Source organism: Tamandua tetradactyla, chromosome 16 (genome assembly GCF_023851605.1).
Source record: "Tamandua tetradactyla isolate mTamTet1 chromosome 16, mTamTet1.pri, whole genome shotgun sequence".
NCBI lineage: Eukaryota > Metazoa > Chordata > Mammalia > Pilosa > Myrmecophagidae > Tamandua > Tamandua tetradactyla.
In genome coordinates, this window is record NC_135342.1 from 15756862 (window position 1) to 15816937 (window position 60076).

Below are 60076 nucleotides of genomic sequence, written 5' to 3' on the forward strand. Positions count from 1 at the left end.
GTTTTATTTGTATGATTTCATGCTAAACCTCAAATAAATGCTTTCTTACGTGAAAAAAACCAAAGAACAAATGGTGGATTCAAGAAATGCCTTTACAGTAATAACTTTGAATGTTAACAGACTAAACTCACCAATTAAAGATACAGATTGGCAAAATGGGATAAAAAATATGACACAGATTAGTTTCTGTGTGCTGTATAAGAGACTCATCTTAGACACAAGGATACAAATAGATTGAAAGTGAAAGGATGGAAAAAGATGTTCCACGCCAGTTATAACCAAAAGAAAGCAAGAACGGCTATACTAATATCAAAGTAGACTTTAAATATAAACATGTCATAAGAGATAAGGAAGGACACTACATATTAATGAATGGGACAAGTCACCAAGAAGAAATAACAATCATAAATGTTTATGCTCCCAATCAAGGAGCTCCAAAGAACATGAGCAAACTTTGGCAAAGGTGATGGGAGAAATAAATGTTGCATCAATAATCATAGGAGGCTTCAATACACCACTCTCCTATATAGATAGAACAACCAGACAGAGGATCAACAAGGAAATACAGAACTTAATCTAAGTGAATTATACTTAACAGACACCCCAATACACCAGGGTATACGTGGTTCTCTAATGCTTGTGTAACATTCTCCAGGATAGATCATATGCTGGGGCACAAAACAGGTCTTAATAAATTAAAAGAGATTGAAATTATTCAAAGCGCTTTCTCTGATTACAACAGAATGAAGCTGGAAATCAATAACCACCAAAAAATGAGAACTTTCACAAATATATGGAGGTTAAATAACACACTCTTAATCAGTCGGTCAAAGAAGAAATTTCTAGAGAAATTGGTAAGGCAGTGCTGAAAGGGAAGTTTATAGCCCTAAATGCCTATATTAAAAAAGAAGAAAGAACAAAAATCAAGGCCTTAACTGCTCACCTGAAGAAACTAGGAAAAGGAACAGCCAACTAGCCTGAAAGCAAATAGAAGAGAAATAACAAGAATTAAAGCAGAATAATGAATTGGACTACAAAAAGCACTAGAAAGATTCAATAAAACCAAAAGTTGGTTCTTTGAGAAAATCAGTAAAATCAATGGACCTCCCAGTTAGGTTGACAAAGGAAGAAAGAAAGGCTACAAATAAACAAAATCAGAAAGGAGAGGGGGGTTATTACTAAACATCCTGAAGAAATAATAATAAAAAGAACTTAAGTGGATACCATGAACTTCTATATATCAACAGACTAGACAAGTTAGATGAAATGGACAAATTCCGAGACGTGAACGAACAATTACACTGACTTGAGAAGAAATGGAAGATCTCAACAAACCAATCACAAGTAAAAAGATTCAATCAGTCATCAAAACTCTTCCTACAAAGAAAAGCCCTGGGCCAGATGGCTTCACAGGGGAATTTTATCAAACATTCCAAAAAGAACTAACATCAATCCTGCTGAAACTCTTCCAAAAATTGAGAAAAAAAGAACACTACTTAACTCATTTTATGAAGCTAACATGACTCTAATACCAAAACCAGATAAAGATACTACAAGAAAGGAAAACTACAGGCACATATCCCTAATGAATACATGATGCAAAAATTTTCAACAAAATACTAGCAAATCAAAACCAACGACACATTAAAAGAATTATGCACCACAACCAAGCGGGGTTGATACCAACAGTGCAAAGGTGGTTCAACACAAGAATGTCAACGTGCTGGTTTGAAAGTATTTTGTACCCCAGAAAAGCCATGTTTTAATCCCAACCAGGTGTGGGAGCGGCTATTTCTTTTAATTCTGAGTCAACAATTTTTGTTGGAAACTTTTGATTAGGTTATCTCCATGGAGATGTGACACACCCAATTGTGGGTGTGACTGTTTGATTACATGGAGAGGCGTCCCCACCCATTCCAGGTCAGCCTTGATTAAATTATTGGAATCCTTTAAAAGAGGAAGCATTTTGGAGAGAGTCAGAAAAGACAGAAATGACAGAAGCCTCAGAACCGATGGAAACTTCACAGCAGAGCTAACAGTTGCAGACACGTGGAGAGCAGAGATATGGATGTATGGAGATGCTTGGAGCCCAGCAGACATTGCCATGAGATGTTAAGCAAGCCAGAACCTGGAGAGAGCCATGAGATGAGAGCCAGCCCTGGAGAAGCAAAGTGAGGAACTCCCACAGGAACAGAGGCTGAAAGTAATGGAGCCCAGGAGCAAAGGACCAGCAGATGCCAGCCATGTGACTCCCCAGCTGACAGAGGTGTTCCTGACCCATCGGCCTTTCTTAAGTGATGATAACCTTTTGTTGGTACTTTAATTTGAACACTTTCACTTCCTTAGAACTGTAAACTTGTAACTTATTAAATTTCCCTTTATAAAAACCGTTCCATTTTTGGTCTAGTGCATTCCAGCAGCTTTCAAACGAACACACGGCAGATTAACAAATCAAAAGGGAAAAACTACACGATCATCTCCATTGACAGAGAAAAAAGCATTCGACAAAATTCAGCACTCTTTTCTAATAAAAATGCTTCAAAAGGTAGGAATCGAAGGAAGGTTCCTCAATATGATAAAGGGCATGTGCTGGTTTGAAATGATGTATGTACCCTAGAAAAGCCATGTTTTAATCCTAATTCCATTTTGTAAAGGCAGTCATTTCTTATAATCCCTATTCAATACTGTTTGTTTGAGTTAGATCATCTCCCTGGAGATGTGATTTAATCTAGAGTGGTTGTTAAGCTGGATTAGGTAGAGGCGTGTCTCCAACCCATTTGGGTGGGTCTTGATTAGTTTCTGAAGTCCTGTAAAAAAGAGGAAACATTTTGGAGAATGAGCGATTCAGAGAGAGCACAGCAGAACGACATAGCCATGAGAAGCAGAGTCCATCAGCCTGTGACCTTCGGAGATGAAGAAGGAAAATGCCTCCCTGGGAGCTTCATGAAACAGGAAGCCGGGAGAAGAAGCTAGCAGATGATGCTGCGTTCACCATATGCCCTTCCAGATGAGGAGGAACACTGACCATGTTCACCATGTGCCCTTTTACTTGAGAAGGAAACCCTGAACTTCATCGGCCTTCTAGAACCAAGGTGTCGTTCCCTGGATGCCTGTGATTGGACATTTCTATAGACTTGCTTTAATTGGGACATTTTCTCGGCCTTAGAACTGTAACTAGCAATTTATTAAATCCCCCCCTTTAAAAGCCTTTCTGTTTCTGTTATATTGCATTCCGGCAACTGGCAAACTAGAACAGGGCATATATGAAAAACCCAGAGCAAGCATCATTTCCAATGGTGAGAGGCTGAAAGCCTTCCCCCTAAGATCAGGAATGAGACCAGGATGCTCTCTGTCACCACTGCTATTCAACATTGTACTAGAAGTCCTAGTTAGAGCAGTCAGGCAGGAAAAAGAAATAAAAGGCATCTAAATTGGAAAGGAAAAAGTAAAGGTTTCATTATTTGAAGATAACGTGATCCTGTCCTTGGAAAATCCTGAGAAATCTACGACAAAGCTTCTTGAACTAATAAAACAAATTCAGCAAAGTGGTGGGATGCAAGATTAGTGTGCAAACATCAGTAATGTTTTTATACACAAGCAATAATTTGAGGAGACAATTAAGGAAAATATTCCATTCAAAAAGAATCAAATATCTAGGAAAAAACTTAACCAAAGATGTAAAAGACCTGTGGACAGAAAACTATAAAACATTGCTAAAAGAAATCAAAGAAGATCTAAATAGGTTGACATTCCCTGCTCATGGATAGGAAGGTTAAATGTAGTTAAGATGTCAGTTCTACACAAATTAGTCTACAAATTCAATGTAATACCAATCAAAATTCCATCAACCTACTTTGAAGACTTGGAAAAGCTAGTTACCAAATTCATCTGGAAGGGAAATCGGCCCTGAATAGCTAAAAGCACACTAAGAAAAGAAGACTAAAGTGGGAGGACTAATACTTCCTCATTTTAAAGCTTATTACAAAGCCACAGTGGTCAAAACAGCATGGTACTGGCAAAAATAGAAATACTGACCAGTCGCGTCAAATTGAGAGTGTGGAGATAGACCACCAAAGCTACCGTCAATAGATCGCCAACAAGTTTCCCAAATTCATTGAACTGGGACAGAATAATATTTTCAATAAATGGGCATGAGAGAACTGGATATCAATAGCCAAATGAATGAAAAGGACTCTTCCCTTATACCCTATATAGAAATTAACTCAACGTGGATCAAAGACCTAAATATCAGAGCTAGTATCATAAAACTCCTAGAAGAAAATATAGGGAAGCATCTTCAAGACCTGGTAATAGGTGGTAGCTTGTTAAACATTACACCCAAAGCACAAGACACGAAAGAAAAAGAATTAGATAAATTGGAACTCTTCAAAATCACATGCAGCCTCCACTCCCTCACTGAGAAACCCCCAATCTTTTTTTAAAAAAAATGTTGTTGATACAACAACGTACAAGCACATACATTCTTAACATACAATCATCCCATACATGGTGTACAATCAGTGGCTCATGATATCATCCCATAGTTGTATATTCATCACCATGATAATTTTTTTAGAAGACTTGCATCACTCCAGAAAAAGAAATAAAAAGAAAAAAGAAAAAAACTTATACATACCATACCCCTTATCCCTCCCTCTCATTGACCACAAGTATTTCTATCTATGCAATATGTAAGTTTTTAATTTTAACATTTGTTCCCCCTATTATTTATTTATTTTTAATCCATATGTGTATTAGTCAGTGTTCTCTAGAGAAACAGAATCAGCAGGAAATATCTGTAGATATAAAATTAATAAAAGTCTCACATAACCGTGGGAACACAGAGTCCAAAATCTGAAGGGCAGGCTGTGAAGCTGACGATTCTGATGGAGGGTCTGCACGAACTCCACAGGAGAGGCTCACTGGCCAAAGCGGGAAGAGAACCTATCTCTTCTGAATCGTCCTTAAAAGGCTTCCAGTGATCAGATTAATCATCACTTACTGCAGAAGACACTCCCCTTGGCTGATTACAATGCAATCAGCTGTGGATGCAGCTGATGTGATCATGATTTAATTCTACGAAATGTCCTCATAGCAAAAGACAAAACAGCACTTGCCCAACCAGACAAAGGGGTATCACCACCTGGCCAAGTTGATACATGAACCTGATCATGACAATATGTTTTACTCATCTCTCCATACCATAGATAAAAGGAGCATCAGACACAAGGTTTTCATAATCACACAGTCACATTGTGAAAACTGTATCATTATACAATCATCTTTAAGAAATATGGCTACTGGAACACAGCTGCACAGTTTCAGGTACTTCCCTCTCGCCTAATACACTTTAATCTAAAAAAAGGGATATCTATATAATGTGTAAGAATAACCTCTAGGATAACCTCTTGACTCTGTTTGAAATCTCTCATCCACTGACACTTCATTTTGTCTCATTTCTCTCTTCCTCCTTTTAGCCAAGAAGGTTTTCTCAATCCCTTGAAGCTGAGTCCCAGCTCATTCTAGGATTTCTGTTCCATATTGCCAGGGAGGTTTACTGTTCTAGTTTGCTAGCTGCTGGAATGCAATATAGCAGAAATGGAATGGCTTTTAAAAAGGGGAATTTAATAAGTTGCTAGTTTACAGTTCTAAGGCCGAGAAAATGTCCCAATTAAAACAAGTCTATAGAAATGTGCAATCTAAGGCATCCATCCATCCATCCAGGGAAAGACACCTTGGTTCAAGAAGGCCGATGAAGTTCAGGGTTTCGCTCTCAAGTGAGAAGGCATGTGGCAAACACAGTCAGGGCTTCTCCCTCGGCTGGAAGGGCACATGGTGAACGTAGCATCATCTGCTAGCTTTCTCTCCTGGCTTCTGGTTTCATGAAGCTCCCTGGGAGGCATTTTCCTTCTTCATCTCCAAAAGTCGCTGGCTGGTGGATTCTCTGCTTCATGGTGCTGCAGCATTCTCTGCTCTCTCTGAATCTCTCATTGTCCAAAAATGTTTTCTCTTTTATAGGACTCCAGAAATTCATCAAGACCCACCCAAATGGGTGGAGACATGTTGTCACCTAATGAAGTTTAACAACCACTCTTGACTAAATCACATCATCCAGGGAGATGATCTGATTACAGTTTCAAACATGCAGTATTGAATAGGGATTATTCTACTTTTATGAAATGGGATTTTGATTAAAACATGGCTTTTCTAGGGGGCATACATCCTTTTAAACCAGCATATTTACACTCCTGGGAGTCATGTCCCATGTAGAGAGGGGAGGGCGATGAGTTTGCTTGCTGTGTTGGCTGAGAGAGTGATAGGCCACATCTGAGCAATAAAAGAGATTTTCTGGGGGTGACTCTTAGGCTTAATTTTAAGTAGGCTTAGTCTATCCTTTGCGGGGATAAGTTTCTTATGAACAGACCCCAACATTCAGGACCCAGCCTACTGATTTTGTTGTCCCCACTCCTTGAGAGAATATCAGGAGTTCTCCAAATGGGGAAGTTGAATTTTCCCCCTTTCTCACCATTCCCTCAAGGGGACTTTGCAAATACTTTTTTATTCACTGTTCAAATCATTCTGGGATTTATCGGGCATCACTCTGGACAAACTTACAAAATGTCACGCACTATTCAAGGTTCTATGTACTTATGGTGTTCAATTAAACTGTCCATATAATTTATAATAGGAAATGCAGTAGTCAAAATATAAATTTTGTGCCAAATAAACATTTTTTGGAGAAGCCCCCTATTCTTGGTGGCTCTTTTCATCGTATCTCAGGGACTACACCGGCTGGCTTCCACCTCCACACTAGCCCAGTGACTCTCCTTTTGGGGAAGAAGGCAAATGGGGAAGCCTAACAGGAATGGAGATGGTTTTTCTTTGCCCAAGTCTGTTCCTTCATAACTTACTGAGCAGAACAGATGATAGGAGCAGGGAGAGTTCCTCCCTCTACTCACCTGGACCTTCCTTTGGTTCCATCAGTTGCTGAAGCAGTGCTGTCTGATGTATATTCAGCCTCCCAAGAAGAAGAATAAACACAAGCACAAACAGAGCTGAACCCAGGATCCTGTCTCCCAAGAAACCACCTGATTTTGATCACAAAAATACAAAAAAAAGAAAGAAAGAAAAGAAGAGAATCTTTTTAAAAAAATTTATTAATTAAAAAATTAAGAAACAAAAGAAAACATCAACATTCATAATCAGTAATTCGCAATATCATCACTTAGTTGCATATTCATCATTTCTTAGAACATTTGCATTAATTCAGAAAAAGAAATAAAAAGACAATAAGAAAAGAAATAAAATGAACACAGGAAAGAAAAAAAAGATTATACTTATCATACCCCTTACCCCTCGCTTTCATTGATCATTAGCATTTCAAACTAAATTTATTTTAGCATTTGTTCCCCCTATTATTTATTTTTATTCCATATGTTCTACTCTTTTGTTGACGAGGTAGATAAAAGGAGCATCAGACACAAGGTTTTCACAATCACACAGTCACACTGTGACAGCTATATCATTATTCAATCATCCAAGAAGAGGATCTTGAATGGAAAAGAAAGAAGAAAGAGAAGAAGAAAAAGAAGAACCGACACAGTCCAGACCACCCGGGCATGGGCAGCAGCCAGCCAGCAGCAGCCTCCACTAACAGGACCATTGGACTCTGCCAGGATCACTTTCCCTGCTGCATTGCATCAGACAAAAGCTGCCTCCCAAACTCCTGGGGGGACAAAAACTGCCTTTGGAGCATCATCTGTGGCTGGGGCAGAAGCCAGCTCCTGCTGTCCCTCCTTGAGGTTAATACATTAGACAAGAAAAGGATAAAACGTCATTCTATAAATGATTCTTAGACTATTAAATCTCATGGAACTTGCTCTTCAGTCTTTCGGAACTGTTTGGGTCCAGTGACTCCTAATTTCCATTCAATTTCTCCCTATGGATATGGAAACGTTTATCCTATGACTGTCCTTCCTTTGTATACGGGCAGCAGATACCGTGTTCTAAGGCTCACAGGTCCAGAGTCAGAGAATTCTGCCTTAGGACAGACCATGCCTGTAGCTGACTTTGATGAGATTTTGCACTTTCTGACTTTGCATTGCATTTGTATTGTGACTGAAATAGGTTAAGGCTTTTGTGATACTGTTATGGAATGAACGTATTTTGTGTACGGAAAAAATATGTCTTTCTGAGGTCCTTCTAGAAGGTGTGGTGTGCTGGTTTGAAACTATTCTGTACCCCAGAAAAGCCATGTTCTTCTAATCCAATCTTGTAGGGTGGACTTATTGTTGGGTGGGGCCCTTTGATTAGGTTGTTCCCATGGAGACGTGACCCCACCTTTCAAGGTGGGTCTTAATCTCCTTACTGGAGTCCTGTAAGAGGGAGTTATTCTGGAGGAGACACAGATGCCTGGGAACAGAAAATGCCCGGGAGATGCTAAGCTGAGAGATGGAATCCAGAGTTTTCCCCAAAGAAGCTCAGAGAGGATTCACCATTGCTTAAAGGAGGAGAACTCAGGAGAAGCCAGAAGGAGTCACAGGAGCTGAGAAACATTTTGGAAACCAGCCCAGGAGAGAAGGGCCAGCAGATGTCACCACATGCATTCCCATGTGTCAGAGAAAAAATAAAACATCTCTCCAGTTTACTGAGACTTGTATTACAGTGTTTGAGGATGACCATTTAAAATTAGGGCATAGCCTTTCATTTTCTACAAGTAGGATACAATGTAGATATCGCATTGTACTATCACGCATGCCAAATCAACCTGCTTTCTTATACCTTGACCACCCATTCTTTCACCTTTGGCTGCATCCAAAATGAGCTTTAATTTCCAGAGACAAAATTCTGTACTAAGGATCAATGAGTACAAGCCAAGAATTCTCTAAGCTTTAAATGACAAGAAGCTTTGTTGTTTGCAAAAGATTCTTCAGGAGTTCCTGAATTAAATCATCCAAGTAAAAGAAAAAAAAAAAACCAAACCAAAATCAAATGTGTCTGTGTTTCAAAAGACTTTGTCAAAAAGGTGTAGAGTAAGCCAACTCAATAGGGAAAAATATTTGGAAATCATGATCGGATAAAGGTTTAATATCCTGTATACATAAAGAAATCATACAACTCAACAATCAATAAAAGAACAAACAGCACAATTATAAAATGGGCAGAGAATATGAATAGACATTTTTCCAAAGAAAAAATACAGATGGCTAAAAAGGACATGAGGAGATGTTTATTTTCATTAGCTGTAAGGGAAGTGCAGATCAAGAGTACAGAGAGATATCACTTCACACTTATAAGAATGGCTTTTATTAAACAAATAGGAAACTACACATGTTGGAGAGGATGTGGAGAAATTGGACCTCTTATCACAGCTGGTGAGAATGAAGAATGGTATAGCCACTGTGGAAGACAGTTTGATGTATCCTCAGAAAACTAAACATCAAGTTGCCCCATGACCTGTCAAGACCACTATTCGGTATGTGCCCAGAAGAGGTGAAAGCAGTGACACAAACAGACATTGTACAGTGGTGTTCATAGCAGCATTACTCACAACTGCCCAAAAAGGGAACCAATATAAGTGCCCATCAACAAACAAGTTGGTGTGGTATATGCATACGATGGAATATTATGCAACAGGAAGATGAAATGAGATCCTGCAGCACATGACAAGGTGGGTGAAACTTGAGGACACAATGCTGAGTGAAATAAGTCAGACATAAAAGGATAAATACTGTATGATTTTGCTAGTATGACTTTGGTATAGGAACACTCAAAGGTTTATAATGTAGAATATAGGGAACCTAGAGAAACATAGAAGCTAGAGATGGGTGAACGGTTCGCTAATGAGGTTGAACTTAAATGTAAGGGAATGGGTAGAAGTGAAGGCGGTTCATTAATGGGTTTATATAAGCCAAATTGTATATTGAAGGTGAACATGATTGAAAAGGGTTGTATAGAGCCATGTATCCCTCTGATTAACACTATAAATATAAATAAATTCTTACATGAACTACTTCAAAGGCATGCATTTTTTAGAGAGTCAATAATAGAAGGGTATGGGGAAAAAACCACAATTGCATGCTAGGGTCTGTATTTAACTGGAAGACAACAACAGTACCACAGAAATACCAGGAATAAATAACTGAGGGCGTGGGGCAGATGACAAGTGTTAAGGGGAGGTTTAGATTTCCTATTTGATGAGGCTGTGTTTATTGGTTATTTTTCTCTTTGGAGCAATGAAAATTGTCTAAAATTGAGTGCTGGTGATTGTACAACTAAGTGAGAATAATGTGAGACATGGATTGTTGACTTTGGACATAATCCATGGTGCCAAATGGTTGGAGGTGGCTGAAGCCAGAAACAGAAGAACAAATTTACTGTACACTCTCTTTTAGAAAATTCTTATAAGACAATTGGGGCCTAGACTGTAAGCTCTTAGAGCAGTCACATTTAGTCCGGCGCTAAAATTGTTATTCTTAGATTTTGAAATGCTGTGCTATATATGTATAACCTGGTATGCCCCTGGTACTTTGGCTACCGTGTGACACCTAAGAGTCAGAATTGGATTTCTGCTGCTCTGAGAGTCAGTATTTCTACATACAACAAGTGTCAAAGAAACTGAAAAAGAGATAATACTTAATTAGAGATAAGAAAAAATACAGAACTATTAAGCTTCGCCACTGGACAGAACCCTAGTACTGTCTCAAACATTAGGGACTCCCAAGTCAATAGGCCAAGCCCTTGTCACGAGACTTGCTCTTATGAAGCTTATTTCTGTAGTGGAGAAGTCAAGCCTACCTATAGATGTGCCTAAGAGTCACTTCCATAAAACCTCTTTTGTTCCTCAGATGTGGCCTCTCCCTCAGCCTAACTCTGCAAGGAAAATCATTACCCTTCCACCTACAAAAAAGAAAGGTGCATGAAGCTTGGAAAGTGGAAGTGATACATGAGCATCGTTCTCAGATGACTGTCCTGTTTATATGTGGTGAGAGAGATGCAGATGTGCCAGTGGGTCCCAGCTTGCCCTACACTTCCCTGCAGTGTGAGAGAGATGCAAGGTGACCGGCCTTGTTTCCCCCTCCTTTCCTGTTCATCTCTTCTCAACTCTGTGCCCTGCTGACCAGCAGCAACCCCAGGTCCACCACCAGATGCAGAGACAGCAGCCTTCCAGTGACTTCCTCACCAGCTGTCCTCTGTGATCCCACGCCAGCAGCTGGATATGCCTGGCTGCCCCGATTTTCCGGAAAACTCTGACTTGATCACCTGCTTCAGTGCTTCTCTGATCACCCAACTGCCTTATCCGGTCTTTGTTTCCACAGCATTGTCTGTACTTGTGTAAGGTCTTGTGCCTGTAATAAATCCTCTAGTCCATAAAATTCATGGTGTCGCTGCTTTGAAAATGTCACAGAGCAAAAAGAAAAAGTGAGGAGCTACAGCATATTAAAGAAGACTAAAGAAACATGATAACTAAACGCAATATATGATCCTGGATTGGATCCTAGGTAGGGAAAACCATTGCTTCAAAGGACATTTTGGGACAATTATAAAATTTTGAATATGGGCTATTTATTAAAAATAGTATTATGGCAATGACATATTTCCTGGATTTGATTATTACATTGTTGTTATGTAGGAGAATATCCTTGTTCTGAGGAACTGTTTGATAAAGGATTTAGGAGTAAAGGACCATGATATCTTCAACCTATTCTCAAATGGTCCATTCATCATCAATACATACAGAGAGGAGGAGAGACAGAGGGAGAGAGAAGGAGGGAAAATTAAACAAAGCGAATGTGAACGCACAGTGAACCAAGGAGAAGAGTATATGGGGACTAGTCTTGTAATCAACATGACACGTGAGCAATGCTACTTCAGAGTGGTTTTAATTTGCATTGCTCTTATTATGAATGAAGTTGCATATCTTTTCATACACTGAAGGATCGTTTGTATAACGTTCTCTGTGAATTACCTGTTCCTGTCTTTTGCACATAAATTGGGTGTTGACCTTTTCCTTCATGATTTCTAAAAGTTCTTTAGATATTAAGGAGATGAGGATTTTTCATGTGATGGAAGCTGTAAATATTTTCTCTTAAATGGTTACTTTTTTTTTTTTGCTCATTGCCATCATCTTTTGTTAAGAAATTTCTAAATGTGCTCCAGTAGTTTTATTTAGAAACTTATTCTTTGGCTCATGTATTTTACCCCAATATTTTATCATGTTTTTTCAAACATTCAGAAAAGGTGAGAGGATTGTACAGTGAATTCTCATGTACTCACCATCTAGGTTCTACCATTAACATGCTTTCTCAGATTTCTCTTCCCACTCTCCATTTCTGTCTCCATCCATTAGTTCCTCTTACTTTCCACTGCATCTCAAAGTAAGCTGCAGACACCAGTTGATTTCCCTAACCAATGCTGGCAGGCTGCATAGCTTTAGCAGGAGGCCAGTATTTGCTGGAGGTTCTCTTGCTATTGCTTTTATTTTAAAATCATAGTTAGACTCATGGCCAAAATAGAAAGAAATTCACCTATGAATTCTTCCAGTCCTTGTGTTGCCTTATTTACATGGAGAGTTCTGTTTTATTTGGAGTTTATGTTGGTGCATGATGTGAGGACCAGATACAGTTTTTCCCCCCAGATTTTATTGATATATTCATTCATATCATATATGCCATCCAAATTATACAATCGATATCTCATAATATCACCACTTAGTTGTGCAAGCATCCTCATCAGAGTCACTGTTAGACCATTTCCGTTACTCCAAAACTTATCAGATAGACACCAAAAGAAAACCCAGTACATCCCATGTCACTTATCTCCCCCATTACTGACCCCTAGAATTGGCATGGCACAGCAGTTACTGTTGATGAAAGAATTTTAAGGTATTACTGTCAACATAGTCCATAGCTTGTAATAGGTACCCCACCCCCCACCCCATACCACTCTATTATTGACTCTTTGTAACAGGGTCACAGATTTGAACCAGTTCATGCAAGAGCTTATTCAAATGTGTAGCGTTAATCAGTCATATACACGACTCTAAACAAACCCTTCAAACCAAAATCACCTAGAATATACACTATTCCTTATATTCCCACTAACCAACTGCCTCACTCATATATATTTCCAGACATTTTAAGTTCAACCTCATGATACTTGTGAACATATTAGATTGCCACTTGTACTTTTCTAACGACCAGAAACAATTGTATATTTTATGTTTTTTTTTATTGGGGGAGCTCTGTTTTTGTTTTTTTTTTAAATAACCGTGATTGAGATATAATTGGCATACTTTAAAATTCACCTGTTTGAGGTGTATGAGTCAGTGGTTTTTCCCATATTCACAAACTCGTGCAATCATCACTGCACAATTTTATATATTTTTAAATGGTTGCTTTTCCTCAAATGGCTATAGAGTTGTCTCAGCACTACATATCAAAACCCCATCTCCAAAAAAAGAAATAAAAAACCAAAACCCAAAACAAGACCCCATCTTTTCGCCTGAGGTTTGAGGTAACATCCTTGTCACCTAATGTCCAGGTGTTCAGGGTCCATTGGCTTGTCTGTCCATCTATTCCGACATCCGGGATGCAGTTGTCAGCTGTCCCAGCCCCGCATTGGATGGGAGAGGAGGGGAAGGACAAGGGGCTAGGCCTGCCTTTTGTCTGCCTCTCCCTCAGTGGACCATAAAATCAGATCTGTCAACCTGATTGGCAGCTGACTTTGGATAAGATGATTGCCCAAAAAGACACGTAGCAGAAAATTCTGGAAAACAGCAACACCAGGAATCAGGTGCAGCTGTCCTTGGTCTCCCCACCCATCCCAGCACTGGGTAGGGGCCTCCCCTCCTGCGGGCGCTTCTACCCCCCCTGCACCGGGGAAGGCCACCCAGCCTTCCGCCCCGGCTGCACCCAGGGCACCTGCACAGCGTGACTGAGGCACCCGGAGGTGTGGGAGGAGAGGCCCAGGGTGTCCAAGGCCTGCCGAGCGTAGTCTTCGGGGCGGGGCACCAGCAGCCCGGGGCGCATGTTGTAGGTCAAGTTTGTGGAGACGAACAGGGGGCTCACCGTCTGGTGGAGAAGGGGGTAAAGGAAAGAATTCCTCCCCACTGCGCCCCCAGGCCTTCTCCGAACCCCCCTGCTCAGTGCCACTTGCGCTTTCCTTGGGTTTGGGGTCTTCCCAGCCAGGTCTCCCAGCGCCCGCCTGCCTCCCCACCCCCCCCAGGCTCCACCCCTCAAGGAGACCTGTTTCTCCCCAGCACTGCGCAGCTGAAACCCTCCGGTGTCCCTGGTCGTCCCTGGGACCCCACCTACTGACGACCCTGACACCACCCCCAGGAGCCTCCACTGTCCCTAAGCTCCCTACATCCCATGATAGTGGCTCCCCACCCCCCCCCCCCCCGCTTCTGGGTCCACCCCCCCCCCCCAGCCAGTTCCCTTAGGGTCCCGCCCCTGCTGTCAGCGGCTGTCAGCACCTGCACGGTGATCCCCCGAGAGAGGTACTCAGCTCGCACTGCCCCTGAGAAGCTGCGCACAAAGGCCTGTGGAGGAAGGAGAGGGAGAGTCCGGGGACCTTCTCTGTGCAGCGTCCCGCCCCCGCTCCACCGCTCCCTCCCCAGCCTCCATCCAGCCCTCCCTTGCTCCCCACCCCCGTGCCTAGAACACTCCGGGGCTCCAACCGGCTTTGCACCCGAATGCCTGGGTTTGCTGGACCCGCGCCCCTGCTCCCGGGCACCGGGTGTCAGCAAGTTTCAGGCGGTTCTTTTGCCTCCCAGCCAACGTTTCTTTTTTTTTTTAAAAAAATAAATTCTGGTTTCCCCATTGTGCAGGGTGGGAGTGACTTAGGAATGGCCCCAGACCCAGGTGGCACATGGCTCCTTCTTGGGCGTTTCCCGCCATGAGCTGCGATGCCAGAGGAAAGTGCGGATGGCGGGACCTCGGGCACCGCGGCCCAGCCCGGGCCTTGGGTCTGTGGGGTCTGGGTGGGTACCTTGCTGGCTCCGTAGGCGGCAAAGAAGGGTCTGGGGCCGTTTTCAGCCTCGGAGGAGATGTTGATGACGACGCCCCTGCCCCTGCAGGAGGAAGCGCGTGGGTGGGAGGAGAGGGTCCTGGTGTCGCCCCCACCAAATCTGAGATGCTCAGAGGGACAGGGATGAGCTGGAAACCTGGGTGGGGCAGCTGGGGAATGGAAAGGCCTGGAGGTGGACGGGGGTGGGTGCAGGGCCCAGCCAGGAGAGAGGGAGGCTGTGCTCACCTGGTGACCATCTGGGGCAGGATGATGCGGGTCATCTGGAGAGAAGCGTAGTGAGCGGGGGTCGTTCCTTTCCCATCCTCTTACCTGCTCCCAGGGACCCCCACCCCCGGCTTTCCCTCAGGGCACATCCCCGGACACCCCCTCCGTGCCAGGCCCAGTGCAGGGGCTGGGGGTGGGGCCGGGACCACCCACGTACTCGGAGCTCCGCGGGCCCCAGGCGCTGCCCCCCTCCCCCCAGCCCTGCCTCACCTGGACCACCGACAGCACGTTGCAGTTCACAATATCCGACAGGCCCTGGGAAGGGAAAAGCAGCCTGTCACCCCCACCTCCCCATCCTGCTACAACTCCCATGCTCTTTTATTACCTAGATTCCGTTTTTGTAATGGTCAGACAGCTGTAACATAAAAATGGCCATTTCAGTAATTTTTGAGGTTGCTATTGGATGGCATTAAAGAGTGACAATGTGCTGATAGCACCTCTATCCAAGTGGGAACATTTTCATCATCCTGCACAGAAACTCTGTATCCATAAAGCATTAATACCCTATTCTCTCTTCCCCCCAGCTCCTGGTAACCTCTAGCCTACTTTCTGACTCTATGAATTTGCTCATGCCAAGTATTTCATATATGGGAAAGTCATACAATATTCGTCTTTTTGAGTCTGGCTTATTTCCCTCAGCATGTTTCAAGGTTCATCCACCTTGAGGCATGTCTCAGATCTTCCTTTTTAGGGCTGAATAATATTCCATTGCACAGGTAGAGCACATTTTGTTTGTACATTTATCTGTTGATTGGACATTTGGGCTGTCTCCCCGTTCTATTGGGAGTGCTGCTGCCCTGAGCACGGGTGTACAAGTAGCCCCTGCTTTCCATACCTAGGAGGGGACTGGCTGGGTGATATGGTAATTTCTGAGGAACCTTCAAGGTTTTCCACAGCAGCTATACCATTTTACATTCCAGTAGTGATTCACCATTTCTCCATATCCTCACCAATACTTATTAACCTTTGTTTTTCAGTAGCCCTCTAGTGGGTGTGAAGTGGTTCTATATGCATTCCCCCAATAACTGATGATGTTGAGCATCTTTTCATTTGCTTATTGGCCATGTGTTTATCTTCATCAGAAAAATGTCAGTTTGAGTCCTTTGTCCATTTTCAAATTGGATATTTGACTTTTGGTCCCAGTACTTTTTCACATGGAACATATTTTAAGAAGTAGCGCCACACCAGAATTTCAATGCACACACAATTCTACCCAGAAACCTGCTTCTAGGAGCGTGTTCCTCTGTGATAAACACGCATGTGGAAAATGAATATGTCTAGAGGTGTTTATTGCAACACCTAGTCATAGTCACAAGTAAGTGGCAGCACCCTGACTACCAGTCAGTAGGGGGTAGTTGAATGAAGTGTGGCGGGTGCGTGGGTTGCAGTGCAACAAGTAAAAGGAAGGGATCAGCTATTTTTATCTGTGGGGAATGATCCCCAAGATATAGTGCCACTTCTTCCCTTGACATTCAGGGCACTGTCTCTCGAAGGGGGTGCTTAGACAGCTTGTTGAGCCCTGCCAATGGCAAGTGAAGATTGAGGGTGCCCAAGGCCACGTACAGTTCTGCTGACTTCACATCTGACCAACTTAACAGAGCCCCAGGTAAGATGCAGTGGGACAGGTGTGTTCATTCCTTAACACTAGAGCCACTCTGTCCTAAACTGCCACTCTGAGCCTGGCTCCACTGGGACTAATTGCCTAATTATAGGACTTGACCATAAAGCCAAAACTAAAATCTTCACCCCTGTGTAGGCTCAAGGATATTCTAGTGTCCCATCAATTTCTCATTGTCCCTGAATGCCCCACCTCCTTCTAGGGAGATCTTTTTCACTCCCTGGGGGCCACCTTAAGACTAGTCAACCCAACTAGTGGTTTACCCCCTCGCTTGTCCCAAGACTCTTATTTCCTTAAGCAAATAAACCTATCTGTATAAAATAAAGACATCCCAAGGCTAGCCAAAGAATAACCCCTAACAGCATTCAGATTTTCAGTTCTAAATCTTAAAAACACATTTTTGTATCCCTCTTCACCCTAACTCTCAATACCTATTTGCTGCTGAATGGCAAGAGCTTAAGAATAGGGTTCCCACACAGGTTTCAAAATAATCCCTTTATCTTTAAGAATGCCTTAGCAGCAAGACTTGCCGACCTCCAGCTACCTCAAAGAATTCACTTTGTAAACATATTCCTAATATAAAAGTTAAGTTTGTTATAATCATTACTAACTGAATGTATATGGATGTGAAAAGTTGCAGAAAGGTTTAAGAAACTGAATTTTGTAGTCATTACTGACTACAAATTCCAAATGTACTTGGAAAGTTGCTTCAATGCTACTCTCAGTTAAACTCTTTTAATGAAAGGTTATAAAAAGTTTTTCTTAACCATCTGAGTACTTTATCTAAAAAACAGATTAATAGTATCCTTTCTTAATGTTTGGTGTTAACTTTATCATCCTTTATTTCAAAAAACCAGTTTTCTCACTCTTAAAAGAAAACTTAGAAAAGATCTGTTCTCTCACTTTGTAAAAGTAAAGTGCTAAAATAGTTCAACATATTACATTAAAAATGTTTAAGAATAATACAATAATTAAAAGATTTTCTGTCCTTCTGTTAACTAAATTTGTGTGGGTACAATGCTATTCATATATTTTTAAATTATTTTAAAATCGTAAAAAAAAAAGATATATTGCTACTTGAAAGAGGCAAAGTGGGGAATAGTGAGCTGCCATCTGGATGAAAAAAATACATTTATGCCCTTCCATATATATACATATATATATATACTGAGTGCTGATTTGAAAGGATTTATGTACCCTAGAAAAGTCATGTTTTAATCCTAATCAATCTCGTGAGAGCAATGGTTTCTTCTAACCCATATTTAGTACTATAGGTTGGAAAGTAGATTAGGTTATCTCCACAGAGATGTTACGTATCCACTTGTGGATATTAACCTCTCATTGGAGGGAGATGTGACTCCACCCATTCTGAGTGGGTCTTGAATACTTTACTGGAATCCTTTAAAAGAGGAAGCATTTTGGAAAAGGCTGGCGATTCTGAGAGAGCAGAGAACAACATAGCCATGAGAAGTAGAGAGTCCACTAGCCAGTGACCTTTAGAGATGAAGAAGGAAACTGCTTCTCGGGGAGCTTCATGAAGTGAGAGGCCTGGAGAGAAAGCTAGCAGATATCGCTACGTTCGCCACGTGCCTTCCCATTTGAGAGAGAAACGCTGAACTCATCTGCTTTTCTTGACTGAAGGCAGCCTCTTGACGGATGGTGTCTTGGTTTGGACATTTTTATAGAGTTGCTTTAATTGGGATATTTTCTTGGTCTTAGAACTGTAAACCTGCAACTTATTAAATTCGTCTTTTTAAATGCCGTTCAGTTTCTGGTATATTGCATTGGTAGCTAGCAAACTAGTACACTGAGAGATAGAAGACACACCCATCTGAAATTGCAGATCACTCTTGGGGAGCAGGATTAGAGAAAGAGGGGACATTTTCACCTATTTCATAAACTTCTCCTTCTGGATTTTTCTGCTGTATCTGTAAACATTCTCTGAAAGTTTAACCTATACAAACTATCGCAATTTCCTTTAGATGAAAACAACCCTAGTGTCCATCAACAGATGAACGGATAAATAAAATGTGGCACATACATAGGATGGAATATTATTCATCAGTAAGAAGGAATGAAGTCCTGAAGCACATGACAACATGGATGAATCTTGAGGATATTATGTTAAGGGAAATAAGTTAGACATAAAAGGACAAATGTATGATCTCACTGAAATAAAACAATCATAATATGTAAACTCATAGACATAAAATATAGAATATCAGTTACCAGGCTACAGAATGAGGCTAAAGAATGAGGAGCAGTTGCTTAATATATACAGAATGTTTAACTAGGGTGAAGTTAAACTTTTGGAAATGGACAGAAGTTATGGTGGCACATTATTGTGAATAGTTAACAGTGCTGAATGGAGTGTGAGTGTGGTGGAAAAGGGACGTTTAGAGTCATGTATATCACCAAAAGGAAAGTTCGAGGTTAAAACATGGGAATATATAACAGTGAATCTTGTAGTGGACAATGTCTGTGATTAGCTGTACAAATATAAAAATGTTCTTTCATGAATTAGAGCAAACGTACGATGCTGTTACAAAGAGTTAATAATAAAGGGCTATATGGGGAAAATGTACTTATTGCAAACTATGGACTATAGTTAACAGTAATATCTTAATATTCTTTCATCAACATTAACAAACGTACCACAGCAATACTATGGGTAAATAATAAATGGGGATAAGGGGTATGGAAGGATTTGGGTTTTCTTTTTATTTCTTTTCTGGAGTAATGAAAATGTTCTAAATTTGATTATTGGGATGTATGTGCAACTATGTGATGATACTGTGAGCCAGTGAGTTTATATGTCAGATGATTGTATATCTTCATAAAATTGCATTTAAAGAAAATTATATGATAATACTTTTAAGATGTTGCCCCTATTGCAAGCTGTGGAGAATCACTGATCTGTGAGTGGTTCTCAAGGAATTTTAGGAGAGTAATATTATCAAAATGGCAGGCTTGGAGCTCATGCCTTACAACTGCTCTCAAATGCCTGACATTTAAAAATAAATTGACAAAACACAGAGGATGAAAAAAGGTATAACATACACAAATTCCAAAGAGCGTAAATTTTTAGGGTACAGAGTGAACACAAATGTTGAACCTCCACTCGTATGAGAACTAAAATAGTGACAGTCTCCCAGATCAAATAAATACACTCATCACCCTTTGCCTCCTCCCCAGAGTTCACCACTGTCCTGACTTCTGCCTCCTCTAGAATAGTTTTATCTGGTTTTGAAACTCATACATGTGGAATTATACAACGTGTGCTCTCTCATCTCTGCCTTCTGTTGCCTAATGTGTTTGTGAGATCCACCCATGTTTTGTAGAGCAGAAGTCCATTCATGTTCAATGTTAGAATATCCCATTGTAATATAACTACAGCAGGTGCTTTTATGTTAAAAAAATATATATTTTGGGCTTACATTTTGGAGTTGAAGTAGCACTAAGTACAGAGAAACCCAAGCAGATGAAAAATCAAGACAATTACTAACTACAAGGAGAATAAAACATTGTTCAATAAAGGGAAAGTATCAAATCTCAGCCCACGATATGGCTCAGCTGTGGACAGTGTTTTCATATTCCCGGTAATGTGACTTTGTATCTGCATCTATGAAATACGCTGGGGGATGTGAGCCTGGAGGGTGTGGGCTTGTGGGGGGAGCAGAGGTGTATGTCAAAGAGAAATGGTCGCTAGACAATGGCTAAAACTGAAAAAAATCAAGATGTACCCTACGAACATATTATTTAAAGGCATGAGGTTATATTTGTTTAAAAGTTGACAGTGGTAGTCTCTAGGGCAGTGGTTCTCAAACAGGGGTGACTTTGGCCCCCCAGGGACAATTGTCAATGTCTGGAGACATTTATGGTTGCCACAGCTGTAGAGGGGGGTGCTGTTGGAATCGAGTGGGCAGAGGGCAGGGGCGCTGCCCACCATTCTGCAATGCACAGGATGGCCCCCCCATAAGAAGTTATCCAGCCCAGTTGTCAGTAGTACTGACATTTGAGGATATGCTCAAGGGAATGGAAAATGGGATGGGGACATATGATTTTCTTTAAAAAGCTCTGTAGAACTATTTGACTCTGTATATCCAACTCAGATAAAAATGAAAACTAAAGGAAATAGTGTTGAATTTAACAAAAGAGATTGGCAGCTGAAACTGAAGTATGAGTGGCCACATCCCATCAGAAATGTGAGCATGTGTGTGGAGGTGATTAAGAAAAGAGAAACTGTGGGTTCATGTGGGGGTCCAAAAAGAAACTTACAAATCCAGAGCCTGGGAAGGCAGGCCCTGGTTTTCCCAAGTTAACCCCTGGGAGTGATCAGCAGGGAATACAAAGGGCAGAACCAGACCCAGCCTGGACACTATATGGGCTGGGCACTGCAGAAGAGCGAGAGCCCCACCAAAGGTGCCTCCTTTACCTGAAGGCAGCGCAGACTTATAGCTTTCAAAACAACATCCCACATGATGTCCAGGGCTGTGGGTCTCCCTAGTGACATGGGACATGACTCCCAGGGATAGCCTGGCCCTGGCACCATGTGATCGACAATGCCTTCCTGACCAAAAGTAGCAAAGTAAGGTATCAGTGGCTAAGAGAGTTCAGAAAAGAGTCGAGAAGTTATCCTGCAGGCTACTCTTATGCAAGCTTCAGCTAGATGATGCTAACTGCCATAGTTTGCCCAATCCCAAACCACATCATTCCTATCAACTCTAAGGAACATCCAGGGCTCTACCTGAAATCCTATGAAGGTTCACACGATAAATTTACTTTTCAGAAACCTAAAACCTTCAGATGGTTCTTAGATAGCTAAGTCCTGAAACCCAGAGGGGTTAGTATCACCAAGAACATCAACCATTTCCATCCCCTATTGCTGGCACACCTTTTCACCATGAAGAAAGTTAGAATGGGCAAAAACCCAATATTCCTAAAGACTGGGACAAAGATCCAAAGAGAAGTAGGGGTTATAACAGGGAAGTTGGGATTTAACAAATGAGTATGACTGCTGAATCACTGTACTGGTATTTCCTTTTAGTCGCCTGTGTCCTGGAGCAACTAGAAGGAAAAACCTAAAATTGTGGAACTGCAACCCATCCTAAACTTTGAAATCTGTTCAATAACTACTTGTTAAAATGTACTTTGAAATTCATTCCTTTTTTGAATATATGTTATATTTCACAATAAAAAAAGTAAAAAAATAAACAAACAAACCAATTTTCCAGCAGAAGGTGGAGGAGTACTTCGTTCAAAGGTGGGTGCTATGCTGGATCCCACAGAGCACAGTAGGGTCTGGGGATGCTGCACTGAGCCAGCTCCTACCCGGGCCCCCCACTCACCTTGGCGAGGTTCTCGGTGTCCAGCAGTTTCCTCAGCCCTTTGTTATGGTACTGCATGCCCACGTTGTTCACTGAGCGAGAGGGGACGGATGGTTTTGTCAGTCCAGCAGTCCCAGGGACCCCAGGAGGGACAGGGGGAGGGCAACCAAGGGGGCTTGGGGCAGGGTGAGCAGGGGCCATTGAGCTTACCCAGGACTCCAACCTCCAGGTCTCTCAGGCCTGCCTCGATGGCCTCGTAGATCTCCAAGCCCCCCGTGAAGTCGGCCTGGATGACTCGTGTGGTCCTTCCATGAAGACGCTCTGGGAGGTGGGGTGGGGGGTAAGGAAACCCAGGCTCCCACTGGGGGCCAGTCCCAGCCCTGCCCCAGCCCCTGCCCCGGTTCCTTTCCAGCCCTGGCCAACCCCCAGTCCAGCCTCTGCAGCCACCCCTGATCCCCTGGCCCTCAGACCAACCCTAGTCCCAGCCACTGCCCTTGCCTAGAGACCAGCCCTAACTCATGCTGCATCCCCTGTCCCAGCCCCAGCCTCTGTCCCCACCCTGTGCAGCCCCAGCTCCTGCCCCCACCACTGTGCCCTGGACTCACCTATCTCTTTTGCTTCTTGCTCCAGCTTGCTCAGGTTTCGACTGATGAGGACGACGTTAAGACCTCTCCGGGCGAGCTATAGGGATTCATTCATGCATTCATGGGTTCACTCATTCAACAGATATTTGCCGCACACAGACTGTGTGTTGCACAGTGCCATGGATATGGAAGTGAGCAAAAGAGGTAATGGAATCTGCCCAGGTAGAGCACGTGTTCTGGAGAAAGAGTACACCAGGGAGAGGGAAGGGCCAGTGCAAAGGACCTGCTGGCACCTCAGAGGGCAGTGTGGAGGTCAAGGGCACTGGTGAAATGCAGGAGGTCTCTGAGCTCAGAGGACCTGACCAGAGCACAGGCTGCGGATGCCCCAGGAAAGGCTTCAGCTGTTATTCTCTGTGATGTAAGGACCCATTTGTTCAACACTCATTCCTTCATTCATATATTCATTCAAAATGTGTTTGCCGAGCACCTCCTGCTCTTTGCTGGGTGATGCTGGGGACAGAGGGTGACCATGAAGACCCACTCCAGCCCCTTCCCTCCCCCAGGTCCCTACCCCAGCTTCCTGCCTGCACCCTGGTCCCAGTCTTACCCCTTCTCATCTGTTCTCCACTCAGCAGCCAGAAGGGTCTTTCCAAAGCACAAACCTGCCCCTGCCTCTCTGCTGCTTAGGACCTGCCTTGGCTTCGCAGGACCCTCGGGACAAAGCCACACTCTTCACCCCAGCCCTCAAGGCCCTGCATGGCTAGACCCCCGCCTGGGTCTCCTTCCAATGCTCCTCTAAGCAATTCCAGGCATGGCAGTTTATTGAGCCCCTAGAATCACCCCTGGGATTCCTCTGCCTCTGGGCCTTTGCACATGTCCCCTCTTCTACTTCGAATGCCCTTCCATTGACACAGAGGAGCAATCAAATATTTGTGGAATGAATGACATTAACTGGGGAATGCTCAGCATAGGGGTGGGTGTGTGTCTGTCTTCTCAAACCGCATGTCCGAGGGTGATGTGTTCTGTGAGAATTAGCATCCTTTGACTTTGTGGGGTTGCACCCAAACTTCTCAATGACCCCATGCACCTGAGGAGCTGATGCTCTGTGTGTGTGTGTGATCACTCATGCACTCCCAGGTCATTCCTCCCTTCGATAAACTGTTCCCCGCATCTGCACACGCCTGGCACCGCCACAGCCCCGCCTTCCTGAGGCTCACAGTCCAGTGGATGTGACACACAGTGACAACCCAGAATATCAGCAGCTGGAAGGATATTTCCACACTTGCTCACCAAAGCCATTTGATCCACTTAGTACTTTATTTTTGTTTCCTGCTTACACGGGCCTCCCCTCTAGAACATAAGCTCCCTCTGGGCACGGCCCTTTAAGTTTTTAAAAATCTGTTTTGTCTACTTCTGCATCCCCAGCACCTAAACTTGTGCCTGACACATAGCAGGTGGTCAGGAAATAGGATTTGAATGAATGAATCAGGACTATGATGGGAGAAGGAGAGGAGCTGGTGAGGGGCTCTATAAATACCTGTTCAGGGGTAGGGTAACAGAGGGAAGGCTTCCTGGAGGAGGGGACCAGACAGATGGCATGATTTCCAGTTCAGTGTGGGCAACAGATAGGCGAGCAGATCTGAGAAGCTGCTACCCTCCCCCCACCACCTTCCCCACCCTCTTGGCTCCATGGCCCAGCTCACCTCGTGCGCGTAACCCCTGCCAATGCCGGAAGTGGCTCCTGTCACCACTGGAGAGGAGCAAAGGAGGCACGGGGAGTCAGGGGCACGTCTCCAGCCTGGGGAGCACTAGGCCCCAGCGCACCCTCAGCTGGTTCCAGATCCTTCCCCCCCGCCGATCTCCTCCTCCCCTCCCCCCGGCCCTTCTCTCACCCTCTCTGGGATGAGCTCGCCGGGACCCCCCGTTCGCCATTGTCCTCACCCCTCATCCGCCCGCGCCTCTGACGCCCGCTCGCCTGTGCCGGCACAGGGACTTCCCGGCTCCTTCGCCCCCGCCCCTGTCACCCCGTCCTTGACCTTCTTGCTTCCTGGGGTCCCCCGACCCGCTCGTGCGCGGCCCTCTCACCTGCCCAGGCTCCTTGCGACCGGAGCCACTGGGCGCCCGGGCGCACCTGGGGCAGCAGGAAGACATAGACGGCGCGGCCCAGCCCCCAGAGCCCCCAGAGCAGCAGCCACGCGGCGGTGACGGCCCCCAGCGCGCTCAGCGCGGACCACCCGGATTCCATCGCAGCCGGAGCCAGCCGCACCCAGCGCCCCGACCAGGAGGCACCTCGGGAGCCTGTATTTGCGCGCTCCGCCGGCCCGCAGCCCTGAGCCGGGTGAGATCCGCGGGTTGAGCTGCGGCCCCGCCCCCAGGCGCCCGGCCTTATTCTAACTCGCCAGCCCCGCCCACCTGGGCCACGGGGCAAGGTTCACCTCCGCGCGCTCCCCAGGGCTAGGGCTGGGCAAAGGTCCGCGCAGGTGCCCTTGATTTGGGTCGTTGAACTCGGGCATCTGTTGGTCGCCGCCCGGGTTTGCTTCTTTCCGGCGGGAGGGCGATGTGTCCCCACTGGATAGCCCAGGAACCCCGACCTCTGTGCTCTCAGCGACTAACGTTTAGGGCCCTTTCTGTCTTGATGTTTCATCTGCTTGTTCCCAGTTATTGAGAGAAATGTATTAAAATCTTTCTCTTTATCATCTGTTTCTGCCAACTTTGTGCTTTGTGTATTTTCATAGAGTCCATCCAAAATATACAACCAATGGCTCACAATATCATCACATAGTTGTGTATTCATCACCATGATCATTTTTTAGAACATTTGCATCACTCCAGAAAAAGAAATAAAAATAAAAAGAAAAATTCATACATACCTTTCCCCTTACCCCTCCATCTCATTGACCACTAGTATTTCCAACTACTCAATTTATTTTAATCTTTGACTCTCCTATTATTTGTTTATTTTTATCCATATTTTTTACTTACTTGTCCATACCTTAGAGAGAAAGAGCATCAGACACAAGGTTTTCACAATCACAGAGACGCACTTAAAGCTATATCATTATACAATCATCTTCAAGAAACATGGCTACTGGAACACAGCTCTACAGTTTCAGGTACTTCCCTCTAGATACTCCAATACACCATAAACTAAAAAGAGATATGAATAACCTCCAGGATAACCTCTCGACTCTGTTTGAAATCTCTCAGCCACCAAAACTTTATTTTGTCTCATTTCTCTTTTCCCCCTTTTGGTAAAGAAGATTTTCTCAATCCTGTAATGCTGGGTCTTGGCTCACCCCAAGATTACTGTCCCATGTTGCCAGGGAGATTTATACCCCTGGGAGTCACGTCCCACGCAGTGGGGGGAGGGGCAGTGAGTTTACTTGCCAAATTGGTTTAGAGAGGCCACATCTGAGCAACAAAAGAGGTTCTCTGGGGGTATTCTTAGGCCTAATTTTAAGTAGGCTTACCCTATCCTTTAAGTTTCATAGGGGCAAACCCCGAAACTGAGGGCTCAACCAATTGATTTGGTTGTCCCCACTGCTTGTGAGAATACCAGAATTTCTCCAAATGGGGAATTTGAATATTTCCCCCTTTCTCGCCATTCTCCCAAAGGGGGCTATGCAAATACTTCTTTATTCACTGCTTAAATCACTCTGGGATTTGTCTGGCATCATACTAACCTGGACAAACCAACAAAATTTCATGCTCTATTCAAAATTCCACGTACTTAAGGTGTTGGACTAAACTGACCACACTAACTAAAATATAAATTTTGCACCAAATAAACATTTCCCCTTTTTGTCTCACGCAGAAGTTGAAGTTTTAAAACATGGACAATATCATTGTTTACCCATTATTATGATCTACCTGAGTCCTGTCCAGATCAGCTTCATTCATATCTCTACTCGATGTCTGATCATTTTTAAACTTTTTAAATAGCTCCTGTATGGAGTAATGCTAATTTTCATAGTTTCAGAGCACTAACTGAGTCTCAGGTGTCACATAAATACCCAAAGTGTCTGGAAAAGCCCATGTTATATAAAAACAACTCAGTATCTCAGAATTTAGAATTAACAGTTACACCTTCTGAATACATGTGACTGCTGAAAGAACTTACAATCTAGGACCTTTTACAATAAGTGCCAACCTGATAACCCTTTTCAACTTTAGTTCACCAAATTTTTATATTAGAGATAGCCCATATGATTGAAACATGATAATATTTGTCTTTTTGTTCCTGACATTTCATTACTTATACAGTTCTTAAGGGTCATTCACCTAGTTATATGTTTCACAAGTTCATTTCTTTTTGCAGTTGCTCAGTAGTCCATTGTATGTATACACCATAGCTCCCCCTTCCATTCCTCAGTCATTGTACCCTTAGGCCACCTCCATTCATCGTGGATCTGGAACACTGCCGCCATAAACACCAGTGGGCGAATGTCCATTCATGTCTCCACACTAAGTTCCTCCAGGTATATACTGAGCAACGGGGGTTTCAGGATCATATGGCAAACCCACCTCTAGCCTCCTGTGGAACCACCACACTGCCCTCCAAGAGGCTGCACCTCTAACTTCCCTACTGACAGTGAATAGGTACATCTCTTCCTCCGCATTTTCTCTAGCACTTGTTTCTCTCTGTTCATTTAAAAATAGTTTTATTCACACATCATACAATCCAATCTAAGTGTATAGACATGCCTTTGCCACCATACTCTGTCTGAAGACATTTCCTTTTCTTCTACAAAGAATCCACACTCCTTTTCTAATCCCTGGCCTGCTGACATTTAGTTTTGGCATAACGCCTTTGTTACATTCAGTGAAAGCATATTACAATGTTACTATTGCATATAGAACCTAACTTACATTGATAGTACTTTATTTAAAAATGTCTATGGTTAAGCTAAGTAAGATATCTATTTTTGGTGGTTCTGAGTGTATTGTTTGTTCTCTTAAATTAAAAAAAATTAACAACAGCAGCAACAACTAAAAAGAAGCAAGAGAACACCTGCTGGGAACGAATCAAGATGCAGAACACAGAGGAATAATCATCTGCTTTAAAAAAATAATTAAAAATGCTGTTGAAGAAGATCATTTCTCTCAATTTTTTTCTAGGTGTAAAATTTTAAAATTCAATGCAGAATTCTGTAATCATGGAATCATTCATGGTAAATGTTTGAAAAAAGCTCTTGCATCGTCTGTGATGTATTAATCGCTGTATTAGCTAGCGTTCTCTAGAAAAACAAAATCAGCAAGAGATAGCTGTAGATATAAAATTCATAAAAGTGTTTCATTAACTGTGGGGATGTAGAGTCCAAGGTCTGTAGGGCAGGCCATAAACTGGTATCTCCGATGAAGTTCCTTGATGAACTCTCAGGAGAGGCTGGCTGGACAACCAGGGAATGGAACAGTCCAAAGTCCACAGGGCAGGCTGTGAAGCTAGCACTCTGATGAATGGTCTGGATGAACTCAACTAGGAGAGGCCCACTGGCTGAAGCAGTGCTTCTATGATTTCTTTATGAACAGGATATCAAACGTTTACCTGATTGTGATTTCCAAATATTTTTTCCCCATTGAGTTGGCTGCCTCTTCATCTTTTTGACAAAGTATTTTGAGGTGCAAAAGCATTTGATTTTGAGGGGGTTCCCATTTATCTATATTTTCTTTTGTTGCTTGTGTTTAGGTATAAAGTTTAGGAAGCTACCTCCCATAACTAGGTCTTAAAGATGTTTCCCTACATTTTTTTTTTTTGGAGCTTTATGGTACTGGTTCTTAAATTTACATGTTTGGTCCACTTTGAGTTAATTTTTGTATAAGGTGTAAGGTAAGTGTCCCCATTCATTATTTTGGCTATTGATATCCAGTTCTCTCATGTCCATTTATTGTAAAAACTATTTTGCTCCCATTCAGTGGATTTGGGGGCCTTGTTGAAGATCAGTTGACCTTAGGGTTGGGGTCTATTTTTATGCTCTTGATTAAATTCCATTGGTCCGTACTTATATCTTTGTACCAGTACCATGCTGTTTTAACCACTATCTTTATAATAAATTTTAAAATCAGAAAGTTGTTACTCCCACTTCATTCTTCTAAGTTTCTTCCTAGATAATTGATTCTTTTAGTTGCCATTTTTAATGACATTTTTTTCCTTAATTGTCTCCTCAGTTATATCATTGCTTGTATGTAGAAACATTATTGATTTTTATACATTGATTTTATATTCCACCACCTTACTGAATTTGTTTATTAGCTCAAGTAACTTTGCTGTAGACTTCTCAGGATTTTACAAAAGTATCAGGTCATCTGCAAACAATGAAAGTCCTTTTATTAGCTAGGGTTCTCTAGAGGAACAGAATCAGCAGGAAATATCCATAGATATAAAATTTATAAAAGTATCTTACATGACATGGGAATGTAGAGTCCAAGGTCTGTAGGCAGGCTGCAAGCTGGTAACTCTGATGAAGGTCTGCAATGAACTCCACAGGGGAGGCTCATTGGCTGAAGCAGGAAGAAGAACTGTCTGTTCTGAATCCTCCTTAAAAGCCTTCCAGGGATTAGATTAAGCATCACTCATCACAGAAGATACTACCCTTAGCTGATTATAAATGCAATCAGCTGTGGATGCAGCTGATGTAATAATGATTTAAGTCCTCATAGCAAAAGATAGGCCAACGCTTGCCTGACCAGACAAATGGGCACCACCACCTGGCCAAGTTGACACATGAACCTGACCAGGAGAGTCCACCCCTTGTCAACTCGGCAGCTATACACATCACCTTGAACTATACTTAATCTCCAAATAGAAAACAATGCAAGGCACATTTTTTTCCTCACCAAACAATGCTCAACTGTCCCATGTATAGCCAGAAATGCATTAAATCTCCCCAGAATAAGGTGCAAGTCCTTGGGTAATATTCATTCTTAAACTTGATAACTTACAACTTAAATCCTATACCAAGGACAAAACAGCATTCCAGTAATTGTTTTTGTAACTGATCACATGGTCATAGTTCATACTTATCACTACCTTCTTCCACCACCCATTCCATGTTCCCTTTACCCTCAGCAAGCACTTCAGTTAGCCATGATTCTTTGCCAGGTGGGATGATCCAGACCTCCATTCTTGAAGTTTCAGAGCCATTGGCATTCCTGCCTGGATTGGGTTGTTGCAGTTTTCCATTGATTTTAATCACAGGCATGGTAATACTAAAAGATGCCCTAGAGGATCTCCTATATTCCAGGAAACCCCCCTTTTTTTCCCTCTCACCTCCATTGTGTAGTTGTAGTTCTATTTCTCTCTGATATTCAGGGTCAATCACCCAAGCCAGTAAAGTAATTCCCTCCTTGGCTTGTTAATCCAGGGGCATGAGTAGTCCAAAATGACTAAGTGGCAGTCTTAGATTCCAGTTCCATGGAATCATTGTTGTTTCTCCTGGTGGAAGCACCCCCTCTTCTGGAATTAAATCATGTAGACACAGCAGAGCTCAAGTCACTGGAAGAGGAAGCAACCATTTTCCTAGTGGATCACCAGGAATAATAGTGAGTGGTGCCACTCCCATTTCCACCCCTTGGTTCCTGGACCCATGGATCCTGGCTATGAGAGAAACAGCACCATACAGTGGACACTGATTCAGAGCATACACAACCTCCTGGAGAACATCACCCCAGCCTTGCAAAGTATTGCAGCTAGTTGGCACTGTATTTGAGTTTTCAAAAGGCCATTCCAAAGTTCTGTCAATCCAGCTGCATCTGGATGATGGGGAAAATGATAAGACAAGAGAATTCCATGAGCATGTCCCCATTCCCACACTTTATTTGCTGTGAAGTGTGTTTCTTGATCAGAAGCAATGCTGTGTGGAGTACCATGATGGTGAATAAGGCATTTTGTTAGTCCATGGATGGTAGTTTTGTCAGAAGGGAAAAGCAAACTCATATCCAGAGTATGTGTCTATTCCAGTTAGAACAACTTCCTTGAAGCCAGTGGTCCAATGCAATCAACCTGCCACCATGTAACTGGCTGGTCACCGCAGGGAATGGTGCCATATCAGGGGCTGAATGTGGGTCTCTGCTGCTGGCGGATCGGGCACTAGCAGTGGTTATAGTCTGGTCAGCCTTGGTGAGAGGCTGATGGAATCCACAGACTGGGTCATCTTATCCACTTGATTATTAAAATCTTCCTCAGCTGAAATCATCTTCTTGTGCACATTCACATGGCTCACAAATGTCTTCATGTTTTTAGCCCACTCAGAAAGGTCCATCCACATACTTCTTCCCCAGACCTCTTTTTCACCAATTTTCCAATTATGGTCTTTCTAAGTCCCTGACCATCCAGCCAAACCATTAGCAACAACCCATGAGTCAGTATACAAAATGCACCTCTGGCCAGATCTCCTCCCAAGCAAGATGAATAAGTGGATGCGCTGCACAAAGTTCTGCCCACTGGGAGGATTTCCCCTTACCACTGTCCTTCAGGAACACCCCAGAAACAGATCATAGTGCTGTAGCTGTCCACTTTCGGGTGGTACCTGCATATCATTCAGAACCATCTGTAAACCAGGACCAAATTCTCTCTTCCTCAGTTAATTCACTGTAAGGTACTCCCCAGGGAGCCATAGCTCTGGTCTGGGAAAGAGAAGGGACCTTGGGCATTTGGGCCACTTCACATATAGCTTACTTGAGCCTTCAGGACCTGCTCTGGCCCTCTCTCATATATAACATTTCCATATTATGATGGAGTGCTGGGGCGCATGCCCAACTTTATGGCTTGATGGGTCAGACAACACCCAGCTCATGATAGGCAACTCAGGTCTCATGGTAGCTTGGTGGCCCATGGTTAAGTGTACAGTCTCTGCTAGGCCCAGTAGCAGGCCAAAAGCTGTTTCTCAAAAGGAGAGTAGTTATCTGCAGCAGACGGTAAGGGTTTGCTCCAAAATCTTAAGGGTCCGCATTGTGATTCTCCTATAGGGGCCTGCCAAAGGCTCTGGACAACATCTCTATTTGCCACTGACACATCCAGCACCACTGTATCTGCATTGGATGTACAGCATCCTGGACCTGTTGCAGAGCCTCCTCTTGCTCAAGTCCCCACTCAAAATTTAGCTGCTCTTCTCGTCATTCAATAAATAGGCTGGAGTAACACACCCAAATGAGGAATATCTTGTCACCCAAATTCAAAGAGACCAACTAGGCATTGTGCCTCCTTTTGGGTCATGGTAGGGGCCAGATGCAGGAACTTATCCTTCCCCTTACTAGGGATATTTTGACATGCTCCACACCACTGGACACTTAGAAATTTCACTGAGGTGGAAGGTCCTGGTATTTTTGTTGGATTTATCACCCATCCTCTGACACGCAAATGCCTTACCAATAAGTGTAGAGTAGTTGCTACTACCTTCTCACTAGGTCCAATCAACATGATATCATCAATATAATGGACCAATGTTATTTCTTGTGGGAGGGAGAAATGATCAAGGTCCCTGCATACAAGATTATGACATAGAGCTGGAGAGTTGCTACACCCCTGAGGTAAGACAGTGAAAGAACATTGCTGACATTGCCAGCTGAAAACAAACTGTTTCTGGTGGTTCTTACTAGGAGCTGTTGAGAAAAGAGCATTTGCCAGATCAATAGCTGCATACCAGGTACCAGGGGATGCATTCATTTACTCCAGCAATGATACCACATCCAGAATAGCAGCTGCAATTGGAGTGACCACCTGGTTGAGTTTAGGATAATCCGCTGTCATCCTCTAATCCACTGTCATCTGTTTTCTTCACAGGCCATAGAGGAGAGCTGAATGGGAATGTGGTGGGAATCACCACCCTTGCATCCTTCAAGTCCTTAAGAATGGCAGTAATCTGCACAATCCCTCCAGGAATTAGTATTGCCAGTGATTTAATATTTTGCTAGGTAGGGGCAATTCTAGTGACTTCTACTTAGCCTTTCCTACGATAATAGCCCTCACTCCAAGAGTTAAAGCGCCAATGTGGGGATTCTGTTAGTTGTTCAGTATGTGTATTCAAATTATGTATTCTGGAACTGGGGAAATAACTGAACCCACTGTGAGGTACACCTGAGTGAAAACTCCATAGATTACCTGACCTCCATAAGTCCCGACTCTGAGTGGTGGACCAGAGTGGTCTTTTGGGTCCCCTGGACTTAATGTCACTTCTGAACCAGTGTTTAATAATACTGAAATATCTGATCATTTCCTTTTACCTAATGCCCAGTTACCCTGGTAAACAGCCTTCGGTCTCCTTGGGGAATGCTTGGAGGAATATTAACATATAAATTTGTGGCAGCGTAATTGGGTCCTCCCCCAAAGGGACCTGGCCTTCTCCTCATTAAAGGGACTCTGGATCTGTAAATTGTCTCAAGTCCCGGAAATTGATTAAGAGACCACGACTCTCTGTTTTTGTAATTCAAGTTAGACTTCTGTTCACTTGACCAAAGTAGAAAACCAATTTTTTGTTTATACAGCTGAAAGAAGAATTTAGTAAGCTGCCCACCTATTGTACTTCTAGGTACCCCATGATCTACTAGCCAATGCCACAAGTCTCTGAGAGTCAGACTATTTTGACTACTGCTTTGAGTCTACTGTCTGTTATCATAGCCATGTCCATCTTGTCTTTGGTGATTAATTGCTGTCACCTGGCTTCTGCCAACTCAGGATCTGATCATTCCCATTGTGTTTAAGGATTCCAGCTCAGTGATAGCAGTTCCCACAGTAATATCTGACCTACAGAGAAAGGCAACTACAGGGCTCTTCAAGGATGATGGCATAGTCTCACAAATATATTTCTCAGAGTTCTGGTAAAAGGTGCATCTTGCAGACATTCCTGGGATGTATCATGAGCAAGCTTTCCATGATAAATCCACTCTAACGTTCCAATCTCTCTAAGCCTTCATCTGCATTATACTAGGGCAGTTCTGGCATTTTAACCTCAGGTAACATCAGCCACTTTTTGATCCATGTTTCAGCCAACCATCCAAACTGTTAATGCCTTTTCTAACCTTCAAGCTATAACATTGAATGCAGAATTTCTGCTTAGTGGATCCATATCAACAATGCAGCCTGATCCAGCTTTATAATCCTTCCACCATTATTCCACACCCTTAAAATCCATTGCCACACATATTCCTCTGATTTCTGTCTATTTAATTAGAAAATTCATGCAGTTCTTTTGGAGTATAAAGTACCTCCTCATGGGTGATACTTTGTACATCACCATTTGGGGCTTGTTGGGACTTTAATCTAGGTATAGGTTTGGAAGAAGTGAGGGGTGGTGAGGGTGGGTCTTGAAAAGAATTAGAAGAATTTTAAAAATTTCCAAGCCATTTCCTTCAGGGCATTCATTTGCAGTTTCATCTGATGAAACATGATTAATCACTCTAGGGCTAATTCCTTCAGGTGGAGGTTGGGTGGCTGGAAGTGGGGTGGTTATGTCCTCAGAGCAGACTCTTATAGGGTTATCTAGAGAGCACTCAGCATGACCTAGGGTTTCAACCTCTCCAGTGACATCATCATCAATCCATATGTTGCCATCCCATTTTCAGGGTCCCAGTCCTTTCCAATCAGTGCATTCACTTAAACGGCTGACATCATGCAACATTGAGATTTCAGTTTACTTTGTAAAGTTGATACTCTAACAATAAGATTCTGAGTCTGATTTTCAGAGATCTCAAGTCTACAGAAAATAAGATTTTCCTTCAGGACACTCACAGAAACTTCTACATCTATCAGATGACCCTTAAGCTTCTCGTTTGAAGTCGTAAGCCCATTCCTTTCATTCATTAATGTATCCGGTGTATGTAACAAAAACCAGCCAACATCTCTATACTTCTTATTTCCACAAAACTCCATAAAGGTGTCAAAAACATTATCCCCTGGAGCCTGACTTTGTACAAGCGAATCATTAGAAGAATCGAATAGTAATATTTTGACTATCTCTTTTGCCAACTCACTCTATGGACTGGCAGTGTCATTCTGATTATGGGAATCAGAATCCTTAGTGCCTTTGACTCCAGTCAGAGTAGAAAAATAATGAGAAAAATCCATTTTAAAAAAGATTCTATTTCCTAAGAACCACTCCCGATACCAAGCTGCATTAGCTGTTTCTCTAGAGAAACAGAATCAGCAAGAAATATCTGTGGATACAAAATTTATAAAAGTGTCTCATGTAACCACGGGAATGTAGAGTCCAAGTCCTGTAGGCAGGCCACATGCTGGTTACTCCAATGAAGTTCCACAATGAATTACTCAGGAGAGGCTCACTGGTTGAGGCAGAAGAGTGACTGACTTTTGAGGAATCCTCCTCAGAAGCCTTCCAGTGATTGCATTAAACATCACTCATTGCAGAAGACACTCCCATTAGCTGATTACAAATGCAATCAGCGATGAATGTAACAGATGTAATCGTGAGTTAAGTCCATGAAATGTCCTTATAGCAATAGACAGGCCAGCACTTGCCCAACCAGACAATTGGGCACCGCCACCTGGCCAAGTTGACACATGAACTTGACCATTACAGTTCTACTTCTTTAATTTTGATGCACTTTATTTCTTGTTCCTGCCTGATTGCTCTAACTTCTAGAACAATGGTCTATAATAGTGGCGACAGAGGGCATCCTTGTCTCATTCCCAGCCTTCAGGGGGCAAGGTTTCAGTCTCTCACCATTGAGTATTATGCTGGTTTTGGGTTTCTCATATATGCCCTTTATGTGAGAAGTTACCTTTGAATCTTACTTTTTGACTTTTTTTTTTTTTTACCGGAAAAGATGTTGAATTTTGTTGAATGCTTTTTCAGCATCAGTTGAGTTGATCATGTGCTTTTCCCCTTTCGATTTGTTAATGTGCTGTACTACATTAATTGAATTTCTTGTGTCGAACCAGCCATGGCATTCCTGGTATAAACCCACATGGTCATGATGTATGATTCTTTTAATGTGTTGCTGGTTATGATTTGCTTATATTTTATTGAGAATTTTTGCACTGATGTTCATTAGGGAAATTGACCTGTAATTTTCCTTTCTAATAGCATCTTTACCCAGTTTTGTTCCTAAAATGATAGCTTCATAAAATGAGTTAGGTCGAGTTCCTTTTTCCTCAAATTTTTGGAAAAGTTTGAGCAGAATTGGTGTTAGTTCTTTATGGAATATTTGATAAAATTGCCCTATAAGGCCATCTGGCCCTGGGCTTTCTTTGAGGAAGATTATTGATGACTGATTGAATATTTTTAATTGTGATTGGTTTGTTGAGATCTTTCATTTCTTCCTGAGTCAGTGTATTTTGTTTGTGTGTATCCAGAAATATGTCCATTTCATTTAAATTGTCTAGTTTGTTGGCATATAGTTGTTCATAGTATACTCTTATGATTTCTTTTATTTTGTCTGGGTCTGTGGTAATGCACATCTTCTCATTTCCGATTTTGTTTATTTGCATCCTCTCTCTTTTTTAATTTGTCACTCTTGCTAGTGGCCCATCAATTTTATTGATTTTCTCAAAGAACCATCTTTTGGTTTGATTGATTCTTTCTATTGTTCTCTTGTTCTCCCATTCATTTATCTCTGCTTTAATCTTTGTTATTTCTCTTCTTCTATTTGCTTTGGGGTTAGTTTGCTGTTCTTTCTCAAGTTCCTCCAGGTGTTCTGTTAAGTCCTCGATTTTTGCACCTTCTTGTTTTTTAATATAGGTATTTAGGGCAATAAATTTCCCTCTTAGCACAGCCTTTGCCATATCCCATAACTTCTGATAAGTTGTATTCTCATTTTCATTCATCTCCACATGGCTACTGATTTCTCAACCTATTTCTTTTTTGCCTCACTGGTTTTTTAAGAGTGTGTTACTTAATCTCCATATATTTGTGAATGTTCTTGTTCTTTGGTGGTTACTGTGATCCAGCTTCATCCCAGTGTGATCAGAGAAAATGCTTTGAATAATTTCAATGTTTTTGAATTTATAAAGACATATTTTGTGCCCCAGCATATGATCTATCCTGGAGAATATTTCATGTGCAGTATAGAAGAATGTATATCCTTGTGCTTTGGGGTGCCATGATCTATATATGTCTGTTAGGTCTAATTCATTTATCAAGTTATTTAACTTCTCTATTTCCTTGATGATCCTCTGTCTGGTTTTTCTATCTATAGAGGAGAGCAGTGTATTGAAGTCTCCTATATTATTGTTGAAACATCTATCACTCCCTTCAGTTTTTGCCAGTGTCTGTCTCATGTACTTTGGAGCTCCTTGAATGGGAGCATAAATATTTATGATTGTTATATCTTCTTGGTGAATTGACCCTCTAATTAGTATGTAATGTCCTTCTTTGTCTCTTATGATGTCTTTACATTTGGTGTCTGTTTTGTCCAATATTAATACAGCTATTCCTGCTTTCTTTTGGTTACAACTTGTGTGGAAAATCTTTTTCCATCCTCTCACTTTCAATCTATTTGTATCCTTGTGTCTGACATGAATCTCTTGTAAGCAGCATATAGCTGGATTATATTTCTTAATCCATTTTGCCGATCTATACATTTTAATTGGTAAGTTTAGTTCGTTAACATTCAAAGTTATTACTAAAAAGGCATTTCTTGATTCCACGATCTTATCATTTTAATTTCATTTGTCAGATCTGTATTTTCTTTTCCCTCTTTCTCTTCATATTCCTTAAATTACCCTTAGTGGTACTCTTCAATTCTGTGTCCTCCTCAAGACCTCCCTCTCCTGTCTATTTTTTTTCAGCTGGCAGAACTACTTTTAATATTTCTTCTAGGGCCAGTCTCTTGTTGACAAATTCTTTCAGGACTTCTTTGTCTATGAAAACTTTAATCTCTCCCTCAATTTTGAAGGACAATTTGGCTGGGTACAGAATTCTTGGCTGGAAGACCTTCTCTTTCAGGATCTTAAATATATCATATAGTGACTTCTCACCTCCAGGGTGTTAGTTGAGTAGTGTGAACTCAGTCTTATTTGGTGTCCCTTGTATGTAGTAGATTGTTCTTCTCTTGCCACTTTCAGGAATTTCCACCTCTCTTCAACATCTGACAGACTGATTAGTATGTGCCTTGGGGAAGGCCTATTTGGATTTATTCTGCTTGGAGTTCATTGGGCTTTCTGACTTGTATAATTATGTCCTTTATGAGGGTTGGGAAATTTTCACCAATTATATCCTTAACTACTCTTCCTACCCCTTTACTGCTCTCTTTTTCTGGGACTCCAATGATTCTTATATTTGTGCGCTTTGTTTTGTCTATCATTTCCCTGAGTTCCAAATCAATTTTTTCTGTTTTGAGTCTTTGAAGTCAATTATCCTGTCCTCTATATCACTTATTCTTTCTTCTGTCTCTTCAAATCTGGTGTTGCGTGCCCCTAGTATGCTTTTTATTTGGTCAACAGAGTCTTTATCTCTGTGATATCTGCTATTTTTCTATTTATTCTTTCAAATATCTCTTTATGCTCTTCAACTGTCTTCTTGATCTCCTTTATGTCATTTGCTATCACACGTATCTTATTAAGTAGATTTGTATGAACATCTTTGATTAGTTGTTCCAATGTCTGTGTCTTCTTTGGTGTTTTAATTTCATCATTAGGCAAGGTTATATCTGTTTGCATTGTGACATGCTTAGTGATCTTCTGCAGTTTCGTGGCATGTAAATACCTTGATTAATTTACTTTGGGAGTTGATTTCTTCTCATAGTCTGGGGCCTTGTGTTTGCGGGATGGTTGTACAGCAGAGAGCAGGGCATGGGGTGGGCACTTAGTGTGGTGATTTGTTTCAGGGTAGGTATAAGTGCAGGTTTGAGATATTATGCTGATGCTTGTGAATGTGAGTGCCCAGTGGCCAGGGAGGATGTAATTGTGCGGGTGCACCAGTCTGTGGGGTGTAACACTGGTGTGTGCTGGTCTAAGGCATGGGGCCCTTTGTCCACATGAGTAGAGCTGTGGCAGCAGTTCACTAGTATGCCTTTGTGGAACGGGAATAGATGTGACCTGGCTGCACAGGTCAGCACTTTCTCACAGCTGGGAAGTGTGGCTGAGGACCATGTGCATGCATGGTGCTAGGACTGCTGTAAAGTTTGGTTCCCAGAGCTGAATGATGTGATTGGAAGCCCGTGTACATGCGTGGGCCTGGGAGTGCTGTAAACAGATATGCAGAGCTCAGAGGGGGTTTGGTGGAGTGAGGCTGTGTGACACTATGGATGGGTGGCAGGGGTAGCCTAGATGTGAAGGTTATTGCCTGCAGCCTTTATGTGCTGGCAACAGCCTGCAGGGAACTGGGAATGGGAGGTAGTCCTCAGGAAAGGTACAGGAGTGGTGGCTTGGGCTGCACTTGGGGTGGGGGTGGGGGTCAGGTGTGTGCACTGGGGACTGGGTGGGTGTGGGCACCTGGAGCATGGGGAATGGGAGCAGGTGATGGGGTTTGGGTGCGTGGGGTGTGGGGTGAGTTGGCAGTCATGGCTGTGCTGGGGAGGGTAGAGTTTCCAAGGAACATGGCCTGCCTTATTTCCTAGTCCTGTTCTCCCATCCTTACACTCCTGCAGGCTCCATGGATCCACACCTCTGCACCAGGCTCCAGTTTTCTGCCCCTCAGTTCCTCAGCCTCTGCAACCAGGACTGTCCCATGTGGTACAGAAGGCTCTCCCAGATCAGCTGCACTCCTGAATTGATACCTCAGTCCCCCTTCTACCCCTTCTCTAACTTTTCCGTGGAGCAGGGCTAATGTTGAGCTACTCTATTTGGCTATCTTCCCAGAAGTCCTCTCAGGATATTTTTAGCTATTCAGGGTACCCTGCCCATCCAAATAACTCTGGTTATTGACTTTTCTATTTCTGAAAAGTAAGTTTTTGGGATTTTAATTGGTATTGCATTGAATCTATAAATCAATTTAGGTAGAATTGACATCTTAACTATATTTGGTCTTCCAATCCATGAACATGTTATGCCCTTCCATTTATTTAGGTCTTCTGTGATTTCTTTTAGCAATTTCTCATAGTTTTCTTTGTATAGGTCTTTTCTCTCTTTAGTTAAATTTATTCCTAAATATTTTATTCTTTTGGTTGCATTTGCATGTGGATTGTTTTTCTTGATTTCCCCCTCATTTTGTTTATTACTAGTGCACAGAAACACTACAGATTTTTTTTCCAGTGGGAAATATTTTTAATCAAAGAATTGTACATTTTCTTCCCACAAATTCTGCTTTGTATTAGGAAATGACATTGTGATCCATTTCACTACAAGTAAAATATTACAAAACATTTACAATAAAATATTTAAAATAACTCAAACACAAAAGCCAAGATGGGGTGAAATAAACTGGTTCCTCAGAAATCTCTACTCCAGTGCCAACAACATACAAGAGAGTAAAAACAGATTAAGTAACTGAGATCCCCTAATGGCGTTTCAAAAGAATTAGAGAAGGGAAAGAAATGGGATGGAAATAGTGATATGAAAGGGAATGGATGTTAGCAGCACTGCTTGAATAATCAATACATTCTGAGTGAAATACCCCTTCTTATATGCAGTAAATTTTGACCAAGGCTAAACTTTAGGATATTCTTTGCACTGAAATTAAAATATACCTTGACAGTGGAAGTAGCTCTTTCACCTAATCTTTTTTTTTTTTCCGGAAGGATATTTTTTTATTATTAATTAAAAAAAATTAACTAACACAACATTTAGAAATCATTCCATTCTACATATGCAATCAGTAATTCTTAATATCATCACATATATGTATGATCATCATTTCTTAGTACATTTGCATTGATTTAGAAAAAGAAATAGCAAGACAACAGAAAAAGAAATAAAATGATAATATAGAGAAAAAATAAAAATAAAAATAAAAAATACAAAAATATATAAGAAAAAAAAACAACTATAGCTCAGATGCAGCTTCATTCAGTGTTTTAACATAATTACATTACAATTAGGTAGTATTGTGCTGTCCATTTTTTTTTTTTTTTAGAAATCATACCATTCTACATATGCAATCAGTAATTCTTAACATCATCACATAGATGCATGATCATCGTTTCTTAGTACATTTGCATCGGTTTAGAAGAACTAGCAATATAACCGAAAAAGATATAGAATGTTAATACAGAGAAAAAAAAAGTAATAATAGTAAGAACAAAACAAAACAAAACAAAAACCTATAGCTCGGATGCAGCTTCATTCAGTGTTTTAACATGATTACTTTACAATTAGGTATTATTGTGCTGTCCATTTTTGAGTTTTTGTATCTAGTCCTATTGCACAGTCTGTATCCCATCAGCTCCAATTACCCATTATCTTACCCTGTTTCTAACTCCTGCTGAACTCTGTTACCAATGACATATTCCAAGTTTATTCTCGAGTGTCGATTCACATCATTGGGACCATACAGTATTTGTCTTTTAGTTTTTGGCTAGACTCATTCAGCATAATGTTCTCTAGGTCCATCCATGTTATTACATGCTTCATAAGTTTATCCTGCCTTAAAGCTGCATAATATTCCATCGTATGTATATACCACAGTTTGTTTAGCCACTCGTCTGTTGATGGACATTTTGGCTGTTTCCATCTCTTTGCAATTGTACATAACGCTGCTATAAACATTGGTGTGCAAATGTCCGTTTGAGTTTTTGCCCTTAATTCCTTTGAGTAGATTCCCAGCAATGGTATTGCTGGGTCATATGGCAATTCTATATTCAGCTTTTTGAGGAACTGCCAAACTGCCTTCCACAGTGGTTGCACCATTTGACATTCCCACCAACAGTGGATAAGTGTGCCTCTTTTACTGCATCCTCTCCAGCACTTGTCATTTTCTGTTTTGTTGATAATGGCCATTCTGGTGGGTGTGAGATGATATCTCATTGTGGTTTTGATTTGCATTTCTCTAATGGCCAGGGACATTGAGCATCTCTTCATGTGTCTTTTGGCCATTTGTATTTCCTCCTCTGAGAGGTGTCTATTCAAGTCTTTTTCCCATTTTGTAATTGGGTTGGCTGTCTTTTTGTTGTTGAGTTGAACAATCTCATTATAAATTCTGGATACTAGACCTTTATCTGATATGTCGTTTCCAAATATTGTTTCCCATTGTGTAGGCTGTCTTTCTACTTTCTTGATGAAGTTCTTTGATGCACAAAAGTGTTTAATTTTGAGGAGTTCCCATTTATTTATTTCCTTCTTCAGTGCTCTTGCTTTAGGTTTAAGGTCCATAAAACTGCCTCCAATTGTAAGATTCATAAGATATCTCCCTACATTTTCCTCTAACTGTTTTATGGTCTTAGACCTACTGTTTAGATCTTTGATCCATTTTGAGTTAACTTTTGTGTAGGGTGTGAGATATGGGTCTTCTTTCATTCTTTTGCATATGGATATCCAGTTCTCTAGGCACCATTTGTTGAAGAGACTGTTCTGTCCCAGGTGAGTTGGCTTGACTGCCTTATCAAAGATCAAATGACCATAGATGAGAGGGTCTATATCTGAGCACTCTATTCGATTCCATTGGTCGATATATCTATCTTTATGCCAGTACCATGCTGTTTTGACCACTGTGGCTTCATAATATGCCTTAAAGTCAGGCAGTGCAAGACCTCCAGCTTCGTTTTTTTTCCTCAAGATGTTTTTAGCAATTCGGGGCACTCTGCCCTTCCAGATAAATTTGCTTATTGGTTTTTCTATTTCTGAAAAATAAGTTGTTGGGATTTTGATTGGTATTGCATTGAATCTGTAAATCAATTTAGGTAGGATTGACATCTTAACTATATTTAGTCTTCCAATCCATGAACACGGTATGCCCTTCCATCTATTTAGGTCTTCTGTAATTTCTTTAGCAGTTTTTTGTAGTTTTCTTTATATAGGTTTTTTGTCTCTTTAGATAAATTTATTCCTAGGTATTTTATCTTTCACCTAATCTTAATAAGAGCCTCTTTCTCCATGAACCACTGATGTGAACAGAAACCTGTTATAGAATGAAAAGCTGTCACAGTAACCCTTCCATTTCTTTCATGAAAGCTTCATACACATCATCCTTAGTTTGTACTGAGAGAGGAACAGAAGGACCAGATTTGGGGGCTGCTTTGGCAAGAGGTACAGCAGAATCATCCTCTGACTTTCTTTGGGGAGCAGCAGAAGCCCCTTTATTCTCCCGACGTACCCTCAGTGCAGTGGGCACAGATCTAGTAATCTCCGCCTTGGGATTAGTGATCTGTGGCTTGGCACTGATGGTTGCTGTGGCTTTCTTCTCAATGGTGACTGCACTTGTATCATCCGCCTTGGGTCGCTGAATCAAATTGGGTGGGGCACTTAAAACCCCTGGGTTTGGCAAGGGAGCTGGTGGGAAAAGCCCAGGTGGGGCAGGTCCAAGAGGAGGCACCAAAGGTGGGCACATCATGCCAGGACGAGGTGGAGGGATACCTGGAGGTGCAGGGGGAGGTAGCCTTGGTGGAGGTCCCCAAGGAGGAGGGTCGGGGGGCAAACCTGGAGGTGGACCTGGGGGAGGGCCAGGTGGTCGGCCTGGTGGGGGTCCTGGAGGTAAAAGTCGGGGCAAAGGCCCTCGGAGTCCTGGCATTCCAGGTGGTCTCAGGAATGGAGGCGCTCCTGGAGGTGGCCCAGGAGGAAGGCCTGGAGGTGGTCCAGGTGGCTGTAAAGGTGGTGCTGGTGGTGGTCCAAGAGGAGGTGGTCCTGGCATGGGAGGTGCTTGTATCTGAGAAGGAGGAACAGACTGTGGAGGAGCCTGCTGCTGTGAAGAAGCTGCAGATGTGTCATCTGAAAGAGATTCTTCTTTATGCTGTTTTTGTGACTGCTTTTCTGTTTCAGAATCATCAGAATCATCTTCATCATCATCCTCTGAAAATTCCTCTACTTCTCGTCCCTCCTCTGGGATTTCCTGACCTGCCATTCGAAGCATCATGGCTTGAAGAGGAGTCAGTTACTTCATGTTCTTCTTTTTTTTTTCTTGATTTTCCAGGCACATCTGCAAGTCGTACGCTCAAACCTGACTTTTTTTCTTCAGTGTTGTCTCTCTCACTATCATCACGGTGCACAAATTCATCTACCTCACTTTCTCCATCTGACCTGTCAGTATCACTGTCATCAGTGCTGTCATCATGTTTATCTTGATCCATGTCCTCAGGATAGCCATCATCCTCACTGGTGCTGGAAATATCATCATCATGCCCTCGCTGAGCAAGTTCAGGGCTATATAACATATCTTCGTCTCACCTACGAGGAGGAAGATCTAGGGCAAAGCCTACTTTACAGCCATACATCTGCAAGACTTGAAGAGGAGGTGGACCAGGAGGAGGACCAGGAGGTTTTCTACCAGGGGGCAAACGTGGAACACCATGTCCAAGAAGAGGAAGTATAGAAACTGCCCGAGTTGGAGGTCCATAGGCTGAAGTCTTTTTAAGGATAGAAGGTGGCTGGGCACCAGGAAGTGGAATGTCCTGGATCAAGATGTTGGAAGGAGCATAAGGCATATCTGGCAAAGGAATACTCTCAGCTTTCACGTGCTGAGCATTCTTGACAGCATCAAAATATTGACTAAGTTGAGCCCTCTTTTGTTCATATTCTACTTCTAGCTTTCTCAATTCTTTGTAAATATCTGGATTCTCTTTTTCATAGAGTCATAGAATATGTTCAAAGGTTTCACGCAGCTTTTTACGTTTGTCTTTCAGCACCTTCTCATTTAACTGGGGCTGTTGCACAGGGTAAAATTCCATTTCGTCTAATTTCTCCATGTCTCGGATAATCTGTTTGGGATCCTTCATCTTCAAAACTGCAGCTCGTACCATCATGCGCTGTTTTTTGTTCTTCTTTAATTCTCTCTTCTGAGCTTCCTTTCAGGCCTGGTCTGTGGGGTTCATAAATTTTCCACTCTTGGTGGATGACGTAGATCTCCATCCCATATTTAAAATCTGTATTGTTTACTTGTTCATCAAAAAAAAAAAAAAAAGGCAACACTTCTGCTGAGTTCCCGGGACTGCTAGAATTGGGGTGTGGGCGATTTCTGGCCTCTTTTACTTCGTAGGGGTCTTCACCTCAGCCCCTCATTCAGGTAGTCAGCCACCACCATCTTGAAAGCTCGCGCCCCTCCGCTATCCGTACATCACTTCACTACAGATTTTTGAGTGTTATACCTTGTACCTGCACTTTGTTGTCCTCATTTGTTAGCTCTAGGAGTTTTGCTGTGGATTTTTTTGTTTTTTTGACATATAGTATCATATATGCAAACAATGAGAGTTTTACTTCTTCCTCTCCAATTTTGATGCCTTGCATTTCTTTTTCTTGTATAATTGCTCTGACTAGATATTCTAATACAGTGTTGAATAACAGTGGTCATAGTGGACATCCTTACTTGTTCCCAATCTTAGGGGGAAAGTTTTCAGTTTTTCCCCATGGAGGATGATGTTAGCTGTGGGTTTTTCATCTATTCCCTTTATCATTTTGAGGAAGTTCCCTTCTATTCCTATCCTTTGAAGTGTTTTCAACAGGAAAGGATGTTGAATTTTGTCAAATGCCTTTTCTGCATCAATTGAGGTGTTCATGTGGTTTTTCTGCTTTGATTTGTTGATATGGTGATTACATTAATTGACTTTCTTATGTTGAACCATCCTTGCATACCTGGGGTGAATCCTACTTGGTCATGATGTATATATTTTTTTAATGTGTTGCTGGATTCAATTTGCTAGAATTTCGTTGAGGATTTTTGCATCTATATTCATTAGAGAGATTGGTCTGTAGTTTTCTTTTTTTGTAATATCTTTGTCTGGCTTTGATATGAGGGTGATGTTGGCTTCATAGGATGAGTTAGGTAGCTTTACCTCTTCTTCAATTTTTTTGAAGAGTTTGAGCAGGATTGGTACTAATTCCTTCTGGAATGTTTGGTAGAATTCACATGTAAAGCCATCTGGTCCTGGACTTTTCTTTTTTGGGGGAACTTCTTAATGACTGATTCAATTTCTTTACTTGTGATTGGTTTGTTGAGGTCATCTATTTCTTCTCGAGTCAAAGTTGGTTGTTCATGCCCTTCTAGGAAGATGTCCATTTCATCTACATTGTTGTATTTATTAGCATAAAGTTGTTCATAGTATCCTGTCATTACTTTCTTTATTTCTGTGGGGTCAGTGGTTATCTCTCCTCTTCCATTTCTGATCTTATTTATTTGCATCCTCTCTCTTCTTCTTTTTGTCAATCTTGCTAAGGGCCCATAAATCTTATTGATTTTCTCATAGAACCAACTTCTGGTCTTATTGATTTTCTCTATTGTTTTCAATTTCATTTATTTCTGCTCTAATCTTTGTTATTTCTTTCCTTTTGCTTGCTTTGGGATTAGTTTGCTGTTCTTTCTCCAGTTCTTCCAAGTGGACAGTTAGTTCCTGCATTTTTGCCTTTTCTTCTTTTCTGATAAAGGCATTTAGGGCAATAAATTTCCCTCTTAGCACTGCCTTTGCTGCATCCCATAAGTTTTGATATGTTGTGTTTTCATTTTCATTCGCCTCGAGGTATTTACTAATTTCTCTAGCAATTTCTTCTTTGACCCACTCGTTGTTTAGGAGTGTGTTGTTGAGCCTCCACGTATTTGTGAATTTTCTGGCACTCCGCCTATTATTGATTTCCAACTTCATTCCTTTATGATCTGAGAAAGTGTTGTGTATGATTTCAATCTTTTTAAATTTGTTAAGACTTGCTTTGTGACCCAGCATATGGTCTATCTTTGAGAATGATCCATGAGCACTTGAGAAAAAGGTGTATCCTGCTGTTGTGGGATGTAATGTCCTATAAATGTCTGTTAAGTCTAGCTCATTTATTGTAATATTCAAATTCTCTGTTTCTTTATTGATCCTCTGTCTAGATGTTCTGTCCATTGATGAGAGTGGCGAATTGAAGTCTCCAACTATTATGGTAGATGTGTCTATTTCCCTTTTCAGTGATTGCAGTGTATTCCTCACGTATTTTGGGGCATTCTGATTCGGTGCATAAATATTTATGATTGTTATGTCTTCTTGTTTAATTGTTCCTTTTATTAGTATATAGTGTCCTTCTTTGTCTCTTTTAACTGTTTTACATTTGAGGTCTAATTTGTTGGATATTAGTATAGCTACTCCTTCTCTTTTCTGGTTGTTATTTGCATGAAATATCTTTTCCCAACCTTTCACTTTCAACCTATGTTTATCTTTGGGTCTAAGATGTGTTTCCTGTAGACAGCATATAGAAGGATGCTGTTTTTTAATCCATTCTGCCAGTCTATGTCTTTTGATTGGGGAATTCAGTCCATTAACATTTAGTGTTATTACTGTTTGGATAATATTTTCCTCTACCATTTTGCCTTTTGTATTATATATATCATATCTGACTTTCCTTCTTTCTACACTCTTCTCCATACCTCTCTCTTCTGTCTTTTTGTATCTGACTCTAGTGCTCCCTTTAGTATTTCTTGCAGAGCTGGTCTCTTGGTCACAAATTCTCTCAGTGACTTTTTGTCTGAGAATGTTTTAATTTCTCCCTCATTTTTGAAGGACAATTTTGCTGGATATAGGAGTCTTGGTTGGCAGTTTTTCTCTTTTAGTAATTTAAATATATCATCCCACAGTCTTCTAGCTTCCATGGTTTCTGCTGAGAAATCTACACATAGTCTTATTGGGTTTCCCTTGTATGTGATGGATTTTTTTTCTCTTGCTGCTTTCAAGATCCTCTTTCTCTTTGACCTCTGACATTCTAACTAGTAAGTGTCTTGGAGAACGCCTATTTGGATGTATTCTCTTTGGGGTGTGCTGCACTTCTTGGATCTGTAATTTTAGGTCTTTCATAAGAGTTGGGAAATTTTCAGTGATAATTTCTTCCATTAGTTTTTCTCCTCCTTTTCCCTTCTCTTCTCCTTCTGGGACACCCACAACACGTGTATTCGTGCGTTTCATATTATCATTCAATTCCCTGAGCCCCTGTTCAAATTTTTCCATTCTTTTCCCTATAGTTTCTGTTTCTTCTTGGACTTCAGATGTTCCACACTCCAGTTCACTAATTCTAGCCTCTGTCTCTTTAAATCTACCATTGTAGGTTTCCATTGTGTTTTTCATCTCTTCTACTGTGTCTTCCAATCCCATAAGTTCTGTGATTTGTTTTTTCAGACTTTCCATTTCTTCTTTTTGTTCATCCCATGCCTTCTTCATGTCCTCCCTCAATTTATTGATTTGGTTTTTGAAGGGGTTTTCCTTTTCTGTTCGTATATTCAGAATTAGTTGTCTCAGCTCTGGTATCTCATTTGAGCTATTGGTTTGTTCCTTTGACTGGGCCATATCTTCAATTTTCCTGGTGTGATTTGTTATTTTTTGCTGGTGTCTGGGCATTTAATAAGATTTCCCTGAGTGTGGGACCCAGGAGGTTGAAAGACTTTCCTGTGAAGTCTCTGGGCTCTGTTTTTCTTATCCTGCCCAGTATGTGGTGCTTGTGTGTCTGCGGGTCCCACCAGCAAAAGATGTTGTGGCTCCTTTAACTTTGGAAGACTCTCGCTGCTGGGTGTGTGGTGGAGACAGAGGAAAGGTTGTAGGTTGGTTTTAATGGCTTCAAATTGTGAAGTCCTGGGATCTGAATTCCTTGAGAGAGGGATTCCATCTGAGTTGCATTTCACCCCTCCTGTGGGGAAGGTTCAGGTGGTAGAGAGCCCTGAAAGCAGCCTGTTTCTGCGTTTGGGGCAGCTGCAACCCATGCAATCCCAGGGCTGAGCCCAGAGGCAACGAAGCCTCCATAGAAACAGCTGCAGAAGGCTCCCCCTCGCCCCCCTTCCTCTTCTTCAGTTAGCCCAATCGGTGACTTCCACCTTGATCAGTTTTGCCTGAGCTGAGGGCCTAGTTCCAGTAGTCAGAAGTCATTCATCAATGCCACTATTGGTGTTAGGTTGAGCTCAGTCTCTACTACTGTTGGAGACTCTTTCCTTTCCCTCCAGGAAGTCGCCTGTGGGGGAGGGTCACCAGCCACTCCAGCTTGGGGAACTGCTATTCCGAGGCTCCCAACCAGCCCGGGAAGCTGCATATGGGGGAGGGGCGCCGGTCACTGCAGCTTGGGGAACCGCCGATCCAAAGCTCCCAGTCGGCCCGGGAAGCCGCGTGTGTGGAAGGGGCTCCGGTTGCTGGCCACTGTGGCTTGGGGAACCGCTGATCCAAAGCTCCCAGCCAGCCCGGGAAGTCGCACGTGTGGGAGGGGCGCCAGCCACTGTGGCTTGGGGAACCGCCGATCCAAACCTCCCAGCCGGCCCAGGAAGGAGGGATGGAGGGGCTCTGGCCGCCAGCTGCCACGGCCCGGGGAAGCGCGTGCCTCTCGCGGACCTCCCCACAGCGGAGTCTCTTAGCCGGTCCAGCCGGTCCAGAATGGGGTACACTGTATGTCTGGTCTCTGTTGTGGCTCCGAGAGCTGTTCTGTACTGTTTCTAGTTCTTTAGTAGTTGTTCTGGAGGAGGAACTAAGACCCGCGTGGTTTACTAAGCCGCCATCTTCTCTGGAAGTCTCATTTCCATAATTTTAGGTGTTTGTTTCTAGCTGCTCTAAAGTAGTGGAGACTAAAAGAAATATCAGTTTAATAATTCAGTATTGATATTCCTTACTTAAATCCCATCTTTACTGTATAACTCCACCATCACCTTTGATCTTTCTCTCCCTCTCTTTAGGGATCTTTGGGCTATGGCCATTCTAAATTTTCAGTATTGGAAGTGTCTGTCACTAATATGGGGTAAGAAGATGGACCTATCTGATGTTTTGGAGAGGTTGAGTCCTCTAGGTTTCAGGACTTATCTGGACCAGGGACACATCTGGAGGTTGTAGGTTTCTGGAAAGTTACTTTAGTGCATGAAATCCCTGTGGAATCTTATATACTGCCCTAGGTGTTCTTTAGGATTGGCTGGAATTATCCTGGGTTGGGGTTTGGCAAGTTATGATAGGTAGCAAAGTTTAACTGAAGCTTGTGTAAGAGCAACATCCAGGGTAGCCTCTCGACTCCATTGGAACTCTCTCTGCCACTGATATTTTATTAGTTATATGTCTTTCCCCCCTTTTAGACAGGTTGGAATTGTTGATCCCATGGTGCCAGGGAGACTTTCACCCCTGGATGTCATGTCCTACATAGGGGGGAAGGCAGCAATTTCACTTGCAGCATTTTGCTTAGAGTGAGTGAGGCCACATCTGAGCAACAAAAGAGGTCCTCCAAAAGTTACTCTTAGACATGTCTATAGGTAGACTAAGATTCTTTGCTACCTACATAAGCTTCACAGAGTAAGCCTCAAGACCAAGGGCATGGCCTATTGATTTTGGTGTCCCTAAAGTTTGATTCAGCATCAGGGGATTGCCTGATGGTAAGGATTAATAGTTCCATATCCTTTCTCCCATCCCTCAATGGACTTTGCCAATTCTTTTTGATTATCTGCTTAATATACTCTAGGATGTATCCAGGCATTACAATAATCTATACAGAATTAGAGGTCCTCTTTCTTATTCTGGGCTCCCTGTGTTTCAATTGGCACAACAGTGAAGTGATTCTTTTCAGAGCAGGTATAGGTGCAGGTTGGGGATGTTACACTGATGCTTGTGAACATGGGCACTCAGTGGCCAGGGAGGATGTAGTTGTGTGGGTGCACAGGTCTGGGAAGCATAATTCTGGTATGCACTGATCTAGGGCATGGGGCCCTCTGTGCACGTGCATAGATCTGTGTCATGCCTTCATTTGTTGGGGGCAAAAGTAACCCGGCTGCACAGGTTGGCACTTTCTCAGAGCTGGGAAGTATGATTGAGGGCCGTGCACATGTGTGGTTCTAGGACTGCCATAAACTGAAGTTACCAGAACTGAAGGATGTGTCAAAGTGATGCACAGAGCTCAGGGGGTCAGGGTGAGGCTGTGTGACACAATGGGTGGGGGTAGCCTGGGTATGGAAATTAGTGCCCATAGCATTTATGCACTGACAACAGCTTGCAGGGAACAGGGAGGGAAATTTAAGCTCTGGAGGGGTGCAGGGGAGGTGGTTTGGGCTGGACAAACCTACAAAAGTCTCATGCCCTAATATAACAACTAACTTATGGTGTTATCTTAAACTGTCCACTATAAGATATACTAGGAAATTTTGTACCAAATAAACATTTCTTGCTTTAGTTTCACACAGAAGTTGGTTTTAAAATGTGAATGACCATGTATTTTCAACACCCTAGTATATTGACATTCCTTTGTTTTTCCTTATGCAAAAATATTTTTAAATTCGTACATTTAGTCACTATCATTGTACACTCTAGGCATTCCTAGATTATACCATCTCAGTCTTTATTGTTTATCTTTCCTTCTGGTTTCATATGTGTCCCCAACCCTCCTCCTCGATCCTTCTCACATTCAACTTCATTCAGTGTACTTACATTATTGTGTTACAATCAGTTAGTATTGTGCTATCCATTTCTGAATTTTTACAATCAGTCCTGTTGCACAATCTGTATCCCTTCAGCTCCAATGACCTCATCTGTGCCCTATTTCTATCTCCTGATAACCTCTGTTCTTAATTGTAATTCTCCAAGTTCACTCATTAATGGTAGTTCATATCAGTGAGACCTACAGTATCTGTCCTTTTGTTTCTGGCTAATCTCACTCAGCATAATGTCCTCAAGGTCCATCTACATTGTTACATGCTTCATGACTTTATTCTGTCTTACAGATGCATAATATTCCAGCACATGTATATACCACAGCTTGTTTAGCAACTTGTCTGTTGATGGACATTTGGGCTGTTTCCATCTTTTGGCAATAGTAAATAATGTTGGTATAAACATTGGTGTGCAAATGCCCATTTGTGTCCTTACCCTCATGCCCTCTGAATAGATACCTAGCCATGGTATTGCCAGATCATATGGCAATTCTATACTTAGCTTCCTGAGGAACTGCAAAACTGCCTTCTACAGTGATTATGCCATTTTATATTTCCACAACAGTGGATAAGTGTGCCTCTTTTTTCCACATCCTTTCCAGCACTTGTCATTTTCATTTTTTTTTAATAATGGCTATTCTGGTGGGTGTGAGATGATATCTCATTGTGGTTTTGATTTGCATTTCCCTAATAGCCAGGGAAGTTTCATCATTTTTAGTCATTTGCATTTCCTCTTCTGAGAAGTGTCTGTTCATGTCTTTTGCCCATTTTGTAATTGGGTTGTTTGTCTTTTTGTTGTTGAGTTGAACAATCTCTTTATATATTCTGAATACTAGAGCCCTATCTGATATGCCATTTCCAAATATTGTCTCCCATGGTGTAGGCTTCCTTTTTACTTTCTTGACAAAGTTCTTTGATGCACAAAAGTATTTAATTTTGAGGAGTTCCCATTTATCTATTTCTTTCTTCAATACTCATGCTTTGGGTGTAAGATCTGGAAAACCACCTCCTATTAAAAGTTTTATAAGATATTTAAAAGTTTTATAAGATATTTCCCTACATTTTCTTCTAGAAGCTTTATGATCTTATCTCTGATGTTTAGGTCTTTGATGCATTTTGAGTTAATTTTTGAATAAGGTGCGAGATATGGATCCTCTTTCTTTCTTTTGCATGTGGATGTCCAGTTTTCCAAACACCATTTTTTCAAGAAACTGTTCTATCTCACCGTGAGCTGGCTTGACTGCCTTATCAAAGATCAATTGTCCATACATGAGAGGGTCTATGTTTGAGCACTCTAAGCAATTCCATTGGCCAGTATATCTATCTTTATGCTAGTACCATACTACTTTGGCCACTGTAGCTTTGTAATGTGCCTGATAGTCAGGTACTGTGAGACCTGTGACTTCAGTTTTCTTTCTCAACATATTTTTACCTATTCAGGGCAATCTGCCCTTCCAAATAAATTTGGTTATTCATTTTTCTATTTCTGCAAAGTAAGTTTTTGGAATTTTAATTGGTATTGCATTGACTCTATAAATCAATTTAGGTAGAATTGGCATCTTAACTATATTTAGTCTTCCAATCCATGAACACGGTATGCCCTTCCATTTATTTAGTTCTTCTGTGACTTCTTTTAGCAACTTCTTGTCATTTTCTTTGTATAAGTCTTTTGCATCCTTAGTTAAATTTATTCCTAAATATCTTATTCTTTTGGTTGCAATTGTAAATGGAATTTTTCCTTGATTTTTCCCCCTCAGATTGTTCATTGCTAGTGTATAGAAACACTACAAATTTTTGAGTGTTGATCTTGTAACCCGCCACTTTGCTGTACTTGTTTATTGGCTCTAGTAGTTTTACTGTGGATTTTTCAGGATTTTCAACATATAGTATCATATCATCTGTAAACATTGAGAGTTTTACTTCTTCCTTTCCAATTTTAATGCCTTGTATTTCTTTTTCTTGTCTAATTGCTCTAACTAGAAATTCTACCAAAATGTTGAATAACAGTGGTATAGTGGACATCCTTATCTTCTTCCTGATCTTAGTGAGAAAACTTTCCTTCTTTTCCCATTGCTGATTATGTTAGTTGTGTGTTTTTCATATATTCACTTTGTCATGTTGAAGAAATTCCCTTCTATTCCTATCTTTGAAGTGTTTTCAATAAGAGATAATGTTGAATTTTGTCAAATGCCTCTTCTGCATCAATTGAGATGATTATGTGGTTTTTCTGCTTTGATTTGTTGATATGGTATGTTACATTAATTGATTTACTTATGTTGAACCATCTTTACATACCTGGGATAAAATCCACTTGGTCTTGGTGCATAATCTTTTTAATGTGCTGCTAGATTCGATTTGTAAGGATTTTGTTGAGTATGTCTGCATCTATATTCGTTAGAGATTGGTCCATAATTTTCTTTTCTTGTAGTATCTTTGTCTCGCTTGGTATGAGGGTGATGTTGGCTTCATAGAATGAGTTAGGTAGCTTTCCCTCCTCTTCCATTTTTTTGAAGAGTTTGAGCAGGATTGGTACTAATTCTTTTCTGAATGCTTGGTAGAATTCACATGTGAAGCCCTCAGGTCCTGGACTTTTGTTTTTTGGGAGCTTCTCAATGACTAATTCAATTTCTTTACTTGAGTTTGGTTTGTTAAGATCGTCTATTTCTTCTCGAGTCAATGTTCATTGTTCATGCACTTCTAGGAAGTTGCCCATTTCATCTATGTTGTCTAGTTTATTAGTATAAAGTTGTTCCTAGTATCCTCTCATTACCTCTTTTATTCCTGTGGGGTCAGTGGTTATGTCTGCTCTGCCATTTCTGATTTTATTTATTTACATGCTCTCTCTTTTTCTTTTTGTCAACCTTGCTAAGAGTCCATCAATTTTGTTGATTTTCTCATAGAACCAACTTCTGGTTTTGTTGATTTCCTTGATTGTTTTCATGTTCTCAATTTCATTTATTTCTGCTCTACCTTCATCATTTCATTTCTTTTGTTTGCTCTGGGGTGAGCTTGTTGTTCTTTCTTTAGTTCTTTCAAGAGAACAGTTCATTCTCAATTTTTGTTTTCTTCTTTTTTGATATAGGCATTTAAGGCAATAAATTTCCTTCTTAGCACCACCTTTGCTGCATCTCATAAATTTTGATAATGTTATATTTTCATTTTAATTTGCCTCAAGATATTTACTGATTTCTCTTGTAGTTTCTTCCTTGACCCACTGGTTGTTTAAGAGTGTGTTGTCAAGCCTCCATATATTTGTGATTTTTCTGTCCTTCTGCCTGTTATTGGTTTCCAACTTCATTCCTTTATGATCTGAGAAAATGTTTCATATGATTTCAATCTTTTTAAACTTATTGAGACTTGCTTTATGACCAAGCATATGGTTTATCCTTGAGAATGATCCATGAATACTTGAGAAAAAAGTATATCCTGATGTCGTGGGGTGTAATGTCCTATAATTGTCTGTAAAGTCTTGTTCATTTATTGCATTATTCATATTCTCTGTTCCTCTATTGATCCTCTGTCTAGATGTCATATCCATTGATAAGAGTGGGGAATTAAGTTTCCAACTATTATGGTAGATGTGTCTATTTTTCTTTTCAGTGTTTGCCTCATGTATTTCAGAGCATTCTTGCTCAGTGCATAAATATTTATGACTGTTAGGTCTTCTTGTTGAATTGTTCTTTTTATTAATACATAGTGTCCTTTTTTGTCTCTTTTTTATTTTTTTATTTTTTATTAACGGAAAGAAAGAAAAAAAGAAAAAAAAGAAATTAACACAACATTTAGAAATCATACCGTTCTATTTTAATTGTTTGCATTTGAGGTCTAATTTGTCAAATTTCACTATAGCTTCTCCTGCACTTTTATGATTGTTGCTTGCATGAAATATCTTTTCTCAACCTTCATTTACAACCAATGTTTGTCCTTGGGTTTTAAAATGCAGCTCCTGTAGACAGCATATAGATGGGTCCCGTTTTTTAATCCATTCTGCCAGTCTATGTCTTTTGATTGGGGAGTTTAGTCAATTAACATTTAGTGTTATTACTGTAAGGGCATTTGTGGGAAACAGAAGTTTTGATCTTCAGGCTAAACCTTGGAATGGTGACCCGGAACACTGGGCCACATAGCTCTTGTGGAACACCGCAGGTGGCTCATTTCCTGCAAAGAAGCTTTGATGGATAAAAGGGCTGGGGGCTGGAATGTGCTTTTTTTTGAAGAGATTTCACAGATAAACAACTTAGCTTAGAAGGTTTTGCATTTTCTTGTATTTTACATATTGGTGTAATTGTAATTAACATTAAAGATTAACTTGATATTACTTCCTCCTGCCTTTTGAAGTAACCATTAACAAATAGCTGGAGCAAAACTAGCAAAGGGCTTTTGGCTCTAGAATTTCAAGCCTCCTGCTTCCATTTTCAGAAATCTGGGTCTGTCTTAATTCTCACATTGCCCTGTCAGCAACAGGCAGTACTTTCTTCTACCATTTTGCCTTTTGGATTTTGTATATCATAATCAAACTTTTCTTCTTTTTACCTTTATTGTTATTTTTCATTTCTACGCTCTTCTCCACACCTCTCTCTGCTGTCTTTTCCTATCTGCCTCTAGTCCTCCCTTTAGTACTTCTTGTAGAGCCAGTCTCTTGATCACAAATTCTCTCAGTGACTTTTTGTCTGAAAATATTTTAATTTCCCCCTCATTTTTGAAGGACAATTTTGCTGGCTATAGAATTCTTGTTTGGTAGTTTTTCTCTTTTATAATATTAAATATATCATATCACTGTCTTCTCACCTCCATGGTTTCTGCTGAGAAATCTAATCATAGTCTTATTGGGCTTCCCTTGTATGTGATGGATTGCTTTTCTCTTGCTGCTTTCAAAATTCTCTCTTTCTCTTTGACATTTGAAATTCTGACTAGCAAGTGTCTTGAAATATGTCTATTTGGATCTATTCTGTTTGGAGTATGCTGCACCTCTTGGATCTGTAATTTTTTTTTCTTTTTTCTTTTTTGGCATGGGCAGGCACTGGGAATCAAACCCTAGATCTGTAATTTTAAGTCTTTCATAGGAGTTGGGAAATTTTTAGGAATAATTTCCTCCATTAGTCTTTTGCCTCCTTTTCCATTCTCTTCTCCTTCTGGGACACCCACAACATGTTTATTCATATGCTTCATGTTGTCATTCAATTCCCTGAGTCCTTGCTCTTATTTTTCTATTCTTTTCCCTATATTTTCTTTTGCTTGACTTCAGATGTCCCATCCTCCATTCACTAATCCTTTTTTCTGCCTCTTGAAATCTAACATTGTAAGCTTCCATTGTTCTTTTTGTTCACCCATTTCCTTCTTTATATTCTCCCTCAACTATTTGATTTGATTTTTGATGAGATTTTCCATGTCTGTTAGAGCATCCTGAATTAGTTGTTTCAAATCCTGTATCTCATTTGAATTGTTGGTTTGTTCCTTTGACTGGGCAATATCTTCTGTTTTCCTAGTATGACTTGTTATCTTTTGCTGGTGTCTAGGCATTTAATTTCCTTAACTAGTTTATTCTGGAGATTGTTTTCCTTCTTTTACTTAGAATTTTCTTTCTGGATGGCTTTGTTCTCTGCCTTTGACATTTGGTTAGCTTATTCTAGACCTCTAGCTTAGGTTTTGCTTAACAGATCAGGATTTTTCAGTTCTTGTTTTCTTTCTTCTTACTCTGCCTAACTATGGAGATGTTTTTTAGGAGGGATTTATGAGATATCCTAGACCTCCATCAGATTTTCCTAGACCAGACTGTCCTCCTCTCAGGAAGAAAGAGTCACCTGCATCAGATTCCCCTGAGGGTGAGACCCAGTAGGTTGACAGACTTTCATATGAGGCTTCTAGACTCTGTGCTTTTCCTGTACTACCCAGTATGTGGTGCTTATCTGCCTGCATTTTCCCATCAGTATAATATAGTATGGTGTCTTTAACTTCAGGAGATGCTCCTGCTGGGGTCATGGTTGAGAAAGAAGAGAGGCTGGCTTTAATTGCTTCAGTTTTTCCAGTCCCTGGAGTCTGAATTCCTTGAGGGAGGGATTCCATTTGAGCTGGGCCTCATCCCTCTCCTGGGGAAGGTACAGCCTCCAGGGAATTAATTCCTTTCACATGACCAGCCTGTTTGTCTCCCAGAGAAGCTTAATTCTGCCCTCGCCTGGCCAGTTGGAGCCTGAGAAGCCTTGCAGTTCTATCTAATAAGCTGTTAAACATTAGAAGCAAAGCAAAAAATAAATCATTTTCAGAGCAGGACCCCTGTTCCTCAGGTTTGTTAATCAAGAGCTTAAGTTGGTACTTAAGCTTGATGTATCTATACTTAAGTATAGACACTTAATATGTATGTATAGATACATCGAGCTTAAGTACCAACTTAAGCTCTTTTTTTTTTTTTTTTTAAAGGAAAGACAGAGAGAAGGAAGGAAGGATAGAAGGAAGGAAGGAAGGAAGAAAGGGAAACATTTTTAAACATTTTCTTGTATTTTGTTTCTTTGTTTTTGTTACATGGGCTGGGGCCGGGAATCGAACCGAGGTCCTCCGGCATAGCAGGCAAGCACTTTGCCCGCTGAGCCACCGCGGCCCGCCCCCAACTTAAGCTCTTGATTAACAAACCCGAGGTGACCCTTTCTTCCTGAGAGGAGGATAGTCTGGTCTAGGAAAATCTGACTGGGGTTTAGGATATCTCATAAGTCCATACTAAAAAAAATCTCCATAGTTGGGCAGGGTAAGAAACAAGAAAACAAGAACTTGTTGGTCTATGTATCTCTAGGTTCTATGTGCGCCCCCCTTTTTAGGGGCCAGTCCTTTTCAAGTACTTTATGTGGTCTGATTCAAAAAGCCTCTGCTTCCCCCCCCATCAGTCCTACCCCTCTGTGCTGGCAGAAAAATTCCTAGTACCTTTAGCTTTTATTCAAGATTAACCTGAGTTGGGGCCCTATGTTTAGTAGTCAGAATTTGTTAATTAATTCCACAACTGGAGCTAGGTTGAGCTCACTCCCTGCTGTCAGTAAAGTCTCTTTCCTTTCCCCTCCGGGAACCAGCCTGTGGGAGAGGGGCACTGGCCTCTGCATCTTGGGGGACTTCCAGCTCTTGGTGGGATCGCCGCTTGTCCAGAGTGGTGTATGCTGTGTGTCCAGTCATTGATGTGGCCTCAGTAGTTGTTCCTGGCTATTAACTAGCTGCTGTGGAAGATGAACTAAATTCCACACACGTCACTAAGCCACCATCTTGGACATCCTCCCCATCATCATATTAGTGCCTTCATTTTCTTACATATATTCAGTGACTAAGCATTTACTCAACCTGTGCATGTAATAATTAGATCACCCCCATATTAGTCAGAGTTCTCTAGAGCAACAGAACCAACAGGAGATATCTGCAAACATGAGATTTATAAAAGTATATCATGCAACCATGGTGACACATGAGTCCAAAACCCATAAGGTAAGTTGTGAGGCTGGCAACTCTGATGAAAGATCTCAATGAACTCCACAGGACAGGCTCTCAGGCTGAAGAAGCAGTGTAATTCTCTCTTCTCCCTCAAAAGTCTTCAACTGATTGGATCTAGTCCAAATGATAGGATTATCTTTTTTTGGTGGGAGATATGCCCTTAGTTGATTATAGATGTAATCAGTAACAGACACAAACAACTGACTGATGATAGAATAAACCACTCTTCTGGTTTATCAACCAGCCATGAAATACCTTACAGTAATGGTTAGTCCAGTGCTTGCTTGACCAGCTGGACACCATCACCTGCCCAAGTTGACAGTGAAACCCAATCATCACGGTATATTACTTGTCAACTTGACCGTTATACCTGTCACCTTAAACCATACTTAATCTCTAACTAGAACACAATAACTGACATATGTTTCACCTAACTATACTCAACTGTTCTGTGTACATTTGGAGACAACTAATTCTCTCCAGAGGAGGGTCCAAGTCCTTAGGTGACAGTCACTTTTCAACTTGATATCCTGTAACTTAAGTACTATAGCATGAGCAATACAGCTTATGCCACATGATAAAAAAGAAACAAGATATTTGCTTTATGCACAAATAAAAACATACTCATAACAAAACAATGAGAAAAAGTTCATACCATCACAGTCCACATTTCTGTAACTGGTCATGTGGTCATAGTTCATATTTATCACTACCTTCTTCCATACCTAGTCCATGTTCCCTTTACTCTCAGCAAGCACCTCTGTTGGCTGTGGTTCTTCATTTGGTGGAGTGACCCAAACCTTCATTCTTGAAGTTTGTGATGCATTGATTGCCCTGCCTGGATTAGGTTGCTGCAGTTTTCTATTGATTTTAATCACAGGGCATGGTAGTACTAAAAGATACCCTAGGGGATGTCTTATATTCCAGAGAAACTCTTCTTTACCTCCATTGTGTAGTTGCAGTCCTATTTCCCCTGACAGTTATGGTCAATAACTCCACCCAGTAATGTAATCCCCTTCTTGGCTTGTTGATCCAGGGGTATGAGTAGCTCAAAGTGATCAGGTGGTAGTCTTAGATTCCAGTTAAATGAAATCATTGTTGTTTCTCCTGGTGTAAGCACTCTCCCTTTTGGAATTAAAACCTGTAGACCTGCAGAGCTCAAGGTTGCAGGGATAGGAAGCAAGAATTTTCCTAGTGGATCACTGGGGTTAATAGTGAGTGGTGCCATTCCCATTTCCACTCTTTGGTTACTGAACCCGTAGATCCTGGCTATGGGAAAACAGCACCATACAGTGGCTGCTGCTTCAGAGCACACACAGCTTCCTGGAGAATATCACCCTAGCCCTGCAAGTTATTGCCAGGTAGTTGGCACCGTAATTCAGTTTTTGAAAGGCCATTTCAGCATTATATCAATCCAGCTGC

At 41.5% G+C, this 60076-nt stretch overlaps 1 protein-coding gene and 1 pseudogene across 2 annotated transcripts; both read right to left on the reverse strand.

The window, feature by feature from the left end:
• Positions 1 to 13208: 13208 nt before the first annotated feature.
• Positions 13209 to 25163, reverse strand: LOC143658977 (very-long-chain 3-oxoacyl-CoA reductase-B-like). The gene is made up of 11 exons (XM_077131454.1): positions 24909 to 25163; positions 24527 to 24573; positions 22845 to 22920; positions 22450 to 22560; positions 22261 to 22331; positions 15505 to 15549; positions 15256 to 15290; positions 14992 to 15073; positions 14477 to 14542; positions 13923 to 14072; positions 13209 to 13767 (listed from the first exon to the last, which is right to left on the reverse strand). The coding sequence occupies exons 1-11, from the start codon at positions 25066 to 25068 to the stop codon at positions 13651 to 13653; spliced, it is 960 nt and encodes a 319-aa protein (XP_076987569.1). The 5' UTR covers positions 25069 to 25163; the 3' UTR covers positions 13209 to 13650.
• Positions 25164 to 40106: 14943 nt separating this feature from the next.
• On the reverse strand, positions 40107 to 44714 carry LOC143660193 (WW domain-binding protein 11 pseudogene; annotated as a pseudogene). The gene is made up of 2 exons (XR_013163875.1): positions 42715 to 44714; positions 40107 to 40426 (listed from the first exon to the last, which is right to left on the reverse strand). The product of XR_013163875.1 is annotated as a WW domain-binding protein 11 pseudogene (transcript).
• Between the last annotated feature and the right edge of the window lie 15362 nt (positions 44715 to 60076).

Coding starts and splice junctions, on each gene's coding strand:
- LOC143658977 (XM_077131454.1), bottom strand. CDS start 25,068: ATGGAATCCGGGTGGTCCGCGCTGAGCGCGCTGGGGGCCGTCACCGCC. Junction 22,561..22,844: donor GCAAGAAGCAAAAGAGATAG/GTGAGTCCAGGG, acceptor CCCACCTCCCAG/AGCGTCTTCATGGAAGGACC. Junction 13,768..13,922: donor GCCTCAGTCACGCTGTGCAG/GTGCCCTGGGTG, acceptor GCTGTTTTCCAG/AATTTTCTGCTACGTGTCTT.